Source organism: Lathyrus oleraceus, chromosome 5 (genome assembly GCF_024323335.1).
Source record: "Lathyrus oleraceus cultivar Zhongwan6 chromosome 5, CAAS_Psat_ZW6_1.0, whole genome shotgun sequence".
NCBI classification, from domain to species: Eukaryota; Viridiplantae; Streptophyta; class Magnoliopsida; order Fabales; family Fabaceae; genus Lathyrus; species Lathyrus oleraceus.
In genome coordinates, this window is record NC_066583.1 from 313,864,528 (window position 1) to 313,936,616 (window position 72,089).

The 72,089-nt window shown below is 37.6% G+C and overlaps 2 protein-coding genes across 2 annotated transcripts; one reads left to right on the top strand and one right to left on the bottom strand.

Annotated features, from left to right (window-relative positions):
- Positions 1–34,643: 34,643 nt before the first annotated feature.
- On the bottom strand, positions 34,644–36,947 carry LOC127080393 (uncharacterized). The gene is made up of 4 exons (XM_051020713.1): positions 36,614–36,947; positions 35,548–35,747; positions 35,049–35,428; positions 34,644–34,929 (listed from the first exon to the last, which is right to left on the bottom strand). The coding sequence occupies exons 1-4, from the start codon at positions 36,945–36,947 to the stop codon at positions 34,644–34,646; spliced, it is 1,200 nt and encodes a 399-aa protein (XP_050876670.1).
- A 20,202-nt stretch (positions 36,948–57,149) lies between these two features.
- On the top strand, positions 57,150–61,445 carry LOC127080394 (uncharacterized). The gene is made up of 6 exons (XM_051020714.1): positions 57,150–57,429; positions 58,168–58,263; positions 58,995–59,056; positions 59,140–59,245; positions 60,604–60,887; positions 60,972–61,445. The coding sequence occupies exons 1-6, from the start codon at positions 57,150–57,152 to the stop codon at positions 61,443–61,445; spliced, it is 1,302 nt and encodes a 433-aa protein (XP_050876671.1).
- The last annotated feature ends 10,644 nt before the right edge of the window (positions 61,446–72,089 follow it).

Consider the following 72,089-nt stretch of genomic DNA (forward strand, 5'->3'; position numbering starts at 1 on the left):
CATTGCAGCCAGGCCAAAAAGTCAAAAATGCCCTCCGGGATCACTTACATGAGTGAAAACAAGAAATCGGAAACTTCAGCGCTCCTGCCAACACGGGCCGTGCCAGGCAACACGGGCGGCCGTGTTGGCTCTTCAATTATTTATTTTTTTGGTTTTCCTTCAGACCTGCTGACACGGGCCGTGCCAAGCAACACGGCCGACCGTGTCAGCCCCCTGGTTTTTGTATGGGAAAAAGGTTTTCTTGCAGCACGAGCCGTGTCAGGAGACACGGGCCGTGTTTGGCTCCAGGAATTTCCTTCTATTTTTTTCTTTCTTTTTTTTTCACTCTTCCACTGTTGCCTTGGCACTTCCGACTCTTCAACTACTTCTGAAACATGCACAATACCATGGAAACGACATAAAACGCATCTAAAAACTTAAATTAACACCAAAAGCAAAATAAGCATAAATCTACTCAACTATGAAATACTTAAAATTCAAACACTAAAACACAAAATAAAGGGTTACCACATTGATGAATTTTGGCCGAGAACATGATGAAAATCAAGTTAAAATATGACCGATCACAACCCCAAACTTATCTCATTGCTTGTCCTCAAGTGATGCCAGAGACAACAAACAAAGGTCACCCCAAAATTCCTTTTTACCACTATGCAGCCGATGTTATTCACACCGAGTTTCCTACCTTCATGGTCAAGACGTTGGCCACCCAATCCGAACTATCCGCTACACCTCACAGTCCAGCACCTCTTTACCTGCAAGCTTTTCATACATCTCACACAATCTCTCAGGGTTAGCACTAAAGACTCAGTGTATGCACTATCGACTCTTAGTTTTTGAATAAATTCTACTTCTATTGCACAAACATAATTCACACACTTTTGGAGGACTTAGGGTTGTAACGGGGCTTAGGACAGGTAGGATAAATAACAAACGGATACACAAGGGGTTTGGGCTCGGCACTCCTGTTATGTTTCTTGTACCTGTGCTTATTTTGATATACAGGGGTTCGACATCGACTCTTTAACTTTACTCAACTGATTGAGTATTTCAAATGTAATCAAGTCGTTTAATTGGGACAAGTGCGTTTTGATGAGTTCTATTTTTCTTTTCTCTTTTTATTTCTTTTTCCGGAGCATTCAAAGAGCCTCCAATTTTTCTTTTCTCTTTTCTTGTAACAATTTTTCGCACACTTGTCCCTTTGGTATTAGATTTACCACCCCAAACTTAGAATTCACACAGTTTCCAAAATCCACAACATTTATGCCGAGCAAGGGTAGAAGAGATTATTATCTATTTTTTTTTCTTTTTCTGGCCATAGGGTAACATAAGCGGTTTACAAACAAACAAAATGGTTAAAGGCTCAAAGGGGTTCGCAACGGATAAAACGTACAAGGGTGGCTGGAAAGGCTCAAGGTTAAACAACAACAAAAATGCCTCAGTGTGTGTCATAATGCAGTGTTATGTCAGTAGAACGTACACAAAACCAGAGCGATAGAGTCATACCTGGATTAACTCTCATGATGATCTCTTAGTATTTGGCTTTTTGTAATCTCACCGTGTGGGGTAAACTTGCAGGTTCCAAAGCACTCTCTGTGTAATGTAGCTTCTTTTTGGTTCAGGTGTACCATACTTCTATCTCAATCCAGTTTTCATCCCACTGTGTCCAACAATAGTTTTTCTTTGACTGCATAAATTTCCAGGGTGCCTCGGGAGCGTGAGTTCGGGTTGTGTCTTTCATCCACTAACCATCTTTCCATCACGCCTCTGGTTTTTATCCATCAATCTGTAACCCAACATCCAAACAGTTGAAAATAAAAGAAATCAAAGGAAAATTAACTTAAAAATTGAAAAACCAAAACGGAAAATAAATTAAAACAATGAAAGGAACCCCCCCACACTTGAACTAAACATTGACCCCAATGTTTGAACCCAAATGCAAGAGGGACTTACAGTGCCTACTGCGGAGGAGGGTGCTGTGGAAATTGCAACATCATATGTTGCATCATCCTTTGAATATCATCAATGGCAGCCCCTTGACAGAGCTGCTATGTCACGATCCGATCAATCTCCGCTCCCTGGCGAGCCTGCTCGACACGGAACTGATCCATGTCCATGGGTGTCCATCCAGCAGAGGAGGCTCCCATACCTCTGTGGTGAGAGGTGTGAGGGTGAGGAACAACCCTCTCCCTTGCCGGTGCATCTTCCTCCCTCGTATCACCTGCAAAAAATTCATCTTCTCCCGCCTCTTCGGGGTCAACAGAGGTATACAACCAATTCTCATTGTTATCAACGTTAGTTTTATCAGTGTTTGGTAAGCGGAACAGCCTGCGTGTTCGGCTTACCAACACATACCCATGACGGCTTTGTTCGAGCATGCCTTGCGTACACAGGGCATTGAGGTCAAGCTTACCCAACGCCTGCATCGGGGTTTCTCCGTCCAACACCGGCCTACAACCACACCAGTCAGCAATTTGTGTTATCATACCTCCCACAGAAATGGCTCCTGAGCTGGCACGCCCCATGGTACCTAAATGGTCCGCGGCGAATGCCGCCACATTCACTGGTTCCTCATTCACCATGGCATGCATCAAAAATAACTCCCGCTTTGCCGCTACACCTGTACTATCTCCTCGTCCAAACAAGGTGAATGCTAACCCTTTTTGAGCATATCGGAAGCACGGGTTTTGAATCCATGATGCCTTTGCACTCCGGGGTTCGTACTGTGGTAAACCTGTAATAGAGGACCAAAAGGAACCTGCAGAAAAGTCATTTGGCACTGCCCCGGATCCTACCAATGGTAACCGGAGGCATTGCCCAAGCTGAATAACCGACATCGAGTAATATTCGTTATAAAGTCGGAAACTCATAGTGCCAAAATATTCATAGACATGACCAGTCCAATTTTTTTCCAGTTTAAATTTAACAGTGCTTAGGAACTCTAGAGTGATGCGTTCATAGGTAGGCACATCAGCATGCATAAATTCAAAAATACCTAAATTGTGGAACATTTGAGATACATCATCTAGAATTCCTAAAGCACTCATAGTCTCATCACAAACATACCTTGTAGGTACAAGCTTCCTTTTAAGGTGAGTTTTGTACCTTTCAACATGGTCATCATCCTCAAAAATAATTCCGTGTGCATTCGGCATCCTCCGGGCCCTTTGTCTCGGCCTTGAGGTCTCTACCACCGCCTTTCCTCGCTCGGCTCTTTTGGGGGGCATAATGGTCACCTGAAAAAGTGAGCAGAAAAAAATAGTGGAGATAGAGAAAAATAATACCGTCACGGTGTAGAGTGCGAGAAACGGCCCAGCTTTTGTGAAGGAACTTTGGAAAACAATGGTTGGATGATGAAGAAATATGAGCTTTAAGGTGAAAGAAGTTATGGAGTTTAGGAGATATGAGGGAAAAATAGGGTTGGAGGAGATGAAGTGGCTGAAAAGTGAGTGGGGGAGAGGTAAAAGGTATTTAAAAACGTGTGGGCCCCACTCCAATGTCTCTAATTTTAAAAAAAAATTCTGAGTTACGCACTGCAACACGGCCCGTGCTGGACCACACGGCCGGCCGTGTTGCCTCCCTGGAAAATGTATGGGGAAGAAATCACCAAGCAACACGGCCCGTGTTGGCACACACGGCTGCCCGTGTTGCCTCCCTGGAAAATGTATTGGCTTCTGAAAATTGAGCAACACGGCCCGTGCTAGCTCACACGGCCGGCCGTGTTGCACCTCTTTTCTGACTACTTCCTTCATTGCTGGGTTAAGACGTTGTTGAGGTTGGACAACCGGCTGGTGATCATCTTCCATGAGAATTTTGTGCATGCATATTGTAGGGCTTATTCCCTTCAAATTCTCTGTGTCGAGGACGACATATTTGAGGTTCTCCGGTAGTTGTTTCAATTCGGTTCCCTTCTTTTGTTCATCTTTCTTTTCTTCCACTAAGGGTTGCCTTAAATCTTTCCACCGGTTGTGTTGATAACCTTTAAAAGGTGGTGATGCTTCCGTCATGGCTAAAACTTCCATATCTTTCTCGTTAACTACTTCCTCTTTGTTAAAAATTGATAAGCTCAACACCCTTTCCAAGGGAAATTTTTGTGTTGTCAAGCAATTTTTCTTCTCACATATTTGATCGATTGTCTCAATATGTTGGCTAGTAGCAACCTCATCCTTGTACTTCATGGTGTTTCGCACATCAATTTTTAACTCTTCATCATACACTTTCAAAGTCATCGTGCCTTCTTCTATGTCGATCAAACATCTCCCGGTCTCTAAAAATGGTCTCCCCAAAATGATTGGTATCTCTTCATCTTCCGGCATTTCCAAAATGACAAAATCCACGGGAAACATAAACTTGTCGATCTTTACTAGCACATCTTCTACTATCCCATAGGGTCTCTTCACAGAGCGGTCAGCAAATTGGAGTGTCATTCTCGTATCTTGAATTTTACCTATCCCCAACTTCTTATAGATAGACAGCGGCATCAGACTTACACTCGCTCCCAAATCAATTAGAGCTTTCTTGAAGGATCTATCTCCAATGGCACACGGAATGGTCAGAGAACCTCGATCCTTCTTTTTCACCGGAACCTTCATACCCTGCAAAATGGCATTACAAGTTTCCGTTAGAATAATCGGGTTAGTTTCTATGGTCCGCTTCTTCGATATGATGTCTTTCATGAACTTTGCGTAGGTAGGCATTTGCTCAAGCGCCTCCAAGAAAGGAATGTTTAGCTCAAGCTTTTTAAACATTTCCAAGAACTTCTCAAAGTTTTTCTCATGCTGCCCTTTCTTCTTATTTCTTGTTGGGAATGGCAGTTTGACGGTCGGTTTTTGATCATTCACTTTATCTTTAACCACTCGTTCATCATGAGTGACCTCTTCATTTGCAACCTCATTTTCTTTTATCTCTAGATCAACTTCAAGCAATAAGTCTTCTTCTTCAGAACTCTTCTCAGGTATTTCTTTTGACTTACCATTCCTGGTGGTCACCGCATTCACATGATAATTTTCTCTTGGATTAGTAACCGTAGAACTTGGTAAAACTCCCTGTTGTGGAGAACCCGCTAGTTGTTGTGCTATCTGACTCATTTGTATTTCAAGATTCTTAATTGAAGCACCTGTGTTTTTTAAATTACTTCGAGTCTCTTCTTGAAATTGAGAGCTTTGAGCGGCCATCTTCTCAATGGCAATCTCCCAATCAGCTTTTCTTGGTACCTGTTGCTGAAACTGTTGTTGAGGTTGTTGATACGGTTGTTGTTGTTGTGGTTGGTTCTGCACATTTCCTTGTTGATCCTTCCATGAGAAATTTGGATGGTTTTTCCAACCCGGATTGTATGTGTTTGAATAAGGGTTGTTCTGCCTAAGAAACTTGATCTCCTCAATTTGTTGTGCGGTAGCAAAGCAATGTGCGGTAAGATGAGGTCCTCCACAAATTTCGCAATTACTAGTTTGAGTTGGTTGAACCTGTTGAACCTGTGCCACAGTTTGGGTATCAATAGCCATCTTCTTCAATCTCCTTTCTACTTCAGCTGCTATTTGATCTTCCATCTTCACCACTTGGCTTGCCAATTTCAGGTCAATTATCCCTTCGGGTTGACTAACACTGCGGTCATACAACTCCAAGTGCTCATTGGCTGCAATGGCTTCGATAATCTTTTTAATACCAGTGGCTGTTGTAAAGTTGGTTGAGCCACCAGCTGCTGTGTCAATGAGTTGCTTAGTCTTCAGCCGAAGACCATTCACAAAATTCTGCATTTGCTCCGTTGCATCCATATTATGAGTAGGACATGCAACCAACAATCGTTTGAACCTCTTATACGCATCTCCAAGTGACTCTCCTTCCTTCTGTTTAAAATTCACTATGTCGTACCTCTTTCGGATGTACACAGAGGCCGGAAAGTACTCGTTGAGAAAAGTTGTCTCCATCTGTTGCCAAGTTGTGATGCTTCCAGCAGGTAAAGAGTAGAACCACTCTTCAGCATCTTCTGACAATGTAAACGGAAACATGACCAGCTTCTTAGCTTCCTCAGAATGTCCCTCAATCTTTAACGACGTAGTCATAGTCAGAAACCTTTGCAAATGCTTGTTGGCATCTTCGTTAATTTTTCCTGCGAAAGGTCTCCTTTCTAGTTGCCGTATTGGTGAGGGGTGAAGTTGAAAGTGGGCAACATTGACTGGTTGATTCACAATTGTCATCCTTCCAGGCGGGGCATTTGCTCCCCCGTAATCACCTAATAGTCTCTCCGCAGGAGGTGGATCAGCTGCCATAGTTTCAGGTTCGGTATCAGAATTTCCAGAATCAGAGTGTTCCGAATGAATTGAAACGGTTCCCTCTTCCTCAGAATCAGAAACTATCAGCGGTTCTTCTGTTACTTCCAGTCTGTCGTGTCTGGCTTTTTTGATTCGTGCTCGCAACGATCGTTCTGGTTCTGCGTCAAAAAGAAATTCAGCTGAGGCCTTACCCCGCATAAACTATTAGACAGTTGTTAGGATAGGCAAAGTGATATAAACAAAAATAAAATAAAGTAAAATTTTAGTTGCAGAGCAACAAAATTCCAATTGAATAATTATTAACAGATAGTTTGGCAGTCCCCGGCAACGGCGCCAAAAACTTGATCGGGAAAATAGCAAGTGTACTATTTTACCGATGTAGTAATAAAAGGAATTATCCTGAGTATCGATCTCAAGGACTGCGTAGGAACTATCAGTGTTGATAATGATTCAATTAAACAAAATAACCTTGGGTTGGTAAGTGAAGAGTGAATTTGCTTTGTAAAATATAAAGGCAAAATAGAGATTTTTGAATGCAGAAACGTTAAACATGCTAGATCAAGGGTGTATGAATTGCTCTGAAATAAACTTAATCCTTATTTTATGATATCTATGTTCGAATGATTCAATATGGTTCTCAAGAGAAGTTTCCCCTAATTCCTTAGCCAGAAACCATTAACATTCAATTTTAAATCCCAATTCCTTAGCCATTCAAAAGAATATTAATCCCATGTATGAATATCAAGAATTTTCCATCATCACTATTAGATCCTCATTCCTAAGAGAAATTAGCGATGTTGTTATACACATAGTGATAAAAGGATTTGTCAGATCTCCTTTACCTCCAATTCAATACCTAATTTTCCAATACGGCAAGCATTACACTCGTGTTATAACAAATTGATTTCATAAAAACATAGACATTCATAACATTGTAGGAAAAAGGTTCATTACAAAAGCAATTCAGGGACACCCCCCTAGCATTGGGGGGTTTAGCTCATGATAATATTCAAAGAAGGTACAAACATAAGATTAGACATTACAAGAGATTAGATAGCTTCGATCTTCAATTGCTTCCGCGCTTGATGGTCTCCGTTCTCCAAAAATCTTGATTCTCTCGTTCTCTCTATGTTCCGTCCCTTTGTTTGTCCTTCCATTAGGTCTAAATAGTGTGGTACACATTGCAGCCAGGCCAAAAAGTCAAAAATGCCCTCCGGGATCACTTACATGAGTGAAAACAAGAAATCGGAAACTTCAGCGCTCCTGCCAACACGGGCCGTGCCAGGCAACACGGGCGGCCGTGTTGGCTCTTCAATTATTTATTTTTTTGGTTTTCCTTCAGACCTGCTGACACGGGCCGTGCCAAGCAACACGGCCGGCCGTGTCAGCCCCCTGGTTTTTGTATGGGAAAAAGGTTTTCTTGCAGCACGGGCCGTGTCAGGAGACACGGGCCGTGTTTGGCTCCAGGAATTTCCTTCTATTTTTTTCTTTTTTTTTCTTTTCACTCTTCCACTATTGCCTTGGCACTTCCGACTCTTCAACTACTTCTGAAACATGCACAGTACCATGGAAACGACATAAAACGCATCTAAAAACTTAAATTAACACCAAAAGCAAAATAAGCATAAATCTACTCAACTATGAAATACTTAAAATTCAAACACTAAAACACAAAATAAAGGGTTACCACATTGATGAATTTTGGCCGAGAACATGATGAAAATCAAGTTAAAATGTGACCGATCACAACCAATCGGATCTACATTAGGCACCTCCACCTTCTTACCAATAATCATTTCCTCTTTGTTTTCTGGGAACACCGGCCCAAACTCTCGACCACTGCGGGTCACCTTCATTACATCAGCAATGCTCACTACTGAATTAGTCGTAGGTAACGAGACCTCTTGACCATTCTTTATCATTGTAGCATTGTACTGGTACGGTACAACCTTATCAGATGAATACGGGACTAGGCCCGCTAACCGTATTACCAACGGTGATACTGATCTTTGACTGACATTCTTATTGTTACTGCTATCATATTGAATTACCAACCGCTCTTGTTGTTTGAAAACGGACACTATGACATTGACGTTGTCATCTACATGACGGGATTGAACAATTTGGATCATGCCTTCATCCATCAGACATTGGATGTCCCTTTCACTACATCACACCCTCTTGGGTTCACACTACAAACAACACAACCGTCATGGTCATGTTCATAGTCATTCACCAAACAGATATCCTTATGCATCTACGCCAAGGATCTTCGGATAAACCGAACATCATAAACCTTGAATTCTCTAGGACAACCATCCACCATATTTACTGAAGAGTTCCCATGAGCGGGCAAAGGGTTTGCTTTCACATTTGCCGCGCGGTCCTCAAAGGACACCATACCACTCTTCATAAGCTTTGAAACCTCATACTTTAATGGATAACAGTTTTCAATATCGTGTCCGGGTGCTCCTTGGTGAAAAGCACAACAGAGCTCAGGTTTATACCACCAGGGAAGTGGTTCTGGGATTTGCGGTGGGTTCCTCGGTTGAATTAAGTTCTTGAGAACTAGCGAGGGATACAACTCTGCATATGACATAGGAATCGGGTTAAAAGAGACCTTCTTCCTCTCAAAGTTCAGCTGATGATGATTGTTGTTGGTATTGTTGTTGTTGTAGGTGTTCGTTCTTTGTTGTGGTTGTTGTTGTTGACGTTGATGTTGTTGTTGTTGTTGACGTTGATGTTGTTGTTGTTGTTGTTGAATTGGTGTTGCTTGTTGATTAGAAAATACCGGAATTACCGATGACACTTAATGATGATGATGTTGACAGGGTGGTGGATTTCTTCTGATTCGAGGCCTCCTCTGCCTCCCATTGATTACTGCGTTGGTCTCACTATCCTTCTTCTTACCAAAGTTGCTACCATATCTCTTGCTTGTTGACGCCTCATCTCTTGACAACCGTCCCTCACAGACTCCTTCCTCAAGCCTCATCCCCATGTTTACCATTTCGGTAAAATCACTGGGGGCACTAGCGATAATGCGTTCATAATAAAATGAACTCAGAGTATTCAAGAATATTTTTGTCATCTCTTTCTCCTCCAAAGGAGGAGTGATCTGGGCAGCCAACTCCCTCCATCTTTGCGCATATTCTTTAAATGTATCTTTGTCCTTCTGAGACATAGACCTCAGTTGGTCTCTATCCGGCGCCATGTCCACATTATACTTGTATTGCTTCACAAAAGCCTCTCCCAAGTTGTTGAAAGTGCGAATGCTTGCACTATCCAACCCCATGTACCAACAGAGTGCAACACTAGTTAAACTATCTTGGAAGTAGTGAATAAGCAATTGATCATTGTTGGTCTGAGTAGACATCTTACGGGCATACATCACAAGATGAATGAGCGGACAAGAGTTCCCCTTATACTTTTCAAAGTCAGGCACTTTGAACTTCACTGGGATCTTGACATTGGGCACTAAGCACAACTCAACAACACTCTTCCCAAACAGATCTTTACCTCTCAGCGTCTTCAATTCCTTGCGCAGCTCAAGAAACTGATCTTTCATTTCGTCCATCTTCTCATAAACATCCGGACCCTCAGACGGATCGAAATGATAGATGGTATCCTCTACGCAAGGCAAAGTGTGCACAACGGGAGGTGGCACGGACATGACCGGGCTAGATGTTGGCATGGAAGCAAATGTAGGCGCAAAGCCTTCAGGCACAAAGTTAGGAGGCATTCCCTACGGGAATCCGGCAGGCATATTTGGCACGAAGTGGGCGATAGCAGCATACATGGTAGAGGTAGTCACCTCTGAAGTAACAGACCTCGTGGGAGGAGTTGTAGGTGTTGGAGATGCTTGATTCTGAGCAGAAAGAACTGACTCCATCATGGCAGTCAGGCGGGGGATCTCGTCCTTCAGCTCTCTGTTCTCTTGCTCCAAATGTTCCATGATTTTCTGATGATTGGCTCGGGTATTTTACCGGTGAGTCATCTTGGCTAAAGCACAGAAGAAACACCAATCAGACATCTGGCGAAAACCTGCTTATGCAAATGATGCATGAAATGCAATGCTTGATTATTTTTATTTTCAAGGAACTTACTATATCATTTGCAAATACATAATATTTAAATGGCAATTGCAACAATTTGATATAACCAAAAAACTCTTTTTATTTATATAAATTGGAAGGATTACACTGAGTACAATTTCAGAAACCAAATGAAAAATACAAGAGAAAAGGAGACTAGTCATCCTAAGGATCCCTAACAACAATGTCAGAAGATCTGGCTGAAGGCACGTACTTCCTTCGAATGCGACGGATCTCGGTCTCAAAAGAAGCCTTCATCTGAGTCTTCTCAAGGACAAGTTGGTCAACAATCTTCTTCCAAGCAACGGAAGGCTGAGGAATGCTAGAAGATGAAACCTCTGGCTCTCTCTATCTCTTCGTCACTCGGTCTTCAAGTAGCTCAATCAGTGCATCTTTGTCCTTAGACTCCAACTGCAACTCTTCATGCTTTTTGCTCAAAGCATGGAAACGCTCTTCCCACATATCCTTCTCTTGCTTCATAATGGCTCAACCACAACCATAAACATAGGTCTTTCACAAGGATAAGGCATCTTCAACTCCATAGCTCTCTTCTTCACCCAAAGAGTGTAAGCTTCCAAAGCTACACAATTGCACGGACCAAGCTCGGATCTTCCTTTCCTATGCACATTATGCCAAGCATGCACAATCTCCTGCTTAAAATTTTGGGAATCTTTACCCTCTTGATAGAAAAGACCTTCTAACAAAGTGTTATTAGGTTTGTCTCTCAAGGCGAACCTATGTTGACGACGAGCCAAAGCAGGGTTATAGTTAATTCCTCCTTGTGTACCAATAAGAGGCACATTATAGAATTCACCACAACTATCAATAATCTCCAAATTGCTCAAAGATGGGTCATACCAAACTATATCATCATTAGTGAGAGACATAAGCCTCTGAGACCACCTTAGACATTGTTTGTTCTCCACAAAAGCAAATTGTCTGAGGCAAGTGTGAAATAAACCACTTGTACAGGAGAGGAATGCAACAGACAATCATTCCACCACCTTTAGAATTCCTTAGATGCAAAGAGAAATACATATCACCCAATAAAGTAGGCATATGATTCCCAATCAAGAAAAGTCTAATGGCGTTAACATCAATAAAATCGTCAATGTTAGGGAACAAAGCTAATCCATAGATGAGCAACACAAAGATAGCTTCAAAAGCGTCCATACAACCAGCTTGAGCAACAGTAGTAGCTTCCTTGATGAGGAAAACAGATGGCAACCCAAATAACCCTCCTTCCTTCACCCAATGAGCCTCTATCTCAGACTTCTTTAAGTGAAGAGCTTCAACAATAATACTAGATCGGCGAATCTCCTCCAATCCACTAAAAGGCACTCTACTAGAAACAGGTATCCCCAAAAGATGAGAATACTCCTCCAAGGTAGGCACAAGCTGAAAATCTGGGAAAGTGAAACAATGGTAGAGAGGATCATAGAACTGCACTAGCACACTCAAAAGTCCTTCAACCACATCAGTAGACAAGATAGACAAAAGCTTCCCATGACATTGTTTGAAGTCCAAGGGATCTAATACAAAAGATGCTAGCTTCCTTAACTCTTTCAAGTCGGGACATCTGAAACTGTACTTCTTGGTGTTCCTTTGTCCATAATCCATGGTCTGAAAATATTTGCAAATGACACCTTAGTTCCTTGAATATTTCGTGTGATGAATGTTATGATGCGCATGAATGCATGAATGCTGTAAGACCCTAATTTTGACCCTAAGATCCCTCATGGCATCATAGCATTACATATACATTGCCTCAAGGATCATAAGCATCTTGGCTCCTTAGCTTTGGGTGGGACCTCTTGTGAGTTCGTTTGAGATTACCAAGCATGCTTGAATTGAATATTATTGCTTTTCTCATTTGATCTACTAACCAAATGCACAAAGTTATGTCACTAACATCCCTTGTTTGTAGCTTGAGCAGTCATAAAGTCTAAAAGCTTTTAAGAGATCCTTTATGTATTAATATGGTCAAGAGAAGATGAAAGCAAGCATGACAATGGTTCCCTAAGCTCTCATTCATCAAATAGGCCTCCCAAGAATCTCAATTCATCATCTTGATCAAAGCAAATCAAAGGGTTTTGAGGTTTGTTTCCCAAGGAAACCCTAATTCATCTGTTCATCAACTCTGCCTTGCTCATGAAGCAACCTCAACCCATGGTCAAAAATAATCAAGGGAAGTTCTTTAATTCATCATTTCATGCATATTTGAACTTATTTGAGTATCCTCAATCATTAATTCATCAAGATATGAGGTGTGGACTTGAGAAGTTGATCAGTTAATTCATCTGACTATTTTGAAATACATTGAGACCTAACATTTTATGTGTTGGTCAAATGGAGATGACCCCAAGAGAAACAATGTTCTTAAGGATAACATGAACAACTTTCATGTTAATAAAAAATTTATTTGAAGCTTGGAAGGTCATCATCCACTCTAAGACATTATAGGTCATTTTGACTGAAACCCTAATTTTGGGTCAACTTCCCAAGAACATAACTCCTTCATTTTTCATGATTTTGAGGTGATATCAAATGAATTGGAAATATTAAGATGTCTACTTCAAATTTTATGTTTAACAAAATTGCAAAATCTCGAAAGAAATACATGTGATAATGCAAAACATTATAGGTCACTTTGGACTAAATGCATTGAAATGTGAAAAAGTTCAACTTCAAGTGCCCATAACGTCTTCATCAAAAATCCAAATGATGCAAAATTTAAGTCCAAATTGATTTCCTTGAAAATATCTACAACTTTTACATTGAAGGTTTTGTCATTTGGGGCTTGCATCATTGAGGCAGAAGGGCTTGAACTTTGGCCAATTTTGAAAATATCACTTATGCATGTTTTGCACCCTACATTTCAAGTTCAATTTTCACTAATTTCCAAGGCCCAAATGGAATTTTGATCAACATAACATTTGTTCCTTATGCAATAAGCTTTCCAACCATTACTCATGAGGTTACATTTCAATTTTGGACATGGCATTTTCGAAGACTTGAATGTAATAGTGCATTTTGTGAAAATCATTTCAATTGCCATGCATGAGCTCACATAATCCAATTTGCACGTCCATTCTACTTACATCAGGCATAAGCTTTCATTTCCAGTTGGAATTGGGCCCTCCATGCGCCTGTACAGGCCCATGCATGGAGGCCCTTTCCATCCATGCACACGATTTTGCTCATGCATTCAACCTTGCTCAGCTATAAATACAATGCCTTGGCCTCTCATTTTAGCAACCTAAAGGCGCCCCAATTGCTGCTGAATTGAAATCCTAGCCATCATTAAAGGAACTATTTCATTTCTCTTCCAATTTTTCAGATCTGAATTTTGATTTCATTGATCAATCTTCGGATCTCAAAGTTCCTAAACCTTCTCCTCTTGATCCATAGTGCCTACTGTTTGCAAAAGAATCCAAAGATCTTGACTCAAATCCTTGCAATTCAAAGGTTTACTTCAACTGTTATTTGCTTCGAACCAGCTTGTATATTGCTCTATTTGCTTTGTTCTTGTGTGATCAGAAGTCCTCTGCATAGGGGCAACATTGCTATGCTTTCAATTTTTGAAAATCATGAAGTTCACATGAACACCACAGAATTTCCACTTCTGCATAGGGGCAACATTGCTATGCTTTCAATTTTCATTTCTGCAAATTATGGTTTGGCCGGAAGTTGGCCGGAGAAGACGGTGGCGCTGGCCACCGTCTGGTCTCCAGATTCAATCAGGAGCGTCCATCTCCTTTTCCAGATTGAATCTCACGCATCCAATGTTATGACTTTTTTTGAGGTTCCATGTGACTCATTGACCTTGGTGTTTGGTGAGCGCGCGCGTGTGGACTCTCTGATCTGCCAGCTCAATTAATGAGCTCAGATCCAATGGCTCACGCTTTTTCCTATTTTCTAATTTCTGATTTTATTTTCTTTTATTTCTTTTAATTCCATTTTATTTCTAAAATTCATATCTCTCTCATTATTGGTCCACAAAATATGGGACCAATTTCATTCTTCTCCTTTTAATTTCTACTTTCTAAAAATGATTTTTAATATTTTTTATCTTATCATTTGATATTTTTTAGTAATTTTATCTTTTCTGGTTATTTTTAATTCATTTAAAATAGTTTTTGATATTCAAAAAATACAAAAATATTTTTCCAACCTCTTTGAATGATGATAGATCTATGAAAAATATTCTCATCAATTTATTAATTGATTTGAGATTTATTTGAGATTTTAGTTCAATTAGGTTATTTTTATGCATTTTAAATTGATTTAAAATAGTTTATGACTTCTAAAAATGCTGAAATTTTTTGTCAAACTTTGTTTGACCTTGTTGAACTTGGGATAATTCACTTGGACTTTTCAAAGTTGATTTGAAGTGAATTTGAAGTTTGACCTTTCTTTATTATTTTAATTCAAGTTTTATTTTAAATATTAAAAATGCCAAAAATATTTTATTTGTTTTCTTGACTTCTAATTCTCATTTTGCTTCTGTTTTCTATTGTTTGACCTTGGTCTTCTCTATCTTTGGTCAATGCTTGTTGATTAATACATACCATTTCCATAAATGCACTTTAATTCTTCATCTTCTTCTTCTTCTTCTTCTTTTTTCTTTTTGATCAATGAGTTAAAGATTGGTGGTTAGCATTGATACATGGAGGTTTAATCTTCCTTGATTCAAATCTAATTCATTTTGATCATGGATCAAGTGAATGACTTTGCATTAAGGATAGATTGCTTCCTAAATCATGCAAATAACCTAAATCAATACAAGATCATTTCTCATCTTCTTTTTGGCATGGCAAGTTATTGGAGTTTGATTCACTAATCAAGACCTCTAACTTGTGTTGTTGCCTACATTATTATTGACCGACCTCAGATAGTTGTGACTTATACATAAGTCCAATTACGATTGCTTAACATAACGCTAAATTTGCCTTATGGCACACTAACTATTAACACTAACCATTAACCATTAACATTTACTTTTTGCTCTTTACATTTATGCAATTTACTATTCTTGTACATATTATTCATTTGCTTTTTCCTTTGCTCACTTGAGCACATGTTTATGTTAATGCAATTTGCCCTTTTGCTCACTTGAGCACATAATTGTGTATATATTATTGTGCTTGTGTTTTGCTTTGTTGATGTGGACCAAATGCAAAGAAATGGACAAATGGACTTAGTGTCTAGGACATTCCCTATGCAAAATTGGAGTAAAATGACCTTAATGTTGAAGATGCATAAGAAGGACCAAACCTCTAAACTTGTTCTTGTCCATTCTTGATTTACTTCATAGAACTTTTTGATGTGTGTGCTTTTGTGCTAGGGGATCCTATGAGAGACCAAATTGAAGAACCATTTCCATGACCATCAAAAAGTGAAAGATACAAGAGACCTTGGGGATCTTCTAAGAGCTTGTTTGATTATGTTGATTGCTTGAGCTTACACTTATTTTGCTTGTATATTCCAAAGGATGGGAGATACTTGGATCATCAATATGATCTAAAGAGAGGAACTCCATTTGTGGTCTTGTTTCTTATCCCCCATCTCTTGTATGATTAGGACTTTAGCCATTCTTCTTCTTCCCTCCACTCTAACCCAAGCCAAAACTTTTGTGCAAACATTTAACATTTGTTTTCAACATTAGAAACCTAAGCCTTATGCTTTTGATTTTCAAACTTTCTTTTCATAACACTTATTTTGAATTGAACTTTAAATCAGCTTTGACCATATTTTGTAAATACTTTTCATTGGTAAATACAACTCATTCAAGTACCTTTTTTATGGTTTCAATGGCCACTCTCTTAATCAAAAACTTCTCATAACCTTTAGCTATTAGGTTTGAGTTATCCTTGAGGTAGATGTAATGCTCACATATATCCTTAGTGAAGGAAAATGAGTCTTCCATGCTTATTATAGGGTTAACCCTTCACTAGCATGTTGAAGCTATCCTCACATGGTGGATTTGTGGTTTTAGGTTGAGTTTTCTCCCTTGGATAACAAAACACCTTAAGGCTTTTAGACCAATCAATTCACCAACTCATTTTGAGATTTTTACCCCAAACTACGAGGTTTTGATCCTAATCTTTTTAAGATGGTACGTAGGCAATGAGTTTATCCATCCAAACACAAAAAATGTAGATAACTTGTATATTCTCTTCTCATATCTTCAATCATGTTTGCACAAACAAATTTTTCACAAAAATACCAACCTTACAACAAGTGTGAAAAGGGCTCCCTAGGAGTACCTAGGATGTTTTGGGTGCTTAAAACCTTCCCATTGCATAACCAACCCCCTTACCCCGATCTCTGACATTTTTACTAGTTTTTGATTTGATAAAACTCTTAGGTTTTTGTTCGCTTTCTAACCATTCCTTTGGATAAATAAAAGTGTGGTGGCGACTCGACTTGTATGGTTTACCTTAGATTTAGTCAGTATCTCTAATGGTAAAGAATACCCCGCTACAAATGCAACAATCACAAATAAGGGATCACACACAAGGCAAACAAAGGTCAAGGGATGAATCAAGTCTTTGTCAGGATCAATCATCCATTTTGGTGGATTATGGTTTACACCTTATCAACATCCAAGTTCCATTGATATTAACAAGACTTGATTGGATCAATCAAGAATCAAGGGTTTGTTGTGAGTCACGAGCATGGAGTCTGGGTAAGAACCATCCCAAACGAGTGAACGAAGGATAAAAACCTGTAGATCATGTTCTAAAAAGTTCCCAGAGTCTTAATTCCATCTATCGAATATTACAGGTTAAGATGACTGACTCATCGACCCATAATATTTTCAAGAGAAACTCGTCTGAGTGTAGTATCGCATAACAACTGTTATCAAGTCTACACTTGAACAGTTTCCGCACTACGTCTTAAATAGGCCAAGATGGGTTAAGTGTTCTAAGGTCCTCAGCTTCTCAGACCCAAATCAGAGATAGTAATGCCTAACCACAAATACTTGTGTGACATTTCCAAATCCAAAAGAGTCTCCACTAAGCAGATGGATCTCAAGCCAACTTGTTAAGGACTATTCCACACAAGCCGAACATGACTATACCATCCTCCTATCTTAATTGCACTCAAGTTCGGGTTAGAACTTATCTCACCACTCAGAGATCACCAAGCACAACAAGCAGATTATATCACACATACATATATACAAACATCACATATATACAATTATATACACACAAAAAGTAGGCTAAACCCACTGGAGACTACTCCCCAGCAGAGTCGCCACTTAATTTCTGTAGCGGGAAATTCATGATCATCAAGCTATTGACAAGCTAGAGATCAAATAACAAAAGTCGTCACCGCGCTTTTATTGTTTCCAAGGGAAAAGGGAAAAAGTACGAAGAAAACCCAAAAGTAAGAAGTTTTCAAATCAAAACTAATAAAAAGTCAGAGATCACAGGTAAGGGGGTTGGTTACACAGAGGGAAGGTGTTAGCACCCAAAGTGTCCTAGGTACTCCTAAGGAGCCCTTTTTGTATGCATATGTACTTGGTATAAAGTAATGTTTACAAACAAATAGAATGGGGGGATGAGAAAAGAATTCATTAATTATATTTTTTTGTGTTTGACAAGACCTTCGGTCTTGTGCCTACGTACCAACATAAAAATGAGGGATCAAAACCTCGTAGTTCGGGATACAAATTTCAAAGTGGATGCGTTATTTTTAACAAAAATTAAGTTTGAAATGAACAAAGGCCTAAAATGGTGTGAATGAGTTAGTTCTTTTTGGCTTTTTGAAAGTTTAAGTCAAGTATAGTTAAATTTATTTACAAGTTTTATTTAAGAAAAGAAAGTTGAAAATGCAATGATGTAAAACCAAAGTTTCTATCCTTTTTGCAAAAGTGGTCAAAGTTTAGAACAAAAGTAGTTCACACAAAGAAGATTTAAAAAAAATGGAGGGAAAGATTTTGAAATTAAAGAAATGGGGAGAAGATGAAGAGACTATCCTATGTACAAAATTAAAAGTTTAGAGTTGAAAAGATCTGACCAAATGGGTAGCAATCCAATAGACAAGAATGTCAATAGAAACCCAAAATTCCCTTGGACTTTTAGAATCAAGCAACACACAAATGCACAATTATATTATCTTGAAGAGCAAGGCATCAAATAAATATGGCCACATCCAAGCTTATCCATTCCATGATTTTCTCCAAATTAGCCCATGTAACAGATGCATTCCACAAGTCACAGGTTCATAATAACAGCTTCACAATGATAATGTTGTAGATGAACTTAGAGAGATCTTGAATGATGTATCCGATGAATCTCAAATTGCAAACACTTGGTTCTTCAACAAGTTGGCATTGGCCAAGTCCTTTAGCATAGGAAGGTTGCCTAGATTCTAAGTCCATTTGTCCAAGATCAAGCCAACAGTCCACTCAAAAGTTTTTTTAGGTTTTTTGTTATTATTATGTACATTAATGGTCAAAGACCACACAAACAAGCAAAGTAAACATAATCAAAATATATATATCACAATATATGGTCCAAATGGACAAAGTGAAAATTGCATTAACATAAACAATTAGAATGATATGAACAATGACAAATGAAATAAAGTGCTAAAAGTAAATTGCATTAAAGTAAAAGCTTAAAATTAAAAGTTAGTAATTAATTGGTTAGAAGTTAGTATTGTTTTGCTTTTGCTTTTCATTTTCAAGACATTCTTTGGAGAACACTCAACCCACTTATCACAAGCATGAATCCTTGAACCAAAACATCTTCCAAAGGAAGAAAAGAAGGCCAAGTTTCCACACAATACCATGAAAGAGGGGAGACTTAGAATCTCACTAACTAGAATGCTTATGCCTTTTATGTCACAAATTTAGCGCTATGTTAAGCAATCGTAATTGGACTTATGTAGAAGTCATAACTATTTGAGGACGGGCAATAGAATTTTGGTGTTAATGCATGTTGGAGACATAGTATAATGGACTATGCTCATGAGACATACCACACACAAAAAGAATATGCAAAAGGTGTGGCCTAATCTCATCCATACTCATGTCAATTTTTCAATCAACTAGCATTAGGACTTTGAGATGTCATGGGACAAATGGAATGAATGAATGAAGAAAATGAATAAGATGAAGTGGGAGGGGAATGGATCAAAACACAAATTGGTCAAAGGAGGACTGTTACCAAATTAATATCATCCATTCATTTTGGGAGATGGAATGTATATTCCATCAATCCCCTAAATCCAATGATATTAATTTGACAAAGTCAAATCAACCTTGACCAAGGCCCAACAATAAGAGTTAAACATAAACAAGTCATCACAATTGGTCAACAAATTTATTTGGAATTTGTTCAAATTAAAAATACTAAAATAGTGCATTTAAATTAAATATGGTTTGTCCAATTCCTAAAATCTCATCAAAACACCAAAGAAATGGCCATGAGATTTATCATAGGTCAAACAAGGTCAAAGGACCTTGGAGAAAAAATTTCATAATTTTTGGACATTTAAAAATATTTTTAAACAATTAAAAACAAATGCAAAATCAATTAATTCATGAAAAATACTAATAATGATCCAAAAAATAATTTTAATTCAGAATATGAAAGAGAAAAATATTTGAATTTTTTTGGTGAAAGTCCCATATTTTTTGGATCAATATTGAATTTAATATGAATTATTGAAAATAATGCAATTAAAATGAAAATTAAAATATCAGAAAAAAACATGGACCACTTGACCTCCCTCATTAATTGAGGCGGCAGATCAAGTGGATCAAAACACGCGTTCTACCGTGCACTCAAGTTAGCGCGCAACTGGCATGGTATTCAAAAGGAACACTCAAGATTAAAACAAATGAGATGGATCCTATGGCTGTGAGACATGCCAGCGCATGGCCGGAGCTGTAGCTCCGGTCTTCTTCTCCGGTGGACCTCACCGGACTGGTCCACCATCAACCATCACCAAAATTAAAAACAAGGACATGATTTCAAACAAAAATGGCACTGAGCTCGAATCTGGCCTCAATTCACTCTAACTCCAAGTATATTGAGAGATACATGGAGCTGAAATTTGAGGTACATGAACTGAGTTACTTCGATTTGGCCTCAAAGCAACTCAATCTTCTTGCCTACATTGGTAGGACTTCAGACAACCAAAGAATCAATAGAATTGAGCAAGAATTTGAGAGAATCAAAGAGATCAAAATTTCTGGAAAATACCTTCAATGGAGGTCTGGATTCAACTGATCTTGATCTTGTTTGTGCTTGATCTCACTCCACTTGCTTGCAAAAGAAGGATTTGATGCTTACAAGGCTGTGGATTCCTGGAGATTTGAATTTCAAAACAGTGGAAATTCAACCTCAAATTCAAATGAATTCCTCAGGTTTATCCTTTGCAAAGTGAGGGTTAGAGATCGGGGATCAAAGTTGGCGCGAATGTCTGTTGATTGCTGAGCATATGAGGCTCTATTTATAGCTGAATTCATTGCTTTTTGCACACTTGAAATCACTTTCCAAATTTGGTCATTGGTGATGCATGGGTGCATGGGCGCACATAGGCCCATAAAATCATTTCTATAAGTTCACAAATGAAGGTTAGATAGTTTGAATTCAGCTTGGATTGCAAGGCAATTGTGCATTTGGATTTGAAGTTTGATCCTTGCCAAGTGATGACACCATGTTCATGCCATGTGCAACCTATGCATTCCTGGTCCAAAATGAATGAATTTGAGCTCTTTGGACAGGTGAGATCAAGAGGAACAACTTTCATGTTCAATACTTTTTCATTTGGAGCTTGGAACTTGGAGAAATTTGAGGTGGAAGTTTGGAAATTTTTGACATATCAAAATTTTTCTGTGTCAAGCCATATGTCTCAATATTCCACCTTACTTAACTTTTTATATGAGCTTTAAATGAGAAAAGTGTCTTCATAAACGTTGTAGCTCTTTCAAATACATTCAAAATAGTCACCAATTTTATGTCATTTGGATTTGAAATGGTAGAGTTATGCATTTTGGATGTTTGGAAAAATCACCTGATCAATGGTATAGGTCAAAAGTGACCTATAATGTAACCTCATATCACATGCTCAAAAAAGTTGAATTGGCTCCCACTTCAAACATAAAAGTTAAAGTAGACATATTGAATTTGATTATGAAACTTGTAAATATTTTATCTCATAAACATTGAGAAAGTTATGGCCTTGGGAAGTTGACTTTCAAATTAGGGTTTAGACAAAATGACCTATAATGTTTCAACATAGAAAATGATTTTTAAAGAAAAACTAGCTCTAGGTCTCAACATGGAATGTCATTTAGATTAATTTTTCTCTTGGAATAATTTTCATATGGTGAAAATTATAGGAGATAGGGTCTAGGGAGACCCAGTTTTGATCAGATGAATCCATCTGGCCAACAACCATCAACCAACTTTCTAACTTCCAATTCTCTTGAATTTATTGGCTCATGGTAGATCATATATGCATAAGATGATTAATTTTGAAGTTTCCCTTGAGAAATTTAATCAATTGGTGAGATAGCTTGTTGGAGAAGTTACTCAAGATACCCAGTCAAACTAGGGTTTTCAAGGCAAATCACCCTCAAACTTTTGAAGAAAACTTGATCAATATAATATGTAGAGAACATTGGGACTCATATATGATGCTTATAACCAATATTGGATCAATTCTTGGTTGTGCTATTTGTTCATGAGGGTCTCAAACCCTAGATGTGAACTTGATGAATCACTGGAATCATGCCCTTCCTACAAAAGAGTTAGACAAATGCAAAGACATATTTTTGGTATTTTGGTTAGTGAAATGATAAAATACAAGTATGATCCAATCACAAAGTGCTTGTTGATCTCTCTCAAAACAAACCCAATGAAGGAGGGGTAAGGAGGATGCCAATGTATGATCCCAATGCTAATGCTTATGATGGAATTACATGAGGGATCTTAGGGTCAAAATTAGGGTCTTACACTCTGCATAAGACGTAGGAATCGGGTCGAAAGATACCTTCTTCCTCTCAAAGTTCTGTTGTTGTTGATTATTGGTGTTGTTGTTGTAGTTGTTTGTTCTTTGTTGTGGCTGTTGTTGACGTTGCTGTTGTTGAACTGGAATAGATTGGTTATTGGAAACTATTGGAATAATGGATGATACTTGATGATGATGCTGACGTGGTTGCGAACTTCTTCTGACGTGAGGCCTCCTCTACCTCCCAATTGTTATTGTGTTGGTTTCGCCTTCCTTTTTCTTAGCGAAACTGTTACCATACCTCTTGCTCGAAGATACCTCTTCCTTAGACAAACGTCCCTCAAGGAAACCCTCTTCTAATCTCATCCCCATGTTTACCATTTCGGTAAAATCACTGGGGCACTAACAATCATGCGCTCGTAGTAAAACGAACTCAAGGTCTTGAGGAAGATCTTGGTCATCTCTTTTTCTTCCAACAGAGGGTTGATCTGAGCGGAAAGATCTCTCCACCTCTGGGCGTACTCTTTGAACGTCTCTTTATCCTTCTAAGACATCGACCGCAGCTGGTCCCTATCTGGCGCCATATCCATATTGTATTTGTACTATTTCACAAATGCTCCACCCAAATTATTGAATGTGCAAATACTTGCACTATCCAATCCCATGTACCACCTCAGAGCGACACCAGTCAGACTGACTTGAAAGTAATGAATCAGTAACTGATCATTATCAGTTTGCATCGACATTTTCCTAGCATACATGACAAGATGGCTGAGCGGGTAAGTATTTCCCTTATACTTTTCAAAGTCAGGGACTGACTCTGAGCAGCTAAAATAGACTCCATAATGGAAGTCAATCGGGAAATCTCGTCCTTCAACTCCCGGTTCTCTTGTTCCAATAAGACATCTGGAGGAAGAAAACCTGTTATGCAAATGATGTATGAAATGCAATGCTTTGATTGTTTTTATTTTCAAGGAACATACTATTTTATTTGCAAATATATAACAATAACAATTGTAACAATTTGATTGACCATAAAAATCTCCTTTATTCATATAATTTGGAAGGATTACACTGAGTACAATTTTTAGAAACCAAAATACAAATACAAGAGAAAAGGAAACTAATCATCCTAAGGATCCCCTAACAATGGTTTCAGATGATCTGGCTGCAGGCGCGTACTTCCTTCGGATGCGTCGAATCTCGGACTCAAAAGAAGTCTTCATCTGAGCCTTCTCAAGGACAAGCTGATCTACAATCTTCTTCCAAGAAACGGAAGGCTGAGGCATACTAGAGGAAGATTGGCCCTCTGGATCTCTCTGTCTCTTCACTACTCAGTCTTCTAGAATCTCAATAAGTGCATCTTTGTCCTTAGACTCAAGCTGCAACTCCTCATGCTTTCGACTCAAAGCATGGGACCGCTCTTCCCGCATATCGTTTTCTTGCTTCATCCTGCCGGGCGCGTCTTCCAACTACTCTACATCTTGGTTAGGGAGAGTTAATGGCTCAACCACAACCATAGACATAGGTCTCTCACAAGCATAAGGCATCTTCAACTCCAAAGCTCTCTTTTTCACCCAAGAAGTGTAAGCTTCCAAAGCTACACAGTTGTGCAGACCAAGCTCGGATCTTCCTTTCCTATGCACATTATGCCAAGCATGTATCATCTTCTGCTTCAAAATTTAGGGATCTTTACCCTCTTGATAGAAAATACCTTTTAACTGAGTGTTATTAGGTTTGTCTCTCAAGGGGAACCCAAGTTGACGATGAGCCAAAGTAAGGTTGTAGTTAATTCATCCTTGTGTACCAATGAGAGGCACATTAGAGAATTCACCATAACCATCAATAATATCCACACTACTCAAGGTAGAATCATACCAATCAACATCATCATTAGTGAGAGACATAAGTCTCTGAGACCACCTTATACATTGTTTGTTCTCCACTAAAGCAGGCGTCTGAGGCAAGTGCAATATAAACCACTTGTACAGAAGAGGAACACATCATACAATAGTTCCACCACCCTTAGAATTCCTCAAATGCAAAGAGAAGTACATGTCACCCAATAGAGTAGGCATAATATTCCCAATCAAGAAGATTCTAATGGCGTTAACATCAACAAAACCGTCAATGTTAGGGAACAAAGCCAAAACATAGATGAGCAACACAAAGATGGCTTCAAAAGCATCCACACTACCGGCTTGAGCAAAGGCAATAGCTTTCCCAATAAGGAACTCAGAAGTAAATCCAAACATTCCTCCTTTCTTCATCCAATGAGCCTCAATCTCAGACTTCTTCAGATGAAGAGCTTCAACTATAATATGAGATCTAGGAATCTCTTCCAATCCACTAAAAGGCACTTTGTTAGAAACAGGTATTCCCAAGAGATAGGCATACTCCTCCAACATAGGCATAAGCTGATAATCGGGAAAAGTGAAGCAACGGTAGAGAGGGTCATAGAACTCAACCAACACACTCAAGAGTCCTTCCACTATATCAGTAGACAACACATATAAAAGCTTCCCATGACGTTGCTTAAAATCCAAGGGATCTAATACAAAAGATGATAGCTTCCTTAACTCTTTCAAATTTGGACATCTGAAATTGTACTTCTTAGTGTTCCTTCGTCCACAATCCATGCTCTGAAAATACTTGCAAATAAAAACCTCAGTTCCTTGAAGTTATTTTTGCATGATGAATGTCATGATGCGCATGAATGCATGAATGCAACAATCACGAATAAGGTATCACACACAAGACAAATAAAGGTCAAGGGATGAATCAATTTATTGTCAAGATCAATCATCCATTTTGATGGATTATGGTTTTCACCTTATCAACACCTAAGTTCCATTGATATTGACAAGACTTGATTGGATCAACCAAGAATCAAGGGTTCATTGTGAGTCACGAGCATGGAGTCAGGTTAAGAACCATCCCAAAGGAGTGTACTAAGGATAAAAACCTATAGATCATGTTCTAAAAGGTTCCCAGAGTCTTAATTCCATCTATCAGATATTACAAGTTAGGATGACTGACTCACCAACCCATAATATTCTCAAGAGAAACTCGTCCGAGTGTAGTATCGCGTAACAACTATTATCAAGTCTACACCTGAACAGTCTCCGTACTACGTCCTAAATAGGCCAAGTTGGGTTAAATGTTCTAAGGTCCTCAGCTTCTCGAACCCCAAATCAGAGAAAGTAATGCCTAACCACAAATAACTTGTGTGACATTCATAACTCCAAAAGGGTCTCCACTGAGTAGATGGATCTCAAGCCAACTTGTTAAGGACTACTCCACACAAGTCGAACATGACTATATCATCCTCCTATCTTAATTATACTCAAGTTCGAGTTAGAACTTATCTCACCACTCAGAGATCACCAAGCACAACAAGCAAATTATATCATACAAACATCAAATATACAAATATATACACATAAAAAAGTAGGTTAAACCCACTGGAGACTACTCCCCAACAGAGTCACCACTTAATTTCTGTAGCGGTAAATTCATGACCATTAAGCTATGGATAAACTTAATGTCAATTAAACCAGAGTCACCACCGCGCTTTTATTGTTTCCAAAGGAAAAGGGAAAAGTACGAACAAAAACCAAAGATAAGAATTTTTCAATTTAAAACTAACAAAATTCCAGAGATTACAGGTAAGGGGGTTGGTTACACAGAGGGAAGGTGTTAGCACCAAAAGTGTCCTAGGTACTCATAGGGAGCCCTTTTTTTATGTGTGTATGTGTTTTGGTATAAAAGATATTTGCAATAAATAGAATGGAGGGAATGAGAAAATAATTTCTTAATTTATATTTTTGTGTTTGACAAGACCTTCGGATTTGTGCCTACGTACCAACATAAAAATGAGGGATCAAAACCTCGTAGTACGTGGTGTCAATTTCAAAGTGAGTGAATTGCTTTTAACAAAAATTTAAGTTTGAAAGAGGCACAAAAGGCCTAAAAGAGTTTGAATGAGTGTTAGTCCTTTTTGTCTTTTGAAATTTTAAGTCAATGTGATTAGATTCATTTACAAGTTTGATTAAGAAAAAGAGTTTGAAAATGCAATGGCATAAGGCCAAAGTTTCTAATTTGCAAAAAGAGTCTAAGTTTAGAAATCACAAGCAAAAGAGTTTTTTGAAAGATGGGAGAGATTTAAAATTTAAGAAGTGGGAGGAGATGAAGAGACTAATCCTAAGAATTTTTTTAAAAGTTAAGAGTTGAAAAGATCTGACCAATGGGATGCAATCCAATAGACAAGAATGTCATATAGAAACCCACTTTTCCTTTGGACTTTGAAATCAAGCAATATCAATAAACAAATAGCAAAGTGAAGAGCAAGGAATCAAATAAAGATAGCCACATCCAAGCTAGCAACTCCATAGTCTTCTTCATAATCTCACATGTATCAGATGACATACTCCTTGAATGGCTCAGAAATAGGCATTAGACACAGGTTCAAAATAACATTTGCATCAAGACCATGTAGCATATGAACTCAAAAGGGATCTCAATATTTGCATAAGATAAAAGTTCAATTCACAATGACTTGACTTCAGAAAAGTTGGCATTGGCCAAGTCTATGTGCATAGGGAGTGTTGCCTAATTCTAAGGCCAAGTCTCAAATAAAGTCCAACAGTCCACACAAACATTTTTTTTGGGTTTTTGTTATTATTATGTACATTAAGGTCCTAAGACCATAAACACAAACAAAATACACAAACAAGTATACACAATCACAATATATGGCTCAAGTTAGCAAAGTGAAAATGGCATTAAAATAAACAAGTTAAATGATAATGAATAATGGAAAATGGTAAAATGGCTTGAATTTAAAGTGCATAAAAGTAAATGGCTTGAAATTAAAAGTTAGTCAAATGTTAGTTGATTAGATGTTAGTATTGTTTTTGCTTTTCAATTGTTTAAGTCATTCTTTGGAGAACACTCAACCCTTTATTCACAAGCATGGATCCTTGAACCAAGACATCTTCCAAAGGAAGGAAAAAAGGCCAAGTGTCCACATAATACCATGAAAGGGGGAGACTTACAATCTCACTTACTAGAATACTATGCTTTTGGGTCAAATTTCAGCGTTATGTTAAGCAATCGTAATTGGACTTATGTAGAAGTCACAACTATCTGAGGCCGGGCAATAGAAATTTTAGTGTTAATGCATGTTATAGATATGGTATAATGAACCATACGCCTAAAACATGCCACACTTAAAAGAAAATGGCAAAAGTGTGGACCTAATCTCATTCATACTTGTATTGGTTTATCAACCAATTAGCCTTAGGACATAGAGTTATCATAGGTCAATGGAATAGATGGGATAGAATGAGATTGAAGATGAAGAGGGAGGGAGAATGAGACAAACACAAATTGGTCATGGAAGGACTTTTATCAAATTAAAATCATTCATTTATTTTGGGAGATGAAATGTACATTTCATCAATCCCCTAAATCCAATGATTTTAATCCAACAAAGTCAAATCAATCTTGACCAAGGCCCAAACACAATAGTCAAACTCCACAAGTCAACAGAAATAGCTAAACACAATTTATTCACAATTAAACAATTAAAAGTTAATTAAAAATGCATTAAATTTAATTATGTTTGATCAAAAACCTAAAATCTCTTCAAAACACCAAATAAATGGCCAAGAGATTTATCATAGGTCAAACAAGGTCAAAGGACCTTGGAGAAAAAATTTCATTATTTTTGGAGACTTAAAAGTATTTTTCAATAATTAAAAATATGCACAAAAACAATTAAATCATGAAAAATATTAATATTGATCCAAAAAATAATTTTAGTTCAGAAAATGAAAGAGGAAAATATTTGAAGTTTTTTGGTGAAATTCCCATATTTTTTGTATCAATATTAAAATTAATATGAAATAATGAAAATAAAAATTAAAATAAAAAATCAGAAAATCAAAAATACGTGGACCATCTGATCTCCCTTATTAATTGAGGTGGCAGATCAGATGGTCCAAAGCGTGTGTTCCACGTGGTCTAGAGTCAACAACGCATCATGCATGGTAATTACAACCAACGCGTGAGATTAAAACAAATTGGATGGATCATGTGGTTCAAAGACATGCCAACATATCGCCTAAGCCAGAGCTTCGGTCTTCTTCTCCGGTGGACCTCACCGGACTGGTCCACCTTCAACCATCACCAAAATGAAAAAGAAGGACATGAATTTAAAGAAAAAATGCCCAGGAGCTCGAATCTGGCCTCAATTTTGTCTAACTCCAAATATATAGGAAGATACAGGGAGTTGAAATTTGAGGATCATGATCTGAGTTGCTTCAATTTGACCTCTAAGCAACTCAATCTTATTACTTACATTGGTTGGACTTCAGACAACCAAAAATCAATAAGAATAATGGAGAAATAAGAGAGAATCGAAGAGTGGAAAAATCTGAAAAATCACCTTCAATGTAGCTTCAGATTGGCACGATCTTGCTCTCAATTATGCTTGGCCTTGCTTCAGATGCTTGATGGAGTGGAAATGGATCAAGGAAAGGGATGGACTCTTGGGGTTTCAATCTCAAAATAGTTGGAGATTTGAAACTCGATTTTCAAAGAAAATCCTCAAGCTTATCCTTTAATGGTGAGGGTTTAGGGTTGCTGATTCAAAGCTTGCGCGCCCGGGTCCTCAATTCTGAGCAAGAGAGCTTCTATTTATTGCCAAGGAGATTGATAATTTCACACTTCCATTTTTGGCCAAAAGTTGAAAATATCACTTGCATGGGCGTGTGATAGTCCCATCAAATGATGCACTTAGGTCCAAAATTGTGTGTAAGCAGTGTTGAAATCATGTTAACAAGCCATGCATTCGTGTATGAAAAGTGGAACTTGAAATCTTCCAAATGGTCCTTCAACTTTAAGCCATGCGCAAGTCATTCATACTTTGTCCAAATGAGATGATTTTGGACTTTTTAGAAAGGTTAGATCAAGAGGCACAAATTTCATGTTGAATACTTTTTCATTTGAAGTCTGGATCATGATGAATTTTGAGGTGGAAGTTTGGAAAATCAAACATATCAAAAAAAATTCTAAGTACTAAGCCATATGTTCACTTCTTCAACCTTGAGTAGCTTTTTCTATGGGATTAAAATGAGAAATGTTCCTTCATAAAGTTGTAGCTCTTTTAAATTCCTTAAATTTGGTCACAAATTTGACCTAATTTGGATTTATCATGAAGGAGTTATGCATTTTAGAAGTTGAGGAAAATCACTTGTTCAATGGTATTGGCCCAAAATGACCTATAATGTTTCCTCTTATCACATGTACTTTAAAGTTGAATTTTCTCTTCCTATAAACTTAAAAGTTGAATTACACATATTGAATTTGATCATGCAACTTGAATGGATTTCATCTCATAAAAAATGAGCAAGTTATGGTCTTGGGAAGTTGACCTCCAAATTAGGGTTTAGACAAAATGACCTATAATCGTTCACCATAAAAAATGACCTTCCAAGCAAAACTAGCTCTTGATATCAACATTAAAGTTGTTTGGAATGTCATTTAGAGTAACTTTTCTCTTGGAATCATTTTCATATGATAAATATTGTAGGAGATAGGGTCTAGGGAACCCCAGTTTTGACTAGTTGAATTCCTCTGATCAACCACCATGAACCAACTTGCTAGCTTGATATTCTCTTGACTTTTGGGACTCATGGAGGATCATATATGCATAATATGATGTATGGTGGAGTATACCTTGAAATATTTGATCAATTGGTGAAGAAGCTTGTTGAAGAAGTCACACAAGATACCCAGATGAATTAGGGTTTCCAAGGCAAACCAACTCCAAAATCTTGATGATTTCTTGATCAAAATAACATGTGAAGATCATGTGGACCATATATGATACTTATATCCATAGTAAACCATTTCTTAATTGAGCTACTTGCATTGAGGGTCCCAAACCCTAGATGTGAGCTTGCTAGAGCATAGGTGAGCATGCACACTACCTACAAAAGAGTTAATCTATACAAAGACATATTTTTGGTATTTTGGTTAGTAAATGAAGAAAATTGAAGTATGATACAATCAAATGTGCTTGGTGATCTCTCCTAATGCAAACCCAATGAAGGAAGGGTAAGGAGGATGCCAAGGTGTGATCCCAATGCTAATGCATATGATGAAAATAGCATGAGGGGTCTTAGGGTCAAAATTGGGGTCTTACAGTTAACTAGGGACTTACTCCTTATCTCTCTAGTGTTTGGAGATTTGAAACTATGCATGTACACCACCAACAAGATTTTGTCCGAAAGCATACAGTTTAGCAATTTAGGTATTTCATTTTCGTCATCCTCCCTCTGATATTTGCTTAAACAACAATTTTATAAAGAAAGTGAAGTGGAGAAGTACGGATGTATTTTTGTTTTTTGTATAAGAGAAGAAAAATGAGTGAATACGAAATCATTGATTTAGAAAATGCATGATCACTTCATTAATATTACCATTAAAAAACAATAATGTTTAAAAACAAGTAGCATTTAACAGACAAAGAAATTGAAAATGAAATGATAAAAACAGTCCAATGATTGCTAGTGTTAATGATGTCTTCCTGTCTGAACCAGTGGCTTTAGGAGGTTCTCCCTGAAGTCTTCGAACTCATTCTGGTGATAGGTTGATGTTCATGACCAAGTTTCCTTCTCGAAAGGCTATGCACTTGTTGTCAATCAACTGTTGCACTTTACCTTTGAAAGCTTTGCAGTCCTCAATTGAGTGCCCTATTGACCTGACATGATATCCACATTGTACATCGTGATCATACCCAGATGGGTATGGTTGTGGAAACATCTTGAGAGATTTGGGCTCCACCAACGGGCTTTGAATCAGATCTAGAAGAAGTTGATTGTATGTCATAGAAATTGGATCGAGGGGCGCGTTCCTTCTTTCCAGATTGTTTCGAGGCCTAGGCTGATTCTGATATCCTCAACCATGAGATCGTTTATTTGAATGAGGAGTGGTCCAGGGTTGCTGGTATGATGCTTTAGGCATTACTGGTTATAAAGATGAGGAATCATAAGGTCTTGCTAGTGCACCATAAGGATACCCGACACCTACAACAACTGCATTAGTTTCATCCTCTTCTTCCTCTTAGGAATTTATTAGAGTTTTAGTCTCATTAGCTTGGCTACTCGAGGTGCCTTGGATTCTTTCTCTTTTGGGGCCACTCTCATTGCATTCTCCAATTTTCACTAGGTGGGCGAAGTCTGATGACACTTCCTATCATCCTTCAGAAGTACAAGCTCCACAGGTTATCCATAAACAAGTAAACCAATTCCTTGTCTAAAAGTGGTGGTCGCACTTGCTGCTAATTCTCTCCACCACTGCACATACCTAGTGAAGGATTCATTTTTCTTTCGAGATAAGCTTTGAAGTTGCCTTTGTTCTGGAGCCATGTCTAAATTATACTTGTACTACTTCAAAAAGACGTTCACTAAGTCCAAACATGACTAAATATGGCTCCTTTCTAACTTCTTCTACCAATTCAACGATGCTCAACTCAAGCTATCTTGAGAATAATGAATCATTAACTTATCTTCGTGAGTATATGAGGCTATTTTTCTATAGAACATCACCAGATAATGCCTTGTGCATCTATCCTCTTTGTAGTTCTCGGAGTCAGGTGCTTTAAATTTAGGGGGTATAACCAGGTCTGACACCAAATACATGTCATGAAGCCTTAATGCGCTAAAGCTTTTCACAACTCTAATTTGTTTCTATAGATCACAAAAAATTTCGGCAACTTCAAAAATTCGAGGATGCTCCTCTTTTGTCAGTAGGTGGGTATTCTGAAATTTTGGCACACTCCTCGTAAATTGAGGACCCTCTTCATCAATGTGAATATTGGGGTTCTCTGGAATAATGGTAACCTCATTAGATAACGGGATATGTGCCGACTGAGATTGAGTAGGAACATCCATTTGTGAAGGAGGATAGTCAGACAGAAGTCCGTACATTGGGTTGGTCATCAAGGTAAAGCCTGATGTGGAACCGACATTATTTGTGATAACATGCTAAAGATTGTTCTTTGATTGAGCTAGAAGAGCTTCCAACATCATTTCCATCTTGCCTTTCATGTCTTTCATATTTTTCCCCAACTTAACTTGATTCTGGTCCTTCATCAAATATCAAGGATTCGGTACTATTGCCAAGAAGTCATCCTGCTAGTAATGGGAAAAAGGTGGGATAAGTTCTTTTTTTTGTGAAATGATATGCATGCATGCTGATGAGTCCATATGCAATGGCATGATAATGAATGCAATGCAATGTGGGATATTTTTATGAGAGACATGAATGGTATCTACAAGGGTGAGAATCTTTTTGTGTGGTGGTAGACTTTGATTCTTTGACTTTTGATATCTGGACTAGAGAGTTTGTCACAAAGGAGAGGACTTCACGCTGCCACAACTTTCTGGGGATTTCAAACACGACACTTACTGGAGAGGAGAATGATTTGTGACTTGATCGGGCAGTTATTAATATGCTTTCGTATCACACATTCACTGTAGACCACCGATCTCCATTTAGAACTTTTCAAGTAAATAAGGCAATGCACAAAGTTTTTTCTTTTGTTTAAACTTTTTATTATTCTCGATGTTTTGTGGAATTATGTGATAAAAAATAGCAAACAAAATACAAGAAATTAAAATTGATAACGAAGAGCAATTGATAAAGGAAAGATAATTTTATTGAATGTGGAAAAGTTTGTACATATGATGTGTGTACGACGATGCAAAATCCTAGAAGAGGAAATTATACAAATTGAAAAACAAAGGTAAATGGCAATGGGAAATTTATATGAATTTCCATTGGTTACAACATAATCTACCATCCCCTATAAGATATGGGTTCCAACACTTTGCTTCTGTTTACGATGACTAGATATATCTGTTGTCGTCTGAGACCTAGCTATGATGAGGTAGGCTCAAGGTTTCAATCAAATGAATTTATCCCTAACTTTTGCCTAAACATTTTTCTCTTTTTTTCCGTCCACCAGGATACCCATTTTTGTCTAAGTCTCCCTTTCAGGTTTTCAACTTAGCAGGCTTATGCATTTTTTTTGTTTGATCCCTAATTTTTGCCTGGGCATTTCTTCTTTTGGCCCACCGGTATACCCATTTTTGCCTAGATTATCATTGCGAATGTCAATCTAGCGAGTTGTTTTTCATTTCTTTTTTAGGCATAATATTTTTTGACTGCGTCGGAGTTCACGAGAAGTGGAAACTCCTCCGCATCCATGGTGGTGAGGATCAAGGCTCTACCTGAGAAGGCCTTCTTGATGACAAAGGGTCCTTCGTAGTTGCCTCATGGATCCGAGTGTATTAGAAAGAATTTCCTGAGCATGAGGTCACCTTTTTGGAATACTCGAGGGTGAACCTTCTTGTCAAAAGCTTTCTTGAGACGTCTCTGGTATATCTGACCATGACAGAGAGCCATCAAGCACTTTTTTCAATGAGATTCAGCTGATCATATATAGATTGGATCCATTCGGCTTCTTCAAGTTTGGCTTCCATGATAACCCTTAATGACAAAATTTCCACCTCGTATGGGAGGAAAACTTCCATGCCATATACGAGGGAGAATAGAGTTGCCCCAGTAGAAGTACAAACTGAAGGTTTGTATCTAAGCAGTGCAAAGGGAAGCATTTCATGCTAATCTTTGTAAGTCTTGACCATTTTTTTGACAATCTTCTTGATATTTTTGTTTGCTATTTCTACGGTGTCGTTTATCTTGGGCCTATATGGTGAAGAGTTGTGGTGCTCAATCTTGAATTCTTGACGCAACTCTTTCATCATCTTGTTGTTCAGGTTACTGGTGTTGTCATTAATAATCCTGCTAGGAACTCCGTAGCGTCAAATCATCTCTTTCTTGATAAATCTTGTAACCACTTGTCGTGTAACATTAGCATATAAAGTAGCTTCGACCCACTTGGTGAAGTAATCAATAACAACTAGAATGAAGCGATGACCGTTGGAATCTCTTGGCTCGATCATTCTAATCATATCAATACCTCACATAGAGAAGGGCCAAGGAGAAGTCAAAATATTCAATGGAGTTGGTGTCACATGTACTTTGTCAACATAGATCTGGCACTTGTGACATCTCTTGACAAAGTTGTAGCAATCAAACTCCAATGTTATCCAGTAATAGCCAGCTCGAAGGATCTTTTTAGCCATAACAGGCCCTTTAACATGTATTCCTTCAGAACCTTCATGGATGGACCTTATGATCGTGTCTACCCACACATATGAGCAAGACAAATTCATAATTCCTTTTGTACAACACGTCCCCATTCAAGAAGAACTTGGCATAAGAGTTTTCTCAAAGCCTTCTTATTAGGGATGGATACATTTTCAAAGTACTCTTGTTTCTCTATATACCTTTTAATGTCGCATAACCAAGCTTGATCATCAGATTCTGCCTCAGTTACTAGACAATATGCAGATTCATCCAGGTGTTCAATTTGGATTGAAGGCACTTCATTTTTCCACTTGACTTTGAAAATGGATGCCAAGGTAGCGAAAATGTCTGCTAACTGATTCTCTTCCCTAAGGATATGATGAAAAGTGATTTCATCAAAGTAGGGAATCAGCTTCATGACATGATTCTTGTATGGATTTAACTTGCTATCATGAGTTTCCCAATCTCCCTTGATCTAACTTATTACCAGAGTTGAATCCTCGTACACCTCGAGGATTTGATTCTTAGATCAATGGATGATTCAATGCCAAAGATACATGCTTCATATTCTGCCATATTGTTGGTGCAATAAAAACATAATCTTGTAGTGAATCGAAGGTGAAAGCCAGTTGGAGAAGTAATAATTTCCCCAATCCCATGACCTTGAGCATTTGAAGCACCATCGAACACGAGTTTCCATCGCGATCCTGGTCCGGATCCTTCGTCGGGGCCTGGAATCTCATAATCTCTAATAAACAAGATGTCCTCATCTGGGAAGTCAAACCTCATTAATTGATAACCCTCCACAGGTTGATAAGCAAGATAATCAGATATCACACTCCCTTTGATAACTTTTTGGGTAACATACTGGATGTTGTACTCAATTAGTAGCACTTTCCACCGAGAAATTATTCTAGTGACAAAGGATTTTCAAATATGTACTTTATTGGATCCATTTTGGATATCAATAAAGTAGTGTGGCAAACCATGTATTGTCTTAGGCGTCGAGCAACCCAAGCTAGAGCACAACAAGTCTTCTCTAAGAGTGAATATCTGGTCTTGCACTCAGTGAACTTCTTGCTAAGATAGTAAATGACATGTTCTTTTCTGCCTGTGTCTTCATGTTGACCAAGTACACATCCCATCGATTCATCTAATACAGTGAGATATATGATCAAAGGCCTACCTGGAACAAGTGGTATTAAGATCAGTGGTTCTTGTAAGTATTTATTTATTTTTTAAAATTCCCCTTGGCAATCGTTGTTCCACATGATCATTTAATTCTTTCTCAATAAATTTAAAATTGGTTCATAGGTAGTCGTCAAATGGGAGATAAATCTTGAGATGTAGTTGAGTTGACCTAGGAAGCCTCAAACTTCCTTTTCTATTTTGGGAGGTGGAATTTCTTGAATTACTCGAACTTTGTCGGGATCAACTTCAATGCCTTTCTGACTAACAATGAAATCCATAAGTTTACCAGAACGGACCCCAAAGGTGCACTTTGCAGGATTCAACTACAACTTGAAATTTCAGTCTGACAAATAGTTTTCTCAGATAATCTAAGTGCTCGTCCTCCCTCTTGGATTTAGCAATCATATCATCCAAGTAAACGTCAATATATTTATGGATCATATCATGAAAGAGAGTTACCATGGCACACTGATATGTTGCCCCTGAATTCTTCAAACCAAAAGGCATGACTTTGTTGCAGTAAGTTCGCCAAGGCGTGATAAAAGTTGTCTTTTATATATCATATGGAGACATCTTTATCTGGTTATACCCGGAAAACCAATCCATGAACGAGAAACTGAAGTACTGAGCAGTGTTGTCGACCAATACATCAATATGAGGCTAAAGAAACTTATCCTTTGGACTGGCTTTATTGAGATCTCTATAGTATACACACATCATAACCTTACCATCTTTCTTTGGAACTAGGACGATTTTGGAAACCCAGTGAGGATATTCAAAAATCGCTAAGAAGCCAACATCAAACTATTTCTTCACCTCTTCTCAAATTTTCAATGACAGGTTAGGTCTAGTCCTTCTTACCTTTTGCAGGCTTGAGTGGTAAATGATGCTCGATAATGTTGGTGTCTAAATCGGGCATATCTTGATATGACCAAACGAAGATGTCTAAATACTCTTGAAGCAATTTAACCAACTCAGTATGCACACTCTCTTCAAGGGATGCCCCTATTTTCACCTCTTTTCTGACTTCCTCAGAAACCAGATTGATAACATCTACTGGCTCTTGATATGGACGAGTCTCTTTTTGCTCGTGCTCAAGGATCCTTGTTAGTTCAGCCGACAACTCACAATGTTCCTCATCGTCGTCTTCAGCTTGGTTAATTGGAAACCCAAAGTTAAAAGGGATATTTTCCATGTTGTTACCAATGGATTTATTTTCTCTACATGTTTATGAGCTTATTTTAGAACAGGCTTTATGAAAAGTGTAAAAGAAAAAGAAACTTTTGCCATTTATTTTGTGCGAAAAGTAAAATAAAAGAAAGGAACACGATTTTGAATGCAAACATGTTTTTATTTATTGATCGCATAATGCTTTGATAATAAGGAGACCCTTAAAAGCTATCCTCTTGTCTCAAGAGAAGACAAAGGATTGAAAAAACAAAATGCATTATGTTGTAACAGAAAAGACCGTGGGGACTATGGAGGTCGTCCAATTGTTTAGCATGAAGCCAAGTGGGAATTTATGCACGAAGCTGGAGATTTCTCTTCTGCCTGAACCTTCAATAACTACCACGATGTCGTCACGTTGATACCCAACACCGTTGAACTTGACAGGGTAGAACCTTTTCTGATTTCCAAGTGGGAATTTATGCACGAAGCTGGAGATTTCTCTTCTGCGAATGATCTGAATAAGAGGGAGAAAAAGAATTTAATAATTAATGTGCTCGCCGAGGATTGAGACCCTCATGCCTACGTATCCTTATAGTTAAATAAGGAATTCATAGCTCTGTAGTTCATATAACTAATGGTGGGAGATGAAATGAGTGTTTGCCTAAGCACGAGGACTGACAAGGCAAACAAGAAAGAAAAAGGATTTTGAAATGTGATGAAAGTATGGTTTGAACCAAATGATTGTATTGTTTGAACCCATCATGTAGGTATATCTGAACCAAAGAGGATGTGGCATGAACCAATACATGGTATGGCCAAAGAGAAAAAAAAAGGTTCATCTCCCACCATTAGTTCTATTTACTACGAAGCTCTGAATATCTTATTGCACTATGAGGATATGCAGACATGAGGATCCAAATCCACAGCGAGCACATTAATTATTAAATTCTTTTTCCCTTTTATTCAGATCATTTACAAGTAATCTTCAGATAGTAACATCCATTTGAGCAAAAAAACAATCAAAACGGTTCCTGTTGAGTACAATGGATGTGAGGGGTGCTAATACATTCACCTTGTATAACCGACTTCCTTACCCTTTTCTCTTCCCATGTCTTTTATTGATGTTTTCCCTTTCCTTCGGAAATAAATAAAGTTCGATGACGACTCTATTGTATCTATGAGCGTGCGATGTGCTCAGATATTTTTTGCGTAGCTTCAGATACAAGGATCTGTGACCTGTGTCTATAATCCTAGACGTAGGCTTGGCTGGGGAAATATATCTTGGAATGGTTTCCGATTAGTGATTGTTTGAGTTAATGAACTTAAGAGGCATGTTCCCATACATTGCGAGTTTTCCTTTACTTAAGTCTTTTCCCTTTTGTGACTTGAGTTATGATTTGATTAGAACCCTATAGATCCGAGTTAACCCATAAGATAGGGAAGCCACTGGAATTATTATCTCACCCCATATTTGTTGATTATTTTAAAGAGATTCTAGGCAGATGAAGGGTAACGAGAAGATGACTTGATGTCTTTGCTTACTTGATATTTTGGACAACTTTTGCGCTGTATAGATATCTATTTTGGGATCATTCTCAAAATGATCTAACTCCTAGTTTTATTTTTGACACCCTTGTAGTTCTATGTACAGATCCTATTATCATAGTTGTAATTCTTTTTGGACATATAAATATGTACAATGTTATTAATAGATATTTATGTATTTAAGTACCGATATTTCACTATATATAATATATAATTTTAGACTTATATTATATACATTATATATGAGTGTTACAATTCCCTTTCTTACCTATATCCAACACAGAGTAACTTTTTCAAAGTAGTGTTACCGTCAAAATGGATTTCATCAACTATTAAAAATAAATCAAACTTCATGGATTGAATTGACATAAATACTTTAAACACGACAACTGATAGGTAAATAAAAAACTAAACTAAACAAATTTAAAGAAAAGTATATACATCAATAAAACCATTCCCTTTCTTACAAATGACCATTCACTTAAAACTCCATTTTATGCTATATAAATTATTTCTAATAACAATATACAAAAACTCGTACATAGAACTTGAGAATTAAAGCATTTGGATAGAAATAAAAATATTAACCTAAAAATACATGGTTAAGATGCTTGTCGATGCAAAATGTGATTTAAAAAAACAACAAAGGATTCAAAGCTTTTTGTTCATATAAATACAAGAGGAACCAAATCCATATTTTAAATTTAAGAACTAAGAGAGAAAAAAAAGTTCAATGAACAAGAAAAAAGTGTAAAATAAATTATTGAAAATCTTAAAAGAAAATGATTGAATATGTGAGTTAGATGGTTGAATTTGAAATCTACACCCAATTCAAACAAAATGTTGACGTTTTGTGTCATGTGAGGTTGAGAAGATGCTCAAGGTGTTCAGTGTGATTTACATGTTGAATAGAAAACAATGAATTTAAAATGATGAGAGATGATGAATAAGCCTATTTATAACATTTTAGGTTGAAACTTCCATTTAGAAGCTAAGTAATGTTTATTTAAAATATGATAAAAAAAATATTATCATAAGTAGAAAAAAGGTTAAGAAATATAATTTCATAAAGAAATAAATGTATATAAGAAAAAAAATCAAATAAACAAAATTGTGTTTGATCAAGCGCTTAAGGTAATAAAATTTAAATATGATTGGTGAAGATACTTTGTGAAAACTAAAAGATTAAAAAAATCAATAAGGGAAATGTCTAAATATTCTAAATAATAAAAAAGTAGTTCCTAAAATATATAAAGAAAATGTCTAAATAAAATTAACGCATTCCATAAATTTGAAAACAGCTTACCTATTGAAAAATTTCAAACAAATCATTTATTATAGTACTATTTTTATAATAATTCTAAAATACTAGATCACCTAGAAATAAATATTATACTATATCAATTATGCAACCATTTAGTTGAAGAAATATTCCTTCTAACCATCCCAATATATTTAGTCAAACCACTTTAGAATTATTAAAATTAGTTTTTAAATTTTTATAATATTAGATAAACTATAGTAAATCATTCCAATGTTGTAGTAACTAAAGTTCAATTAAAACAACCTATTCAACTATTTAACTCAATCATTTTAAAATTATAGAAACTAATTCATAAAATTGATTAATATAAATATTTTAAAGATGGTAAACCATTTCTTTTATTTTAAAAACTTAATCAAATAAAACTCCATTGTTTAAAACTAGAACAAATGTATTATGAGGCACATAAAAATTGACTTATGATTCATTTCATCGTATAAACTTAGGATTTATGACATAATGATCCATCAAGAAGGTATGTTACATTATTATATGTTACATTATTAGGCCATTATCGTATTGAAGTAATCTCTTGCCTAATCCTCAGGTCAAAAATAATTTGTTATCCTTATCGGATATGGATTAACCTTATGGAAGAGATGACTTCTAAGAAAGTTGGTCTCATGTGGTGATTTAAAGCATCACGATGGATGGCAATGCCAAAATTAAATGCTTTAAAGAAACCCTATTTAGTAGGATGAAGTGAATCACAACTGATCTTGCTTATAAAATATTACATTATTTTTATTTAATGTTATGTTAAAAGTGTTTTAGACCAAACTATTAAAATTATAAGACATAAATGTCAAGAGAAGTTGAATGCCTGCACCAATCTATTGAACCTTTTTGTAAAGTATGAATGCATGGAATTTATTTCCAAAAAAAAAAAAACTAAATACACTTTAATAGGTCGAATTTCAGCTCATTTCTTTCATAAGCAATATCATAAAGACTTTGTTGCATCTCTTCTTTTTCTTGGTCGAGTCGAGCGACAATTGCTTTAAGCTCGTTGATTCTTCCATAGAAATAGGAACGCGCTCAAGTGAATTTGGACGATACAAATGGTCAATGGTGAAATGCAGCTTGATTTGTTGGACCATTTCCTTGACCCATTGAGTATATGATTCCTTGACTACAACATTCTTTTTACCCAATTGTCTACCCTTCTTATACATTTTTTCCCAAGAACGGATAATTCTTCGGAGCATGTTTGGATTCTTAGCCCCCCAATCATGTATGACAAACTCTTCTAAAGCTTTATCATTGGGTTTTTTCAACATTGGATAGCCTAATTTTCTCAAAGCTAGTACAATATTGTAGTTAATGCATCCGATAGAGCCAATGAGAGGGACATTAGGAAAGTTCCCACAGTTGAAGGTTATCTCTTCTATATCGAGCTTTATGGTGTACCATAAAATGGACTTTTCCATGAGAGACACCAACTTCTGAGACCAATCATGGCTATTCATTGTCTTGATCATGAGTATAAGAGACAAATACATCAGAGCATTAATCCTTTCATCTTACCATGATGCGAATGCAGAGTATAATATACATCAGCAAGGAGAGCGATTACCAGGTCCTTCCATTGATTCTTCACAACCCAAAACACACTAATAATAGTGGAGTTGATGAAATTGTCCAAGTTTGGAAAAAGGATTAGTCCAAAGATAAGTAAGTCCAACACGTCTCCAAAGGATTCCCATTTCTCGATATCTGCAAACCCTTTAGCTATTATCTTCAAGTATTTTCTTCTGAGTCTATGGGCTTCCCTATCTGTTTTGTAATGAAGCAACAAATCAACAATTGGTATATTCAGAGTTATGGCCAAGTGTCCAGGTTTTATAATTTATCAAACTCCTTGGTACGTGCCTTTCTTCTATCTGGAAAGGTATAGGATTCGTCCAAATTCCTCTAGAGTAGAAGCTAGCTGGAAGTCTTGGAAGGTGATACACCTTAAAGAAGGGTCATAGAACTGAGCGAGGGTAGTGATAACCTCTACTTTCATCGGGACTTTCAAGAGGTCAAGAATTTTCCCATATCAGAGGACAAATTTCGTATGAATGGTATCAGGTAGTCCGTCTCTGAGAATCTTTAGACTTTGCATGTCTCAAACTTGTGCCCTCATCTGGAAGGCCTTCCTATTGTCTGAATTGCTTACAATTGTTGGTTCTAAGTGTTGGCAGCAATTTTGGTAAAACAAAGAGTGTTCACAATATGTTGCATGTGATGTCTTAACATAAGATAACTTGTACCTACTAGAGGTTTAAAAACATAATTATGCAGAATTGTTTCAGGATGTCATACACGATGTCATGACATCTGATATTATGTACCTGCTGGATATTTAAAATGGAATTATGCAGGATTGTTCCAGGATGTCAGACCCGATATCATGACATTTGTACACAGAACATTCAGTCTGAGTGTTATGTGTTATGTGATTGCGCTTTTAATGGCAATTTATGTTTGATTGATGAGTTAATTGCAAACGCAATCAATCAATGATTACAACGTGATTTAACTTATTTTACAAAGAGATCTAACCAACTGTCATAAGAAGATTTGATTGGAAAATAGTTTTAGGGTTTTATGATGTCCAAGCCCAGCTGGAAGCTTCTATAAAAAGGACATGGAAAACCTGATTTGATACACAAGAAATACATAACAAAATATTGAGAGAGAATAAGCGTTTATGTCTTGTGTGGTCGTGTGACTTGTAAGCCATTCAATTCATCCATAGATGATTGAATTGGTCTGATTTTTGAGTTGTTATTTGTCACTCAAAGCTTTTAAGCATGAGTGTGTGTCTACTTGATTGAAGCTGCTAAGTAAGATCAAGTGTGTGCCTACTTGATTGAAGCTGCTAAGTAAAATAAAGTGTGTGTCTTTGAAGAGTGTCTTCTTTTCATAGTAATTCTTGTTTAATATCACTGGTGTGGTTGAGGGGGAGTGAGTGGGATCTCATACCTAAGAGTTCTTAGGTAGAAGTTATACGGGTAAAGATTAGGTGAAAAAGACTGTAACTTGTGTAGTTTACTGAGAGTCTTTGAACTGACTCTATTTAGTGGATTTCCTTCCTGGCTTGGTAGCCCCCAGACGTAGGTGAGTTGCACCGAACTGGGTTAACAATTGCTTGTGTCTCTTGCATTACCATTCTTTATCTTTATCCTGTTTGTGTTATTCAAATATTAGTGTCGTGACATTACCTTCGACATCTCATATCTGATACCAGAATTTCAATTGGTATAAGAGCAGGCATCCTGCTCTGGTTCTAGGTGAGATCTAGGGACAATACTTTCTGGTACTATGGAGAGAGATGGAGGATCTATTCACAGGCCACCAATTTTGGATGGATCCAACTATGACTATTGGAAACCTCGAATGGTAGATTTCCTAAAATCTCTTGATAATAAGGCTTGGAAGGCTGTGCTAACAGGCTGGGAATATCCAGTAATTACTAAGGAAGGAGAAGCCACAACTGATAAGAAGCCTGAAGAACAATGGTCCAAGGAGGAGGATGATCTAGCCCTTGGAAATTCTAAAGCATTGAATGCCATATTCAATGGAGTAGACAAGAATATCTTCATATTGGTAAACAACTGTGAGGTGGCTAAAGAGGCTTGGGACATTCTCAAAACCACTCATGAAGGCACCTCTAGAGTGAAGATGTCTAGACTACAGCTGCTCACCACCAAGTTTGAAAATTTAAGGATGAAAGAAGATGAAAATATTCATGAATTCCATATGAGTATCCTTGAAATTGCTAATGCCTCAGGAGCCATAGGGGAGAAGATGTTAGATGAAAAATTAGTAAGAAAAATACTCAGGTCACTCCCTAAGAGATTTGCTATGAAGGTGACAGCCATAGAAGAGTCTCAAGACATCTCAAACATGAGAGTTGATGAGCTAATTGGTTCCCTCCAAACATTTGAGATGGGAATGTGTGATGGATCTGAAAAGAAAACCAAAAGCATAGCCTTCATATCAAACACAGAGGAGGAAAATGGTCAGGTGGTTGATGAAGATCTGGCAAATGATGTAGCAATGCTGGGAAGACAGTTCAACAGACTGTTGAAAAAGATGGATGTAAGATCTAAGGCTAATGTCAAGAACATCTCATCTGACATCAGTAAATCCAACAATGCTGGAAGAAGAACAAGGTCAGATGATAAGCCCAAAGAAGGAAAAGGAGTACAGTGCCATGAATGTAATGGGTATGAACACATTAGAACTGAATGTGGAACCTACCTCAAGAAACAGAAGATGAGTCTTACTGCCACTTGGTCTGATGAGAGTGGAACAGAAGAGTCTGCAAATCTGGTGATTGCCTTGACTGGAAGATGGGGTTCTGATGAAGACTCAAGTTATGATGAAGTAACCTTTGAAGAGTTGGCCACTACCTACAGAAAGTTGTGTCACAAAAGTGCAGAGGTGTGTAAATCGGTTGAAAGCTAGAAGAAGGTAATAACTCAACTTGAGAATGAGAAGGTAGAACACTTGGAAACCATCTCCAAATTAAAAACAGAAGCAGTGGTTCTGAATGCCAAGCTAGATGAAAGTCAACAAGTTGAAAGCCAGAAGAAAGTGATAGTAAAACTGGAGAATGAGAAGGCAGAACATGTGGAAACCATCTCCAAGTTAAAAACTGAAGTTGTGTTCTTGAATTCTAAACTGGAAGAGATGACCAAGTATGTAAGAATGTTAAACAATGGATCTGACTCCTTAGACAAGATTCTCCAAACTGGACAAATAACAGGACACAAATCTGGCATTGGGTTTAATGAATCTAAGCCTGAGTGCAGTTACACTGGTGGCAAACCTAAATTCAAACTTAAGTGCAGCCATATTAAAAGCAAACCTGAGATGTCACAACATCAGAAGGGAAGACAGCAGAAAGGGAAACACCAAAGATGGAGATGCCATTACTGTGGAAAATTTGGCCACCTGAAGCCCTTCTGATATAAGCTGTATGGTTATCCTAGCCCTGTTCATCATCAGACTCACTATCAACCTAGACCTAAACATCACAGGCCTGTCAACAAAAAGCAATGGGTTCCCAAGACTAATGTCACAAGTCTAATAGCTCACACTTCCTTTAGAGTTTCAGCCAAAAAAGATTGGTATTTTGACAGTGGGTGCTCCAGACACATGACTGGAAACAAAAACTTGCTAACTGGCCTTCATCCTCATGCCACAAGTTATGTAACCTTTGGTGATGGAGCAAAGGGTAAAATCAAGGGGATTGGTAAGCTTGATTGCCCTGGAGTTCCTGACCTTGATAATGTCCTACTAGTTAAGGGATTAACTGCTAATCTAATAAGCATCAGTCAACTGTGTGACCAAGGTCTAAATGTTAACTTCACTAAAACTGAATGTCTGATTACTAACAAAGAAAGTGAAGTGATCATGAAAGGAGTCAGAACCAAAGACAACTGTTACATGTGGAGTTCTCAAATTGGTTATTCTTCAAAGGGTACCTTAGTCAAATAAGAATGAGAGAAGACATGGCATCAAAGATTGAGCCATCTGCAAGGTATGAAGATGATTATATCTGCTGAAACTATTAGAGGAACTCCCAAATTGAAGATTGATGAAAGAAAAGTCTGTGGGAAATGTCAGACAAGGATGTCACACCAGAAACTCAGACATGACATCACTTCCAAAGGTTTGAAACTCCTCCATATGAATTTAATGGGACCCATGCAGGTGGGAAGCCTTGGTGGAGTGAAGTATGCAGTGGTGGATGACGTCTCTAGATACACTTGGACCAAAAACAAATCTGATGTGGTTGAAATCTTCAAAGATTTTTGTCTGAAACCTCAAGGAGAAAAGCTCATGATGGCTCAAACAGATGTGGATAATATTGGGTTTGGTAGGAGGTCAGATCGGATGGTAGAAACATGTTGCTAGACCAATGCAGTCTGAAGTTGGGAAGAGATTTGTTGGACTTGGGCTACAAGTCAAGCAGATAGAAGAGTCTATTTTTCTATCTCAAAGCAAATGTGCCAAGAACAATGTTAAGAAGATTGGCATGGAGAGTGCAAGGACTCCTTCTCCTACACATTCATAAGTATTCAAAGATGAAAGTGGTGTTTGTGCTATATATCAAGCTGAATACATAACAGCTGGAAGTAGCTATTCTCAACATGGTTGGTTGAAACAACTGTTGACTGAATCCAATGTCACACACGATGTCATGACATTGTACTATGACAACCTAAGTGCCATAACTATTTCCAAAAATCCTATTCAGCACAGCAGGACTAAACACATTGATACTTGTCAACACTTCATTAGAAAATTTGTGGAAGAGAAAATCATAGCACTGAAGCATGAAATATAATTAGCTGACAAATTTACAAAGTCTTGGGATGCTAATCAGGTTGAATATTTAAGAGGAAAATTGGGGATGTGGATTCATGAGAATTTATAGCAATTAAATTGGAGTGGAAAAGGTAATAAAAATATTATCTGCCCACTTAAAAGAAAGTGCCACATTTATGGGCAAAAAGGTTTCTCTCAAAAGTTCAACAAAATGTCACAACATCCCTCACCCTCATGATCAAAGCCCACTCACAAAGCAAGAACTCCCTCCATGGAGTTTCTGGATGAAGATATTTTGGAGGTTATTCCCCTCTCTGTTATTCCAGGCGACGCCCCTGGCCCTTCTTCCACAACTAGAAATAATCAAGGTAACTTTCCTGATAACCCTCCTCCTAAGGATGCCATGCACTATACAGATCGTGTCATTAGGAACCTGATAACTAGGATTCTAAACGAGGGGCATGCAGTCAAGGGTATTTCGACCCCTCAGTCCAGAAGGGACCCCTCACCTGAGGTGGAAACCCAAACTGAGAAAGATGATGACTCATCTAGATCAGAGAAAGACATTGTTTGCGAGGGGCTATGCTCTCTAGGTAAAACCTTGCCTAGTAAGAAACCAGTAGATGTTTCTCATGAAACAGCTGAGAATGTTGTTAATCTGGAGGAAGAGAGTTCAGAAGAAGAAGATGACACCTTGGTCCATCATGTGAAACCAAGTGTTGCAAAGAAACTGAAGACAAGGAAAGGGAAGATTGTGGCTGAGATGTTGATAGCCAAAAAAGGTAAGAAGGTTGCTAGTGTAGGACCCTCCAAATCATGGAGTAAAGTAGAGGTTAAGAAGAGGAAGGTCAGAGGGAGTTCTGACTCTGAAGAGGATGTCGAAGACGATGTCCCAAACATCTCTCCTGCTAAAAGGCAGACTGTTAAGAAGTCTCCAGCCAAGGTTGCAACTGTGCATTTGGACAACATTTCCTTCCATCTGGAAGATGGTGCTGCCAAGTGGAAGTTTGTTATTCAAAGGAGAGTTGCAGTTGAGAGGGAGCTAGGGAGGGAGGCTGTAGAAGTGAAGGAAGTTATATAATTGATTAAGACTGCTGGTCTGATGAAAACTGTTGTTGCTTTTCCCTAATGCTTTAAAGGGTTAGTGAAAGAGTTTGTTGTGAATATCCCAGAGGATATTTCTGACAAGAGTAGCAAGGAATTCTGCAAGGTCTTTGTGAGAGGTAGATGTGTAAGGTTCTCCCCGACCATAATCAATAAGTTCCTAGGGAGAAGAACTAAAGGAGGTGTGGAGTTAGAGGCTACAGACAATGAAGTCTGTAGGACTATTACTGCTGGCCAAGTCAAGGAATGGCCTAGCAAGAAACATCTATCAGCTAGCAAGTTAACTGTTAAATATGCCATCTTGCACAAGATTGGTTCAGCCAACTGGGTGCCAACAAACCACATCTCAACCATCTCTAATGGTCTTGGAAGAATCATCTATGCTATTGGAACCAGGCTTAACTTTGATTTTGGAAGGTTCATGTTTGAACAAATTATTAGACATGCCTCCACTAATGCAATAAAGCTGCCTATTGCCTTTCCATCTATCATTTGTGGAATTATTTTAAGCCAGCAACCTGGCATTCTCAACACAAGTGATATTCCAAGCAGAAGGAAGCCTCCACTTTCCATTCACTACAAGTTATTTGAAGGAAGCCATGTCAATGATGTTGTCATGACATCTGCAAGGAAGGAGCCAACCTCTCAAGGTGGCTTGATTGCTCAACTGAAGGAAACTTGTAAGGAGCTGGATACTGGTATTAGGGTTGCCAAGGCTAGGAAGGAGGCTTTAGAGATTCTCATTAGTAGTTTGGAGCAGGAAGAGATGGATAAGGTTGGTACAGCCAAGGAGTCAGATGTCCATACCTCAAGTGAGAGGTCCAATTCTCAATCCAGTGGCAGTTCTGAATTTGAAGGTGAAGAAGATGATACTTCCTCATACTAAGTTGTGATGGTCCCCCTGTTATGAAGACTGTGTGTGTTGTGTGCTATTATGAAGACTGTTCTGGATGCTGGATGTTTTGTTGTTTTTGTTGAAATGTTTGTAATTTTTGGCAGTCCTTACTGATGCCTTGATGTAATATTTGGGCTCTTTATGAGTTCCATGGATTTCTAATTATCTCAGCTATTGCAACTGTGTATAATTATGGTTTGTATCTCCTAACATTTATGTTTTAACATTTTATATGTTATAACATCTCTTGTGACATTCTCTGCTAGGCTGATTGGCATTTATTTTGTCTAATTGGTCACCTTTGGTCTATTTTGACTAAAAAGGGGGAGAAGTGAATATGTGGAGAGCTGCAGTTAAATATGTGGAGCTGTGTGGAGATATATGTATGTGCTGGTGTAGCTGAACAGATGAACAACTAATGTTGAAGGAGATGTTTGATGTAAGACAGAATGCTGTTCTATTTACAGATATTGGAGGAGATGTCTGATGTGGTGCACAGGTGATGTTGAAGTAGATGTCAGAGGGTGACTCTGATTGTTACATGTGCTGTTATTACAGGTGTTGTTATTGTTAAAGGAGATGTCTGTGTTGTACAAACTTAGGGGGAGAAGAAGTACCCTCATGTGTTGTACAGACTTAGGGGGAGAAGAAGTACCCTCATGTGCATTTGTGTGTTTTACTAGTTGCTATTATAGCTAGTAATTCTGTTTGCTTCTGCTGCTGCTTAAACACTGTTATGCTGTTTAACTGCTGATGTGTTTTTCTTGTGAACAAAATGGCCAGATATATGTTTTAGCCAAAATTTGCCAAAGGGGGAGTTTGTTGGTTCTAAGTGTTGGAAGAAATTTTGGTAAAACAAAGAGTGTTCACAAGATGTTGCATGTGATGTCTTAACATAAGATAACTTGTACCTGCTGGAGGTTTAAAAACATAATTATGCAGGATTGTTTCAGGACGTCATACACGATGTCATGACATATGATATTATGTACCTGCAGGATATTTAAAATGGAATTATGCAGGATTATTCCAGGAAGTCAGACCCGATGTCATGATATCTGTACACAGAACATTCAGTCTGAATGTTATGTGTTATGTGATTGCGCTTTTAATGGAAATCTATGTTTGATTGATGAGTTAATTGCAAATGCAATCAATCAATGATTACAACGTGATTTAACTTATTTTCCAAAGAGATCTAACCAACTGTCATAAGAAGATTTGATTGGAAAATAATTTTAGGGTTTTATGATGTCCAAGCCTAGCCGGAAGCTTCTATAAAAAGGACATGGAAAACCTGATTTTATACACAAGAAATACATAACGAAATATTGAGAGAGAATAAGGGTTTGTGTCTTGTGTGGTCGTGTGACTTGTAAGCCATTCAATTCATCCATAGATGATTGAATTGATCTGATTTTTGAGTTGTTATTTGTCACTCAAAGCTTTTAAGCATGAGTGTGTGTCTACTTGATTGAAGCTTCTAAGTAAGATCAAGTGTGTGTCTACTTGATTGAAGCTGCTAAGTAAAATCAAGTGTGTGTCTTTGAAGAGTGTCTTCTTTTCATAGTAATTCTTGTTTAATATCACTGGTGTGATTGAGGGGGAGTGAGTAGGATCTCATATCTAACAGTTCTTAGGTAGAAGTCATATGGGTAGAGATTAGGTGAAAAAGACTGTAACTTGTGTAGTTTACTGAGAGTCTTTGAACTGATTCTATTTAGTGGATTTTCTTACTGGCTTGGTAGCCCCCAGACGTAGGTGAGTTGCACCAAACTGGGTTAACAATTGCTTGTGTCTCTTGCATTACTATTCTTTATCTTTATCCTGTTTGTGTTATTCACATATTAGTGTCGTGACATTACCTTCGACATCTCATATCTGATACCAAAATTTCAACAATAAACTTTGAAATTCTCTGAAAATAAGGATTATATGCTAAAATAGCTCATTTTTAATGAAAATGTATGATATGCTATGCAAGTGTATGAAGGACGGGATGTTAATAGAACAACCTAACAGAGAGCTCCTATAAAAGGTCCTTGGTTTTTCTACTCAACCCCTCACAGGGTATGTTCTAGGGGTTTGTTGTATGTTTAAGAATAAACTCAAGCTCATGGACCACAAATGAAATTTTATCATGATAAAATCCCAAAGGGTCTTCCTTAGGAAGAGCCTTCGTACAAACGAAGTCTCAACATTCAGGTTCTAGAAGAGGTCCCTAGAGTCATGGACCAAATTCAGAGTTTCATCATAAAGATGGTCTATCCAAATCGCGAAGAAATATTTGAACTAATCTACTCTAGGAGGAGTTGTCGTTACAAACCCTGTGAGATGTGCATTTCAGTGTCCAAAACAGGACAAACTCCGTACTCGGTCTTATGTTTCTTCTCAACCTCGGGTGTAGAGCTTATTCTCAATCAGAAATTTAAAGCTCAATATGTTAAAGTGATATATAAAATAATAGAGAAATAAAGAAAATAAATAAAACAAAAATAAAAAATAAAAAACAATCAAACAAACCAAACATCCCTAGAACTAAAGGATATGATTGACTCTCTTTAGGAAACTGATCCCTAACAGAGTCGTCAGCTACCGCATCTAAAAAAATAGGACCTTACGAGCGCATCACTTGCTCACGGATGACTAACAGAGTCTCCAATTAGTTTTATTTATTCCTAAGGAAAAGGGAAATAACGATAAAATTCTAAGGAAAGAGGATAAGATGGTCATCGTAACTAAATCGGGTTCGGGAGTCGGTTTTGCAAGGGGAAGGTATTAACACCCCTCACATCGGTTGTACTCAACGGGAACCTTATATAGTTTTAGGGTTAACTGTTTGTTAAGGGAATGTTTGCATTTTTTTATTCTATTTTACGAAAATATTTACAAAAGGGAAAAAATAGTTTTTTATTAGTGCGCTCGTCAGGGTTCCAATACCTTATGCCTATGTATTCTTAGGTGCAATGAAAAAATTAAAGCATCGTAGTTAGGTAAGAAAGAAGTGTTTGTTGGTTGATTTTAAAGAATATGGTTTAAGTGATATTCTTGCGTTTAAACATTGGCTCGTATGCTCGCACGACGGAGGTGGAAACACTTGTTTGTATTTTGCATCGAAATGACTTAACTATTCTTTTTGTGAAAAGACTAGAACTAAATGCACGATGCCACAAAAGATATTTGATGGGTTGTGTTGATTTTAAAATGTTTTAATTTGAATAACCCATCGATGTGGCACACATTAGTCAATGAATTACTCAAGGACAGCTGACATGCCGCAAGTGTACGACAAATGTCTGAGTAGTTAAAAAGTATCGAACCTCATGCACTAATGGTTAATTATCGATTTCTATCTTATCGGTGTAAAGCTAGAGGAAATGAATAGTGGGAAAAGGGTAACTTAAGTGAAAAAGAACTTAAGTCAAAACAACTTATTTGAAAAAGCAATATTGTGAAAACAACTTAAATGTATAAACAACTTAAATAAAAATCACTTAGAATATATACAGAAAACAAGACTTAGGATTGTGACTCCTATCTTAGAATTTTCCATACGACTTAAGCACTTTTACCACGAGAATCTTGACACAATTTATAGAAAAATAGATTATTATGGGCAATACTTGTTTTCGCCAGTGCATTGCCTTACCTCTAACGAACGGGACGCTTGTCAGCTTTCGCTCGCGCATAAGCTTTTGTTGGTGATCATTACATTTGCACAACTATTAAAATATGAGACATTTCTCAATTTCATCCTATCAATTTTGTGACTTCGTACTTGATTGTTTAAAAAAATGCTTTCCGACGTTCACGCCTACCCTTTTAGTATAAGGTGAACGCCTAAAACACTCCTACTTTCAAAATGAGGTTCGAATTAAAAAATCAGACTTTTAAAAAAACAAGTGGAATTCTCATAACTAGCTTAAGTTAACTCATGCGGATAGTCATACGATAAAGTTTATTACCCTTAATCCCTAGTGGACTACTCACTCATGGTGAGGAATGATCCAATCAAATCAACTATTGCAGATTAACACATCATTGATAAAACAAAAATTAAAGTGACAAATAAAGAACCCGATTAAATGAAAGGAAATGCTTTAATAGAAATATGATCCAGTGCTCTCAAAGTGAAGACTTTTACAAAAAGCAGAGAAATAAAGTGTGAAATATAATCTGGAATGTAAAATTGGATTCCCAAAACTAAGTAACAACTCTTAGTTTTATGGCTTATTCTAAACACGGCACAAACCATCAGCTTTAATGCCTCTTAAAAATAGAATAAAGTAGAATCTGAACAATCAAAAGCCTTAAAGCATATGGAATCGGGCCAGAAAAGGAAACACATTGGGAGAAAGCATGCATGCCTATTACAACCCCTAATAGTCATTATGGATGGTCGTAACAAGCCCCTAGTTATTGGCCTGAGGCGCCTCTGATGAGGGTTTGAAGGACCATGCCTATTAGGCCCGTAATAGGCATTATGGGTGGCCGTAATAGGCCTTTGGTTTTTGTATGGATAATGTTAGGTTGTGTGTTTTATGATTGGCAGCATTTTTCTAAAACAAGTGAAATAGAAAGACGTTGGACAAGATGTCTTGACATGCTTGTACGACATTGTGGCGTGCTGTGGTTTTACATTCTTGGAAGATTTGTTTTTTAGGGCGAGTTTAGTGAATATTCTTTGTTAACTTAATTCACGTATTTTGTGGTTCACAGTTCTTATTTTATAATCTCTAAGATTGGTTCCAGTTGTGTCGTGTTTCCTAAGAAAGGATGTCAAAACATTTAAGAAAACATTAGATAAAATTTGATTTGATTCTGCAGAAGATTGTGCAACAATCTGATTTGATCTGGTTTTTATTTTAGCCTAAAGCCCATGCTTATTCAAGTGTCATTTAAAGAACGACTCAAAAACTTAGAAGAAGACGAAGTTACGCATGAGATAATCTTGGTTAGCATTTAGTTTGCTCATTATTTTTGTGAGCCATTCGAGTATCACTTAGATGCTTGAATTGGACTAAGTTTTGTGTTGTAATTGTGAATCACTCATAAGCTTTTAAGCAAGAGTGGGTTCTGTTTCTTTAGAAGTGTGTCTTCTGTTTATTGTTAAAAGTTATTATCACTGTTGTATGATTGAAGGGAAGTGAGAAAGGTCTCATATCTAGAAGAGTCTTATATAGAAATTACAAGGGTTGTGATTAGGTGTGAAGTTTGTAAAACCAGAGGTTGTTTAGAACTTCAGTCTAATACTATTATAGTGTATTTCCTTCCTGGATTGGATGCCCCCAGATGTAGGTGACGTTGCACCGAACTGGGTTAACAATTGACCTATGTTATTTACTTCTTACTATTCACTTTAACATTGTAATTGTTTCTGGCGTGACAATGTCCTGATCCTAGTGTCGTAAAATCATGTACAACATCTGGTATCTGCGTAACAGAATTTCAATTGGCATTAGAGCAGGAACCCTATTCTGTTTTTGGTAAGCTCCAGGGAGATATTTTCTAGTATTATGGACAAGGAAAGAGGATTTGTTAACCTACCACCTATTCTGGATGACACCAACAATGATTACTAGAAAGCGCGTGTGGTGGCTTTTCTAAAATCTATGGATAGCAAGACCTGGAAAACAATTATCAAAGGTTGGGAACATCCTGTGGTGCAAGACAAAGATGGGAAGGACACAACTAATTTGAAGCCTGAAGAAGCCTGGTCTAAGGAAGAAGATGAATTTTCTCTTGGAAATTCCAAAGCCCTGAATGCCTTGTTCAATGGAGTTTACAAAAACATATTCAGGTTAATAAATACTTGTACTGTGGCCAAATGTGCTTGGGAAATCCTCAAAACCACTCGTGATGGCACATCAAAAGTTAAAATGTCAAGAATTCAACTTTTAACCACCAAATTTGGGAATCTCGGGATGAAATATGATGAGTGTATTCATGATTTTCACATGAATATCCTTGATACTGCCAATTCATCTAGTGCCTTGGGAGAGAAGATGTAAGAGGAGAACCTTGTTTGAAAAATTCTCAGGTCTTTACCTAAGAAGTTTGACATGAAGGTCACAGTTATTGAAGAAGCACAAGACATTTGCAACATGAAAGTGAAGGAGCTTATTGGGTCACTTCAAACTTTTGACTTGGCTATTAGTGATAGATCTGAAAAGAAGAATAAAAGTATAAATTTTATCTCCAACATTGATGATGAAGAAGCTCAATGTGACATGGAGACTGAAAAAGGAATTTCTAATACTATTGTGCTTCTTGGAAGACAATTCAGTAAGGTATTGAAGAAAATGGATAGTAAACCAAGACCTAATGTCAAGCACATGTCATTTGACATCAGTAAGAATAGTGACTTTCAGAGAAAATCAAGAACAGAGGAAACGCCCAATGAAGGAAAAGGTATTCAATGTCATGGATGTGAAGGTTTTGGTCACATTAGATCAGAATGTCCCACATTCCTCAAGAAACAAAAGAAGGGTATATTTGTTACTTAGTCTGATGATGATTCCGAAGGTGAAACTGATGATGAAACTGCTAAGCATGTTACAACCTTCACAGGTAGATATGAATCTGATGAAGATTCCTGTGATGAGGATGTTTCTTATGAAGAATTATCTATTTCATATTATATTATATATATATATTATATATATATATATATATATATATATATATATATAGATATATATATATATATAATATATATATATATATATATAATATATATATATATATATATATAATATATATATATATATATTATATATATATATATATATATTATATATATATATATATATATATATATATATATATATATATATATATATATATAGAGAGAGAGAGAGAGAGAGAGAGAGAGAGAGAGAGAGAGAGAGAGAGATGTGTGTCAGAAGTGAAGAGGTGTGTAAGATAGAAGAAAAACATAAAAGAATCATAGCTCAACCGCAACCTGAGAAAGTGAATGCTGTGTCTACTATCTCTAGTCTTCAAGATGAAGTAACCCTATTGAATTCTAAACTTGAAAACATGACCAAATCAGTAAGAATGTTGAACAATATATCTGATATGTTAGATGAAATTCTTTAAGTTGGAAAAGGGGTTGGAAACTTAAAAGGTATAGGTTTTGATTACCAGTCTTTGAAAGGAAAAACCCCAATAACAAAATTTATTCCTCCAGAAAAAAAGTATGAGTCCATGATGTCCGACCTAATGTTACAACATCCTGCCAGACATCAGGAAACTCAAACTAAAGTCAAGTTTGTGCCTTGGAAATACCATTATTATGGTAAATCTGGACATATAAAGCCATTCTTCTATAAACTGTATGGTTATCCAAATCATCCAACATATCTTAGGGCTAATCGTATGATGATTAAACATATAAAGGAGTGGAAACCTAATATTGTTGTCTCTAGTCTTATAGCCCATACTTTTCTTAGAGCTTCACCTAAAGAAGATTGGTACTTTGACAATAGTTATTCAATACATATGACAGGGGTCAAGAAGTATTTGGTGGACATTAAATCTTATTCCTCTAGTTTTTTCACGTTTGGTGATGGAGCTAAAGGTGAAATCAAGTTTATAGAAAAGATAGGTTACATTGGTCTTCCTAGAATAGATGATGTTCTGCTTATGAAAGGACTGACTACAAATCACATCAGTATTATTCAGCTATGTGATCAAGGTTTAAAAGTTAATTTCACCAAGTCATAATGTTTTGTTACAAATGAAAAGAACGATGTTCTGATGAGAGGAGTCAGGTCTAAAGATAATTGTTATTTATTAATACCACAAGAAACTACTTGTTCTTCCACATGCTTAATGTTAAAGGAAGATGAAGTCAAGTTATGTCACCAGAAGCTTGGACATCTGAATCTCAAAGGTATGAAAAAGATTATGTCTGAAGAAGCTATTAGAGGTATACCAAAGCTCAAAATTGAGGAGGTTAAAGTCTGTGGTGAGTGTCAAATTGGGAAGCAAACCAGATGCGACGCCCGAAGTTGCAACATCAGACAACTTCAAAAGTTTTAGAGCTTCTTCATATGGACTTAATAGGGCATATGCAAGTTAAAAGTCTTGGTAGAAAGAGGTATGTTTATGTGCTTGTTGATGATTTTTCAAAGTTTACTTGGGTGAATTTTATCAGAAAAAAATCAGACACTTTTGAGGTATTCAAAGATCTTTGTCAAAGCCTTCAAAGAGAGAAGGAAAACGTGATTATCAGAACCAGAAGTGACCATAGAAAGGAGTTTGGAAAAGAAAAAATTTATGAATTTTGTTCTTCTGAAGGTATTGGTCATGAGTTCTCATCTCCCATTACTCCTCAACAAAATGAAGTTGTTGAACGCAAGAACAAAACATTACAAGAATAAGCTAGAGTCATGCTTCATGCAAAAAATCTTCCTTATCATTTCTGGGCTGAAGCAATGAACACTGCTTGCTATATCCATAATCGTGTCACTCTGAGAGATGGTACTACATCTACTCCCTATGAAATGTGGAAAGGAAGGAAACCTACTGTTAAATATTTTCATGTGTGTGGGAGTAAATGTTATATTCTGGTTGATCGTGATCAAAGGAGAAATATGGATCCCAAAAGTGATGAAGGGATATTTCTTGGTTGCTCTATAAACCACAGAGCTTACAGGGTATTTAACTCCAGAACCAAGGTCATGATAGAATCCATTAATGTTGTGGTTATTGATTCAATCATTGTAAAAGGGACAAATATCAATGAAGATGTTGGAACATCATCTCAGCAGACTGATGCTTCAGAAAATATGGAAGACATTGAGTCCAACATTGAGCCATGAAGAACTGAATCAGATAACCCTCAAGCCAACAAAGGTCCCTCTATCAGAATTTAGAAATATCATCCAAAGGAACTTATTATTGGTAACCTTAATGAATGGATCACCACTAGATCTATAGATGTGGTATCTAATGCTTCTTTTGTCTCAAGGTTTGAACCTAAAAATGTGAAGGAGGCCTTGATTGATGAATTCTAGATCAATGTTATGCAAGAAGAACTAGGGAAGTTCATCAGGAATGAAGTATGGGACCTAGTTCCTAGGCCTGAAGGGATGAATATTATTGGCACAAAATGGATTTACAAGAAAAAATCTGATGAAAATGGAACTGTGATAAGAAACAAGGCTTGGCTTGTTTCTCAAGGATACACTCAAATTGAAGGGGTGTATTTTGATGAGATCTTTGCACCTGTTTCTCGTCTTGAATCCATCAAAAATGCTCTTAGGAGTGTCACATATACTAAAATTCAAGCTATTTCAGATGGATGTGAAAAGTGCCTTCTTGAATGGGTACTTGAAAAATGCCTTGTATGTTGAACAACCCAAGGGGTTCATAGATCCTAGCTTTCCAGACTATGTTTACAAACTAAGGAAATCCCTATATGGATTGAAGCAAGCATCTAGAGCTTGGTATAGAAAGTTAATTTAGTTTTTTTTTGTCAATAATGGCTACAAGAAGGGGGGAATAGACAAAACTTTATTTGTCAAAGAGGAGCATGGTAAACTCATGATTGCCCAAATATATGTTGATGGCATTGTGTTTGGAGGGATGTTGAACCAGATGGTTCAACATTTTGTAAGGCAAATGCAATATGAATTTGAGATGAGTCTTGTTTGTGAATTAACCTATTTTGTTGGCATTCAAGTTAAACAAATGGATGATACTATATTCATTTCTCAAAGCAAGTATGCCAAGAATATAGTGACGAAGTTTGGTCTAGAAAGTGTTATCCAAAAAAGGACACCTGCAGGAACTTACTTGAAATTAAATAAGGATGGAAAAGGTGTTGCGTGGATCTAAGTATGTACAGGAGTATGATTGGTAGTCTTTTATATCTTACAACTAGCAGACCAGACATCACTTTTGCTTTAGGAGTATGTGCTAGATATCAGACTGAGCCTAAAATCAGTCACATCACTCAAGTGAAGAGGATCTTGAAATAAATCAATGGTATTAGTGAGTATGGCATGATGTATTCTCATTGTTCTAATTCCATGCTTGTAGGGTATTGTGATGCAGATTGGGCAAATAATGTTGCTGATAGAAAAAGTACTTCTAGAGGATGCCTCTTCTTGGGAAATAATTGTATATCTTGGTTCAGTAAGAAGAAAAATTGTGTCTCCCTGTCTACTGCTGAAGTTGATTATATTGCAGCAGGAAGCAGTTGCTCTCAATTGATTTGGATGAAACAAATGCTAAAAGAATATAATGTCAAGCAGGATGTCATGACATTATATTGTGATAATCTGAGTGAAATCAATATATCCAAGAATTACATTCAACATAGCAAGATAAATCATATTGATATTCGTCACCATTTTATTAGGGATCTTGTTGAGGACAAAATTGTTATCTTGAGCATGTGGCCACTGAGAAGCAACTTGCAGATATTTTTACTAAATCTTTGGATGCAAATAAATTTGAGAAGCTAAGGGGAGAATTGGGAATTTTCATGTTTGAAGAATTATAGCAATTACTGGTGTGGAGGTGTGCAATCAATATTTTTTCTTCCCTCCATTTAGCGGTGCACGAAACTCCAGGGAAATCATTATAAAGTTTCCTTATTTTTCTTCCAACACGCCATCATCTCTCTCATACCTACTCCATCGATTCCACTCTCTCTACCCTAAGTAAACTGTTTATCAGTGTTCTCATTTATCTCCATCTCTCTACTATCAATCTCAACTCTAAATCTGTCATCAAGATGTATAAACCTTATGGCTCAACACCAAGAAAAAGCACCATAGATCAATCACTCCCTAGGATTGCATGTGCTATGATGGATTATTCAAATGTTATAACTGATATGGTTTCTCTCTCCATGGTTCTAGGACACGTTCCTACTAAAAGGAGGCCTAGAACACCTACTGGGAAAAAGGCTAGGCCTTCAATTGTAACTAAATACTCTAACCCCCTAGGTCGTTTCAAATTCCTTCTAGTGAGATTAGGAATATTGAACCCTCTGTTACTATCAAGAAACCTCACTCTATGACTAGTTTATATCTTGATCCAATTAAAACCATGTATGTTAAACCTGATGTTGTTGCATCGACTAAAGGTTTTGGTGTTCCAAAATCAGTGGGTATTGTTGATTCTACTTAAAAACCAGGCTTTGAAAAACCAGGATCTGACTCTGGTACTATTAGTATATATAACCCTAGATCTGATAAGACCTTAGGTTAATCTAGTATGAATGTTGTTCATGAAAACATCGTTGATAAAAGTATTTGTGTGTTTAATCTCTCAAATTTTTGGTATTGAATCTAATTCTGATGTAGTGTCGGATGTTACGACATCCTTGGCCCGAACTGATAATTCTATTGAAACCTGATCAGTGTATTTTGGATGCACGTTCTTCCATGTTTGTACTTAAGCATTTCTTCGGTTTGCTTTGATTATTTTTATGTTTTAATGTGTTTTCATAATTTATGTTATTTTTGCACTTATTTAATTTTCGTATTTAATTTTCAGCATTAACAGCTTTCGCGAGAAAAATCATATCTTGAGCTAGGAGTATCGGATTGAGACGTGCTACCAGTCGATGGAAAGCTAAGAAAAAGATCTACAACTTTTGTTCAGAAGTCGAGAGCTGAATCAGAGTGTAGAAGGGCCAGAAATTTCGTTGAAGCTGCTGCATTATTTTTATATCTTGTTTGGGTTAGTTGTATTGGGCCCGAATCGTACATTTGACCCGGTTGAGTTGTGAAACGGGTTTGGGTGTTTTTACATAGGTTAGGCAGCCAAAAACAGGGTTACGTTTTTCTGTTCATGTACGATTTTTTGAGAGCTAGCAAGATGACTATGGAGAACTAATCCCTTTTGAATCAACCTGCTGTAATTCAGAATCCGCTTTGAGGTTTTTATTAATTCCAATTTGTTTCCTTTGAATTCTTCTTATAATTCCAATTATTTGCTTAATCTAATTGTTGTTATAGGATAAAATCCTTAAATTCGATTGATGAATGATGATCCCGAATCAATTTCGTGTTAACATAGCTTTTATTTTATCACGAACGATCAAGTTGCGTCTGCTTAATTCGCAATAGTTTTTAATCCGTTTGCTTAATTCGGAATTTGGGAATATTACTTGCATAATTTCCTTTACGCTTGTTAATGGTAATTGTAATCGAATAGGAGCAGACCCGTTAGGGATTTGGAATTTTATAAGAATCAATGATAAGTCGGAAGATGATGCAGTAGGTTGGTTCGTGTCAGCTTATTCTATAATCACTTTTTTTAATCACTTTTCATAATCACTTATTCTAAATCGAATTGAAACCCCCATATTTTGTTTTCATACCTGGTTAATTTGTCAAGAGTCCTTGCGATACGATACTCGAGGTGTCTCTTTCCGTTTACTATATATTATTACTCGTTTTGACCCGTGTGCGACCCCTCCTAAAAAATCTGATATAAAGTCTGAAAGTGAGTTTGTTCCAGTTAAGTCCCTTGAAAAATCTAAAGCCAAAGATGATACTGATATCAAATCTATTGATATATCTGACAAAGAAGAGAATGTTGGTGTAAAGAAGGATCAATCCACAAACATTGTAAATGTAGAAGATCTGGATTGTGATGATGAGCCCATTGGTAAGATATTTTCTCTATGGATAGCTAAGAGGTTAAAGAGTAGAAAAGGGAAGGTTGTTGAGTCTACTAGCAAGTCTCCCAAGGCACCAAACAAAAGTACAAGTGTTGGTCCCGCAAAAAGGTGGAGCGAGATTGTAACCCCTGTCACCAAGAAATGATCTCTAAATAGGAAGGAAGACCCCTCTAGTTCTAGTGACTTTGAGTATGATGTCGAACAGAATGTTCAAGACATCACGCCTCTAAACAAATCTGGTGGGGAAAAGGTCCTTGCTAATGTGCCTGAAGTTCCCATTGACAACATCTCTTTTCAGTATGTTGAGAATGTTGAAAAATGGAAGTTTGTGTACCAAAGAAGGTTGGATTTGGAAAGGGAACTTGGCAAGGATGCCTTTGAGTGCAAGGAAGTGATGGATCTGATTAAAGAAGCAGGGTTGATGAAAAGTGTCGCTAGTTTTGGAAAGTGTTATGAGATGCTTGTAAAAGAGTTCATTGTGAATATTTCCAATGAGTGTGACAACAAGAGGAGTAAGGAGTTTAAAAAAGTGTATGTGAATGGAAAATGTGTGGATTTTTCTCCTGAAATCATTAACAGGCTCATGGGCAGAAGTGAAAAGGAACAAGCTGAAGTAAAGGTATTTGACAATGTCATTTGCAGGGAAATCACTGCAAAACAGGTAAAGGAATGGCTATGAAAAGGAAAGTTGTCAGTTGGTTACGTAAGTGTGAAGTATGAAGTACTTCATAGAATTAGAGCTACTAATTGGGTTCCAACAAATCACACTTCCAACATTGCTACAGGGTTAGGAAAGTTCATTTACATTGTAGGGACCAAAACCAAGTTTGACTTTGGGTCCTATGTTTTTTACCAAACCATGAAGCATGCTACCTCTTTTGCTATGAAGATGCCTATAACCTTTCTCTCCCTAATTTATGGTGTAATTCTGAGTTAACACCCTAGTATTTTGATCACTTCAGACACTTCCTGCAAGAGAGAATCTCCTCTTTCTTTGCATTATATGTTATTCACAGGGAAACATGTCCCAAACATTGTCATGGCATCTGGTAAGGAAACTGTCAGCTCAACCTTAAAGGATGGAATAATTACTGAACTAAAAGATACTTGCAAGGCTTTGGATGAAACCATCAAAACTTGCACTAAAAAGAAAATCATACTAGAAAGCCTAATCAAAGCTTTAATTGAGGAGGGTACTGATGGTAATGTGGTTGGTGATGTGGAAGAAGAAACAAATGAGAAGGATGAGAATGATGATTCATATGCTGCTACTGATGAAGAAACAGATGCCAGTTCTGACATCTGATATGTTTTAATTATTGCTTCAATGTTTTTTGTGGGTTGTGCCCTGGATATTTTGTGCATCTTGTGTGCCTTTTTATTGGTCTGTAATATGTTCTAATGAATGAATTTCCTAATGCATAATTTTCCTGTTTTTGTCAAATTTTGGCTAAAAAGGGGGAGAAAGGAAGTGGTTATTGCTGGTGTAGTTATTTCTCTTTTGTGCCTTTTGCCCCTTGAGGGGGAGTACTAATGGAGGGGAAGCAGTTCTTGCCTCTGTTATGCTATTTATGGGGAACATATGTGTTTTCTCTTCTAGCTTAATGATGACATGCTTCTTAGTGATAGTTCTTGTGTGTTGTTGTGAAGTCAGACCAAATGTCTTGACATCCTAACTGTGAGAATTTATTTTTCTTTGAAGAAAGTTCTTTTTGATGAAACTTTATTTCTCTCTTTGTTGTGCTCTGTGAGGCTGATTTTATCCTGTTCTGTTTCATATGCCTCTGATGTATATTGAAGAAATTCCAAGTTTATTTATTTTGTCTTTCTTTGAAGAAGTTCTCGTGTGTTTTCTAGTTTTGTTAAGTTATGCTCTACAAAGATTGTTTTAGCCAAAATTTGCCAAAGGGGAGGATTGTTAGTTTGTGTGCTTTGTGGTTGGTAGCATTTTGTTAGAAAAACTGAAATAGCAAGATGTTATACAAGATGTCTTGACATGCTTGTACGCCATTGTGGCGTGGTGTGGTTCATAGTGCTTATTTTAGAAGCTCTAAGATCGGTTCCAACTGTGCCTTGTTTCCTAAAAAAGGATGTCAAAACATTTAAGGAAACATTATATAGGACTTGATTTGATTCTACAATAGATTATGCAACAATCTAATTTGCTTTGATCTTCTATTTATTTTATCCCATAGCCCATGCTTTTTCAAGTGCTATTTAAAGAACGACTCAAAACCTAAGAAGACGACGAAGTTGCGCATGAGATAGTCTTGGTTATGGTTTAGTTTGTTCATTATTTTTATGAGCCATGAGAGTATCACTTAGATGCTTGAATTGGACTGAGTTTTGTGTTGTAATTGTGAACCACTCATAAGCTTTTAAGCAAGAGTGGGTTTTATTTCTTTAGAAGTGTGTCTTCTGTTAATTGTTAAAAATTGTTATCATTGTTTTGTGATTAAAGGGAAGTGAGAAGGGTCTCATATCTAGGAGAGTATTAGATAGAAATTACAAGTATGGTGATTAGGTTTGAAGTTTGTGAAACCATAGGTTGTTTAGAACTTCAGTCTAATACTATTATAGTGGATTTCCTTCCTGGATTGAATGCCCCCAGATGTAGGTGACGTTGCACCAAACTGGGTTAAAAATTAACATGTGTTATTTACTTCTTACTATTCACTTTAACATTGTAATTTTTTATGGTGTGATAATGTTCCGGTCCTGGCATCGTAACATTGTGTACGACATTTGGTATATGCGTACCATAATTTCAGAGAATTACGACTCTTCGCCTTTTTTCTGCGTTTTATCCATTTTTTGTCCTTCTTTATCTTGGAATGCCTGTTATGACCTGTAAACAAAGGAAGTACAATACCAAAGCATAAAACATGGTAAAATGAAAGGAAAGAGTATGAAAATAGTAAAATATAAAGGAAAAACAACTAATAAAAATGATATAAAAACCACGTATCAAACTTCCCAAACTTAGACCGTTGATTTTCCTCAAGCAACAAAGCTTGCATTCATGAGTTTTAAAATAAAGCATTCACATAATGATAAAACATATGAAAATGGGGTCAATGGTAATCATATGTGAGTCTTTGTTCCGATCGGCTAAGCCTAGTTCTCTTGGTAATCATCCGTCAACGAATGTATTACAAGAACACTAACCGCGGTAAAACCATGAAACTAAGCCTCCCTTTGAGAAATCTCTCCAACTATAATTTAGGCTTAAGTCTCTTTTTCGATTTTATTCCCCTTTCATTCGGACAATCATATTAAGGCATTTGTAATTTTTGTTTTCCTCACATGCACAAGATCGATCGAGAATTTTTTGTAGGCACCTTTGTATTATATTTTTTCTTTTTTTTCAATGATTATGCATGCATTGGTATTTATTGGTCCAGTTTGGGATGACAATTGACACTCAACCGCCGTTAGGCTAAATAATCGGGTGATGGTTACCCAACTTAGAGGGTCTAGTTGTCTTTATTGCCTTTTTCATCATTTTGGTTCCCAAATTATTTATTTCTCAACCAATCATACATGCATTCAAGTATTTTTAATTATGCCACATCATCTATATAAACTAATAAGGAAATACTTCTCAAAGCCAAGTACTACGACACAAATCTACATGTTGGACTCGTGTCCTTACTCCGGAAGACCTAAGATGTTCGAGTAATACCTAAATTTTCAAACTTTCACAATTCCCCTTGTCCTAGTCTTTCTTCCCTCGAACTCTATATACTCTCTCACCTTTCCCACAATCTAAGCTTGTCACATATTTTTCATGGTCTTAGTAACATGAAAGCAACGAAAAGTAGGTCTTAATGCATAAATCAAACTAGAAAATTAGAAATCAAGAAAGAAACATGAGTATAAAAATTTAATAAATAAAAGTGCAATAAAATAAATAAGTACCCCCCCTCCCAAAAAAAAACTTGAACTAAACATTATCCTCAATGTTTTGGCGCAAGCAAGAGGAAATAAAACTCACAAAAACCTTACTTAGGAGGTGGGAACCGTTACATGAGTTGTTGCATCATTACTTGGACATCATCCAATACTACTCCTCCTTCATGATACTTTTATTAACTAGAAGAAAAAAATAATACAACTAGAAAACAAATTAGTGCAAAAAGTGTGGGTTGCCTCCCACGAAGCGCCTTATTTTATGTCATTTTAGCTCGACTGTCGATGAATGCAAGCACTCATGGTGATTCTTTCAAAAATGATTCCTCAACTTCACTCTCAGTAGTATTAGGTGTCCATGCTTAATTATCAAGCCACCTCTCATATTCACTATTGTTCCTTTTCTTCTTCCTAAGTGGAGGTGGTTCTGATTCTATCCTAAGTATCAACTTTTTGGGTTTGGATTTAATCCTTTCATCTCTCACCTAAAAGGCCAACCTTCCTCTCTTAACATCAATGATTTTCTCAGTTTCATGTTCCTCTAATATTCTTTTTTTAGACTGGACCTTGGTTAATGGTACATTGGTAAGCATCTTTTCCATCATCTCCATATACCTATTGTTAGATGCCCAAAAGTGCTTATTTGAGCTATCATATGTGGGCATCTTTCACTCTTTTGCCTTGCTAAAATTGTCAAAATCACATTTATTTTACATGGAATGCGTACATTGATAAACAAGCTTGGTGCCTTTGATGTGTTTGTTATTGTGCAGGAAAGGCATGAATTAATTGATAATAAAGACACAAGAGAATTGGCAAAGGAACCAAAGCAAAGGAGCATTTCATCTGCCTGCTCGCTAGGCGAGGCTGTGGCGAAGAATGGGTTCGCTAGGCGAGCTCCTGGCGAACAGCTCCAGTAAATTAGCAAATTAATTCGCTAGGCGAGCTCATGGCGAAGTCTGCAGCGAATTCATTCTGTTTTGGTGAAAAAGTGCAGCCAGCACTCACTCGCTAGGCGAGGCTCTAGCGAGTCCCCAGCGAGCATTCCAGTAGCAAAACCTCTCAACCTCGCTGGGGGCGAGCTTGAAGCGTTTCCTTCGCTAGGCGAAGGTATGTTCGCTAGGCGAACATGACAGTTTAGCAGGCCCTGTTTGCTCTGGGCGCAGGGGCTTTTTGTGCCCATTTTAGGACCTCGCTAGGCGAGCTATTATGCTCGCCTAGCGAACATGACAGTTCTGCACTTGTCTATAAGTAGCAGGTGCCACTTTTGGGCAATAGACCTCATTTTTACCAACTTTTCCATTTTTTGTACTTTCTCCTAGATATTTTACAGCATTGCTTTGTGGGAGATTTTATGCCCTAATTTCATTTCTCTTCATCTAGCTACCATCTTCCACAAAAAGAAGGTGGATTCCCATCCAACTTCGATTATTCGACTTGGATGTTGATCAACCCTCTTTTCTTACTTGCCGACCAAGCTACCATGAAAATGAGTAGCTAAGTCTTCCATTTGTCAAGGTTAGATGTAGGTGATTGCTAGCTTTGTGTGTAAATGTAAGGATCCTCATATGTAAACTCTTTAACGGTAAATATATGATGAAAACTTTGTTTCTATTTAAAAACTCTTTGTGTTGGTATTTGATCGAGAGATGTTTACCGATTCTTGACCTAGGTTTTCATCCAAACTTGTTTGTTAGCTAGAGATAGTAACGAATGATTTTGTTCACCATAAGGTTGAACCAAAACGTTGTCTTTTTGATAGATTGTGTTCGAGAGAAACAATGGATCAAAATGACAAAACTCACAATGGGTGTTCGAGAGAAACGCATTGAGAGGACTTTGTGAAATTATTTATCATCTAAAGGAGTTTATAAGATTGTTGACTGAGCAAATACATGCAAAGCAAATGTAATCATTGAAACCTAACTTTGACAATATTTCTCATATTAATCAAAACGTAACTTTTACCGCAATTAATTACTTTGTATGCAAGATAACTTGATTAAAACCAAAACCCTAGTGTTACATTAAGTTAAGATTAATTCAACCATTGAACGGCAGTGATATCTTACAATCTCTGTGGATACGATAACAAAAACCCGACACTTAAAAACTGTCTCAACAAAATGGCGCCGTTGCCGGGGATTGTAAATTGATATTGCGAGCATCGCATTGGTTGTTTATGTTTTAGCTTGTGAATTTTTGACTTGTGCTTGTAATTTGTTTGGTTTAGTGTGCAGCTTACGTTTTATGCGAGGGAAAATCCCTGTGGACGAACTTCTTTTTGATCCTGAGATCGAGAGAACCGCAAGGAGGCTCAATAGCAAAACAAGACGTAGGAGGCAACAGGCTAGGCAACGCCAAGAGCAAGGAGAAAGTTCTTCAACCACAAATCCACACCCATTCGTACCAAACATGGAGCCACAACCACCACCACCGATTTCTATTCCATGTATCAACAGTCCAAGGAACACCGCTCAGTTTGCCAACCAAACTGGAAGGCAAGCTGAGATGAAGACGGGAACTCTGAATTTATTGTATGGGAGTCCATTCACCGGAATGGACCATGAAGACCCATTTGCTTTTCTCACAAAATTCTATGAGATAGCATTGGCTGCCGGAGTGGATCAGGCTCAGGAGCTTCCGTTGTTCAGACGTTTATTTCCTCACGCTTTGCTCGGTAAAGCAAAGGATTGGTATCTCGATCAAACACCTGCCGTAATGACAGATTGGAATGTGTTAGAGGAGAAATTCATTGAAAGATTTTTCTCTCATAACCGATTCATGGAATCAAAGACGGCCATCTCGGTGTTTTCTCAAGGAACCAGTGAATCGTTGAATGAAGCGTGGGAGAGATTCAAGTCCATGCTAAGGAAATGCAAAGGGCATGGATTTGATGAATTAACTCAAATCCATATTTTCAGAAATGGACTTCAACCAAACTGTAAGACGTTGTTGGATGCCACCTCGGGTGGCTCGTTGATGTCAAAGAGTGCCGAAGAAGCCACAAACATTATCAACCGTATGGCTTTGAATGATCTTCAAAGTCAAAGTCGTGGAAATTCTTTGAAGAAGGCGGGAGTGCTTGAGTTAGGGACGAATGATGCCATACTTGCCCAAAACAAGCTCATCTCACAACAAGTGGAACTTTTAACGCAACAAATCAAAGAGTTAAGAGAACCGTCAAAAGCTAAACAAATAGCTTGTTGTGAACTTTGTAAAGGTGAACACGACACTGGATTTTGTCCACCTCCCGGTTTTGACGAAGTAAATTACATGGCCAATCAACGGGACTATCAACCAAGACAACAACAACCTTATCAACCGCACCCTCAACAACAACAACAACAACAATTCCAAGGGAACCAAGGGTTCCAACCTAGAAGCAACTATTATCATAACCAAGGTTATGGAGGTGGTTCTTCTAGCCGTCAAAATCCTCCCCAAAATCCGTATCAATCTCAACAACCGCCGGTAGTCAATTCTAAATTGGAAGAGACATTGACGCAATTCATGCAAATGTCAATGGCCAATCAAAAGAGTAATGACGCGGCCATAAAAAATCTTGAAACTCAAGTTGGGCAACTTGCCAAGCAACTCGCTGAACAACAAACCGGTCCTTCTTTTTCGGCTAATACGCAAACAAATCCTAAGGAGCATTGTAAGGCGATTATGACGAGAAGTGGAAGGGAGTTGGGTAGTGAAAATGAAAAAAGAGTGGAGAGTGAAAAAAGAGAGAAAGAGAAGGAGATTGAGGAGGAAATAGTGGAAGAAAATGTTGACGGTGAAGTAGGAGTATGGAGTGATGAGGAAGTAGTTGAAAATAATAAAAATAATGGTGAAGTTGAACAAGAAAAAGGTGTGGAGATTGAGGAAAATAAAAATGATGAGGTGATAAGGGAGGTAGCGAAGAAGCCTAGATGGAAAAGTGCTAGAATTGCAAAGGGAAAGGAGGTAGTGAGCGCTACTCCGGTCCAAAATCTTCCTTACCCTCATGCCCCTTCCAAAAGGGAAAATGAACGGCATTACGCCCGGTTCATGGATATTTTTAAGCAATTACAAATAAACATTCCGTTTGCTGAAGCTTTGGAACAAATGCCAAAGTATGCCAAGTTCATGAAGGACATACTAACCAAAAAGCGGAGGTATACGGAACCGGAGACCATCGTCCTTGATGCGAGCTGTAGTGCCATCATTCAAAGGACGCTTCCTAAGAAAGAGGTTGATCCGGGAAGAGTTACATTGCCGGTTAAAATTGGTGATGTGTATGTCGGAAAGGGACTTATTGACTTGGGGTCGAGCATAAATCTTATACCTTTGTCAATAATCAAGAGGCTTGGCAACATTGAGATTAAGTCCATCCGAATGACATTACAATTGGCGGATAAGTCGACGACCCATCCTCATGGCGTAGCCCAAGATGTGTTGGTGAAGGTCGACAAATTCTTTTTCCCGGTGGATTTTATTGTAATTGATATGGAGGAAGATGATGATGCTCCGCTCATATTGGGCCGACCATTCATGAAGACCGCAAGAATGATGATTGATGTTGATGACGGTTTAATGAAGGTGCGTGTTCAAAATGAGGAGGTCACCTTTGATCTATTCGAGGCGATGAAGCATTCCAAGGATAGAAATGATAGCTTTCGCATCGATGTGATCGAAGACGCTATTATGGAAGTTTCAAAGCATATCCATGAGATATCTCCTATGGAGTTAGCTCTCGACGACTCATTGGAGGTTTTCACTGTTGAGGAGGAGCTAGCTCTTGAGGAATGCTTAAAGGAACTTGATAGCTTGGAAGACCTACAACCGTGGGAAGTAGAGGAAGAAAATTTGAAGAAGGAGGTAATTGACGAGAAAGCGCCAATTGAATTAAAAGAGTTACCTTCGACTTTGAAATATGTGTTTCTAGATGAGACCGAGGCAAAGCCGGTCATCATAAGCAACCTTTTGACAAAAGAAGAAGAAGCCCGTCTAATCATTGTGCTAAAAACCAATCAAGAAGCTATGGGTTGGACTCTTTCCGATCTTAAAGGAATTAGTCCATCCTATTGTATGCACAAGATTTTGATGGAGGAGGATTTCAAGCCGGTGGCTCAACCACAACGCCGCTTAAATCCTACAATGAAAGAGGTTGTAAGAAAGGAAGTGGTGAAGCTTTTGGATGCGGGAATGATTTACCCGATCTCGGATAGTCCGTGGGTTAGTCCCGTGCACGTGGTTCCGAAGAAGGGTGGAATGACCGTAATCCGTAATGACAAAGACGAATTGATCCCGACTAAAGTAGCAACGGGGTGGAGAATGTGTATAGATTATAGACGGTTGAATACCGCGACTCGTAAGGACCATTTTCCACTCCCATTTATGGATCAAATGCTTGAAAGACTATCGGGCCAACAATACTACTGTTTTTTAGACGGCTACTCCGGGTACAACCAAATTGCGGTTGACCCGGTTGATCATGAAAAGACGGCTTTCACGTGTCCGTTTGGAGTGTTCGCATACAGAAAAATGCCTTTTGGGCTTTGCAATGCGCCGGCGACATTCCAACGATGTGTCCAAGCTATTTTTGCCGATCTAATAGAGAAAACAATGGAAGTCTTCATGGATGACTTCTCGGTGTTTGGTGGGACGTTTAGTCTATGCTTGGCAAATTTGAAGACGGTGTTGGAAAGGTGTGTGAAGACTAATTTGGTGCTAAATTGGGAAAAGTGTCACTTTATGGTGACCGAGGGGATTGTGCTAGGCCACAAAGTCTCTAAAAGGGGGCTTGAAGTGGATAGAGCTAAGGTTGATGTAATTGAAAAATTACCCCCTCCGGTCAATGTGAAGGGCATCCGTAGTTTTTTGGGGCACGCGGGGTTCTACCGGCGCTTCATCAAGGACTTCTCAAAGGTGGCTAAACCTTTGAGCAATTTACTCGCCAAAGATCAGGTATTTCTCTTCACCGACGATTGTTTGCAAGCTTTCGAGGTTTTAAAAGAAAAATTGGTTACCGCTCCAATAATAGTCGCTCCCGATTGGAATGAAAATTTTGAACTAATGTGTGACGCGAGTGACTATGCCGTTGGAGCGGTACTTGGCCAAAGAAAGGACAAAACTTTTCATGCTATACATTATGCGAGTAAGGTTCTTAACGAGGCTCAAATAAATTATGCCACAACGGAAAAAGAACTACTCGCAATAGTGTATGCGCTAGAAAAGTTTAGGTCCTATCTTATAGGGTCTAAAGTCGTGGTGTACACCGACCACGCGGCGATTAAATATCTGCTGACCAAGCCGGATTCAAAGCAAAGGCTCATCCGTTGGATCCTCTTGTTACAAGAATTCGATGTCGAAATTAAAGACAAGAAGGGGTCGGAAAACTTGGTAGCGGATCATTTATCCCGCTTGGTGAATGTCGAGGTTACCGCATCTGAAAAGGAAATCCGGGAAGAATTTCCTGATGAAAAATTGTTTAAGGTTCAAGTTAGGCCGTGGTTTGCAGACTTTGCAAACCACAAGGCTAGTGGTTGTGTGCCGGCCGACCTAACTTCGAACCAAAAGAGGAAGTTCCTTTCGGATGCGAAGTATTATGTTTGGGATGACCCATACTTGTTTAAGTTGGGTAGCGATAACCTGTTAAGGAGATGCGTAACTGGTGATGAAGCCCAAAGCATCCTTTGGCATTGTCACAACTCGCCTTATGGCGGACATTATAATGGGGTTAGAACGGCCACAAAAATTCTTCAATCGGGATTTTATTGGCCAACTATTTTCAAAGACGCACATACCCATGCGCAAAGTTGTGACAGTTGCCAAAGAAGTGGTGGGATAGGTAAGAGAGATGAGATGCCTCTCCAAAATATCCAAGAAGTGGAAGTGTTCGATTGTTGGGGCATAGATTTTGTTGGACCTTTCCCACCCTCTTACGGGAATGAGTACATGCTTGTAGCTGTTGATTATGTCTCTAAGTGGGTTGAGGCGATTGCCTCACCTCGGGCGGATGCCAAAACGGTGATAAAATTTTTAAAGAAAAACATCTTTTCCCGTTTTGGAACCCCCCGAGTGTTGATAAGTGACGGAGGGTCACACTTTTGCAATGCACCTTTGGAAACAATTCTAAAACATTATGGTGTGTCGCATAGGGTGACAACTCCGTATCACCCTCAGGCTAACGGGCAAGCGGAGGTCTCTAATCGAGAGATTAAGAGAATCCTAGAAAAAACCGTGTCTAATTCTAAAAAAGAGTGGTCCCAAAAATTGGACGAAGCATTATGGGCCTACCGTACGGCCTTTAAAGCTCCAATTGGCCTAACTCCGTTTCAATTGGTATTTGGTAAAACTTGCCATTTGCCGGTTGAATTGGAGCACAAGGCCTTGTGGGCCCTAAAATTTCTAAATTTTGAACATGAGTTGGCCGGTAACA

Excerpts from the sequence above, each read along its gene's own strand:
- LOC127080394 (XM_051020714.1), top strand. The coding sequence starts at position 57,150 with ATGCAAGAAGAACTAGGGAAGTTCATCAGGAATGAAGTATGGGACCTA. Across the intron at positions 57,430-58,167 it reads TCAAGCTATTTCAGATGGAT|GGTATTGTGATGCAGATTGG; the intron begins GTGAAAAGTGCC and ends CCATGCTTGTAG. Across the intron at positions 59,246-60,603 it reads TGGTGTTCCAAAATCAGTGG|TTAAGTCCCTTGAAAAATCT; the intron begins GTATTGTTGATT and ends AGTTTGTTCCAG.
- LOC127080393 (XM_051020713.1), bottom strand. The coding sequence starts at position 36,947 with ATGGAAAATATCCCTTTTAACTTTGGGTTTCCAATTAACCAAGCTGAA. Across the intron at positions 35,748-36,613 it reads ACCACTCAAGCCTGCAAAAG|GTAGGCCTTTGATCATATAT; the intron begins GTAAGAAGGACT and ends CACTTGTTCCAG. Across the intron at positions 35,429-35,547 it reads GACGCCTAAGACAATACATG|TATGTTACCCAAAAAGTTAT; the intron begins GTTTGCCACACT and ends TACAACATCCAG.